We start from the raw sequence: 72,089 nt of genomic DNA, 5'->3' as shown, positions 1-72,089 counted from the left end.
ACTAACTCAACAATACTGTGAAGGAAGTTGCATTATTAACCCCACTTAACAGATTAACTGAGGCACAAATGGGTTAATCACTCAACATCACAGTTGGCAGGTGGGGAGGCAGAATTGAAAAACACAGACACCTGCCGCCAGAGCGCACCTTCGTAACCACCAGGCCTCACTGTCTGATGGCTGTTCATTCTTTTGTTCACTCACTCAACAAACACATGAACAGTTATTTTGCTCTGGGTGCTGAAAGTCAGAGCTCACAATCTAGTAGGCGAGACAGACATGTGGACAGATGATTTCCATGTCATGTGATAAGAGCAATAACAGAGGTCCCTGTTAGGTACAGCGGAAGTGCCAAAGTGGTGGTAGTTGATTCTCTGGGTACTGTCCTCCTGAGAGAGAGAGGGACTCCTTGAATGCATTAAATAGGTGATCAGCCCTGCTACAGCAATGAGTTCTCAGCAGCTGGTGCGGCTAGTCAGATGCAGGTAACCCCTGATAAACTTAGTCTGAAACCTGCTTAGGGATAATTTAGGTTGTGATTAGCAACACAGCCCATTATTTTACTACCTGGATTATCTTCTTTGTCTGGGAAAAGAACAATAATAAAATGTTATGTGGCTTAGAAGCTAGGCGGTTGCTTACATGTGTTCTCATTATCAATAAAACTGATAAACTGTGAAGCAGATATTCAACTTGTCCTATAAAAATAAAAGTGCTGGGCTTTGATGTTTATGTTCTATGAGGAGACTGTGTTTTCAGTATCAGATGGCAGGATGGTGATCTCAGGGAACACCCTGAGATTCTTTATAATTCTGAAATTATAAAGAAAGATTTCAGATTGTGTCCTTCCCGTGTGAGGCCGCTTTCTACGTCAAGTGCCTGTTTTCTGAGTTGTTAGGGGAAATGTGAACTAGCACGATTCCTCGGGAAGGCGGCCCTCCAAGCATGTGTCTGTGCTCCTCTCATTTTCACTGATGGCCTAGAAGAGAACTGTGGTCTTGGAGAAAAACCCATAGTTCCAGGAACGCCTGCCTCTAATGCATTTTGGCTTTCAACCATTAACTCATAGATATGCATACTTCTCAGGTGACTGAGTAAATGTATCATCCACAAGGCTAACAAAAGACTAGCCCAAGGGAAATTATTCTGACAAGCCAAGTTTGTGAGAGCATGGCACTAATGAGGCTAACTCCTGAGTCTTGCCTCTCGGGAGACAATTGGCTTATGTTTGATCCATAGCCAAACTGCAGCTATAAAACCTCTTAACAAGCTTGGAAAGGTTTGCTCCTGGTCACAAAAGGAACCCAGTGGGAAAATGCTGGAGTTATATGTACAATCCACTGCTGTTATTGGAAAAATATAGCTCAGTGGGCATATCCTGTTGATACTGAGTCCAGACAATAATTCTCATATGAGGAAAACAGTACAGCACCTAACTCTGTGTAGTGGGCATTATGCTGGGTGATTGCTTTGTTCACAAGTAATAGACATATGAAGAGATAATGGATCACTCAATAAGTGGAGAGAGAAAGTTCTAACTATAAACTTGACATTCTGATCCCACAAAATTTCTTAAATATATTAAATAGCTTTGTAAATCTATGAATATTTAGTCCTGTATACTAAAAATTAGATCACAAGATGCTTCTAGGTCTTTCCTAGATCATCCAAAGCAACAAAAATGATGTTGGACAATAAAATCTAGCTCTGTGGGTTGAGGGGTTAATTTCATTCTTTTATTAAACTTTATTCAGATCTGCTACCATAACCATCTTGCCAGTGTTTTTAAAATATATTTGATTCCTTTAAATTTTTCCATTATTGACAGTCATTATAATTCATTACAAAAGCCATAATTTATTAAGCACCTGTGTGCCTAATATTATCCTAAGCATATTTATAGTCATTATTCTCATGCAGTCTTCACAACAATTCTGAGATAGATTACATTATTATCTTCACTTTGTAGTGATTAAGAAAACAACAACTCTGTAGTGCATGTTCAAAAATTGTCATGACTTGTGCTTACTGCATCCCAGTCAGAACTCTGACTTCCTTATGTCCCTGATCGAAGCTAGCTGCCCATGAGACTGAGTCATTTCATTAATTCCTACATACATTTTCAAGGTGAAAATGATGACAAATGTTTGGTTTACCTGTATAGAAGAGAATTGGAGAAATCAAATCTAGTGGTAGATTTTTCTGGCAGTGAAAAGATATCGTTGGAGAAGGGAGTGAGGGAGACGGGGAGGGGTTTCCTGCTGTGGAGTCCACTGGCCTTTCAAACACATTTCTTAAATGTTTTCCTGGTAAGATGGTAAACCAGGTATGTGCCTCTGTCAACAAGAACAGTGTGTATCAGAGAATGAAGACTTGGTTTATTCAGAGAGTACTGCTGGAAGGAGTAGAGACCTAGGTATGTGGGGTGAAATTTTCTGGCAAAGTGATCTACTCAGAGATGGGACAAATGAACTAATTGTAGTTCTGCAGCTGGCAATTATCATAATTAGAGAAGGTTCCCGGCAAAAGTTTATAGAAGTAACTTAGGTGGCGGTTCACACTGAACGCTATTTTTGGTCAATTTTCACATATCTTTTAAATTTTCTATTTTTAGTCTACTTAAAATTAGACACATTTCTTCTCAGTCTTTCATACTTTCAGACAAACATTACTGGGCAGCATGGATTCAGGAATAGATCTCTATGCAATTTAGGCTAGATTGGAACTCTCACATTCCCATGATTTGGAGCCATGAGAAAATAGAAAACATTTTGGTGACCTAAATAATTTGAAGTGTCAGAGATCTACATCTCTTCAACCAAAACATTATCTGCCTATGGCTATTGTAGTTGTATGAGATGCATACTCTACATAGCACTGTGATAAAAAGTGAGGGCTCTGGGCTTGGACTACCTGAGTTCAAGTTCTAGCTCTGCCATTTACTAGTCATTTGACCGTAAACACTTTTTTTCTTTTTTTTTAAATTAATTAATTTAGTTTTTTTATTGCAGTAACATTGGTTTATAACATTACATAAATTTAAGGTGTACATCATTATATCTTGCTTTCTGTATAGATTACACCATGTTCACCACCCAAAGACTGATTACAATCCATCACCACACACATGTGCCTAATCATCCCTTTCACCCTCCTCCCTTCCCCCTTCCCCTCTGGTAACTACCAATCCAATCTGTGTCTCTGTGTGATTGTTTGTTGTTGTTTTTATCTTCTACTTATGAGTGAGATCATATGGTGTTTGACCTTCTCCCTCTGGATTATTTCACTTAGCATAATACCCTCAAGGTCCATCCATGTTGTCACAAATGGCTGGATTTCATCGTTTCTCATGGCTGAGGAGTATTCCGTTGTGTATATATACCACATCTTCTTTATCCATTCGTCCCTTGATGGGTACTTATGTTGCTTCCAAGTCTTGGCTATTGTGAATAATGCTGCAATGAACATAGGGGTGCATGTATCTTTAAGCATTCATGTTTTCATATTCTTTGGGTAAATACCCAGCAGTGGAATAGCTGGATCGTACGGTAGTTCTATTCTTAATTTTTTGAGGAGTCTCCATGCTGTTTTCCATAGTAGCTGCACTCCCACTAGCAGTGTATGAGAGTTCCCTTCTCTCCGCATCCTCCCCAATACTTGTTGTTTCCTGTCTTGTTAATTATAGCCATTCTGATGGGAATGAGGTAATATCTCATTGCAGTTTTGATTTGCATTTCCCTGATAGTTAATGATGTTGAACATCTTTTCATGTTCCTTTTGGCTGTCTATACATCTTCTTTGGAGAAATGTCTGTTCAGGTCTTTTGCCCGTTTTTTAATTGGGTTGTTAGTTTTTTTGTTGTTGAGATGTATGAGCTCTTCATATATTTTGGATGTTATCCCCTTATCGGATATATGGTTTGCCAATATAGTCTCCCAGTTGTTAGGTTGTCTTTTCATTTTGCTGATGGTTTGCTTTGCTGTGCAGAAGCTTTTTAGTTTGATGTAGTCCCATTTGTTTATTTTTTCTATTGTTTCTCTTGCCTGATCAGATATGGTACTTGAAAATATGTTGGTAAGCCCAATGTTAAGGAGCATACTGCCTATGTTTTCTTCTAGAATTTTCATGGTTTCAGGTCTCACATTCAAGTCTTTAATCCACTTTGAGTTAGTTTTTGTGTATGGTGTAAAATAATGGTCTACTTTCATTCCTTTGCATGTTGACCATAAACATTTATTTAACCATCATGTACCTCTGTTTCCTTATTTGTAAAGTGGGGGTGATAATAGTACTTATTTCACAGGATTATTGTGAGAAATCAAAGAATCACTTAGAAAAATGCCTGACACAAAATAAGCATTCAATAAATGTAAAATACTGTTATTATCACTTTTTTGGTATATGTTGCACTCCACAGTTCATACCTATATTTAGTTTTAGCTAATAACATACACTCTTTTCATCTGTCTTTCCTGAGCATATTAATCATACTTATTTTAAATTTTTTGTGACTAAAATATCTGCATCAATATTTCTCATTATCTATTTCTGTTTTTTCTTTATGGTTTTTAGTAATTGTTTCTATCTCCTGGAATGCCTGGTAAGTTTTGATCCAATGCCAGACACTGTATTTTAAAAATCATAGGAGCTTTGGGGTGAAATCTTCCTCCAGAGAGGCTTCACCCCTTCCTCTGATAAGGAGCTGCTCACTCTAGTCCAATCAGAGATATAACCAAACTGCAGGCTGCATTACAGGTTTTTTGTTTTGTTTTTATGAGATTATTTTTAGAGCAGTTTTAAGTTCACAAAAAATTGAGCAGAAAGTATAGAGTTCTCATATGTCCTCTGCCCCCACACATGCATAGCCTCCCTTATTATCAACATCCCTCACCAGAATGGTACATTTTTTACCAAGGATGACTCTAGATTGACACATTGTTATCGCCCAAAGTCCACAGTTACATCAGGGTTCACTCTTGGTGGTGTCATACAGAGTAGTTTCACTGCCGTAAAAATCCCCTGTGCTCCACCTATTCATCCCTCTCTATCCCAAACCCCTGGCAACTACTGATCTTTTGATTGTCTTCACAGTTTTGCCTTTTTCAGAAGGTCACATAGTGCATTATAGTTTTTGTGAGGCTCTTTTCCATCTCTGATCCATTCCTGTTCCTGGAGAGTAGCCCTCCGCTATAGACTGAATGTTTGTTTCTTCCTAAAATTCATATGTTGAAATCCTAACCCCCATGTGACGGTATTATGAGGTGGGGCTTTGGGAGGTGATTAGGTCATGAGGGTGGAGCCCTCATGGATGGGACTAGTGTTCTTACAAAAGAGACCCCACAGAGCTCCCTCATTCCCTTCTGCCATGTGAGGACACAGCAAGAAGATGGTCGTCTATGAACCAGGAGCAGGCCCTCAGCAGACACTGAATCTGCAGGTGCCTTGATCTTGAACTTTCCAGCCTTCAGAGCTGTGAGAACCAAATGTCTGTTGTTTAAGCCCCCCAGTCTTCATGGTATTTGTTATGGCAGCCCAACTCCACTAAAACACCTTCCTAGGGATCCACCTGAGGACCTGGGGTGCTCACTGTGGCCCCTTCCTCCTGGTAAGATTTTTGAGATGGCAAAATCTCAGCTATCCTTTACAGAGGCTTTCCGCATAGTTAATACCCTGCTCCATGCAGCATCAGAATTTGGGAAAGCAGATCCAGTGTTAGACTCCTTTTTCCACCCCTCTTCTCACTGGCATCCCAGCCTCCCAAGATTCCAATTTCTCTGCAGCTCTCAAAAATGCCAAAAACTCTGCTGCCTTCTCTGACCCTTAGTGACCATCTGCCAAAGTCTATGGCCTGAATTATTGGCCTCTTGCCCAAGAGAGGGTACTCAGAATTGGCAAGTGCCCCAAAGGAAAAATTAGTTACAGAACGCCAACTCTTCTCTCCAAGTTCCTTCCTTCTCCAGAATCTTGTTGCTCAAGTCTGAGTTTCCCCAGCAGTTCCTCAATGCCTTCAGAGACTGCTTTGTGTATTTTATCCAGCTGTTCTAGTCATTCTCAGTGAGAGCATTGGCCTTCATTTCAGCTGAAAGCGAGGTCCTAACACACGCTCCTGACAGATGTTTCTGCATTTCCTTATTTATTCTGTTAAGATTAACAAATAATATAAACAGTTTAGCCAAGCAATCTGACTGCTCTATGGACCACATGCTTGATTTTATGGATGACTTGTCATTCACAAGTATAAATCTGTACTTTAATTTAGTATGTTGCTATATTAACATATTTGATCATATTACTGTTGTGTAAATACTTAACTCATGAATTTTTTATGAATTTTAAAATGAATATCTGGTGTCATAATCACCATATTTGTGTAGTATATTTGAATTTCAACTAACCAATAAAGATATTGGGGAAATATAATTTTATTTTTTTATAACTCTACTTGATTTCAATCTTGAGTTCCCATTTTACTTGGGTGGCAGAAAGTTAATCTCAGTCAATTTGGGGGTTTTCCTAGGATTGTGTTTAAGTAACAAGGGACTTACAAAGTATCAAAGCATCCGGGTTGGGGAGGGATCTAATGCTCAATGTCATCTGTCCAGGATGAATCCACTGACATGGGCATCATCCTGTCTCCCCATTCAGAGGACTGGTCTGGAGTTTCTTGACCTTCATTCTTACCTACAAGGCCTCTTTAGATCCACTGGCTTTCTCTGTTTACCTTGTTTCCACTCTTGAATGCAAAGGAAACTTTTCAGTGCTCCTGAGCCATTCTAGTAAGATGAAATGGTCCCACTGTCTAGACACACTATCAATTTTTTCTATAGGGCTTTGCTGCCTCTCTGGAGCTAAACTCTGACATTCTTTTGGATTAATCTTCCAGTTCTAGGGGGAGGTAGAGGTATGCTTCACAATGTTTTGCCCCAATATTTTGTTTATGCCATAAGTCCTTTCAATTTTTCTGAAGACCTAAACTTTTGAAACTCAAAATCCAGGAGTAGTTTGCTTCCTGTTGTCCCATGCATTCATTCCCTGAAGCAATGACAGCAGGTTACCCTAGCTGAGAAGGAGAAAATGAAATACTGGAGAGAAAAGCAAAGCAAACACTGGTTAATATTTCAAAAAAAATTATTGTGCTACATGTGTATTCATCAATAAGCCCTTACTTACTTATTGAGCTCCTAATGTGTGCCAGGATATGCTCGACTCTAGACTATGATGATGAGTGAGATGCAGTCCTCACCTCGGCTGCCTCCAGATCCAGCAGGCACCACACAGACAAGCAAGAGGAAATTTCAAGACTTCTGGTTAAATGTGGCAGAGTGAACACACATATTTACTCACACTCCCTCCCAAAATTACATAAAAGTGACAGTACCTTTTTTTTTTTTTTAAGGTACAAACCTATAAAAGCAAAGGATGAAATACCTGTGAGCAGTGGCAGCAATGAAATGTAGGAACCTAGAAAGCAGATGGACTAGCGGCAAAGCTGACTTAACAATGGAAACCAAAGCTGGCAGTAAGGAAAGCTGAGAAGGCAGCTGCTGTGAACTACAGGATCTCAGAAATGTTAGAAACATCACAGCAGGGGTGCAGGGGGTGCTGACAATGGGACGACTAGTTGCAGCCTGTAAATAAAATGAACTGGCAGCCAAACCTTCACTTTCCAGGTGACAGCGCGGTTGAGTTCCCTATGGGAAGTGAGCTAAAATCAGAAACGGAGAAACAAACAAAAATCAATAAAACAACCCAGCCAGATTACCCTCTAGGGATGTGTACCAGTCTATTTTTTTTCTTGCTTTATTTTATTTTATTTATTTTTGTGAGGAAGATCAGCCCTGAGCTAACATCCATGCTAATCCTCCTCTTTTTGCTGAGGAAGACCAGCTCTGAGCTAACATCTATTGATAATCCTCCTCCTCTTTTTTTTTTTTGTGTTTCCCCAAAGCCCCAGTAGATAGTCGTATGTCATAGTTGCACATCCTTCTAGTTGCTGTATGTGGGACGCAGCCTCAGCATGGCCGGAGAAGCCGTGCGTTGGTGCGCGCCCAGGATCCGAACCCCCGCCGCCCATAGCGGAGCGCGCGCACTTAACGCGCACTTAACGGCTAAGCCACGGGGCCGGCCCTCTTGCTTTATTTTTAAATATGAGCAGACATCCAAGGATTACCAGACATTTAAGGGAAGCCTATGCCATGACCAGATAGAACCAAATCAAACAAACACTTGAAGAAAATGGAAATTATGTATAGAGCAGCAGAAAACCTAACAAACAAACAAACCCTATAGTTAACATCCTTATGTGGTAAGAAGAGATTTGCATCTGGGGAACAACAAGAGATGGCTATAGAATGAAACTATTCAAAGAATAAAAAATTGCTCTTTGGCATTAAATATAATAGAATTTTTCAGAAGAAAGTTTGGAAGATAAATTTGAGGAAATCTTCCAGAAAGTAAATGAAAAATAAAGAAATGGAAAATGGAAAAGGAAAGTAGAGTTCAGGAGGCCCAACACCCCAATAAGTTGGAGTTCCAGAGAGAGAGAATACAAAAAGATAGGGTAAGATATTTTTGAAGAAATAATCAAGAAGATTTCGTTGAACAGAAGGACATGAGTTCATAGATTGAGAGTGCTTACTTAGTGCCCTGCACAATCCATGCAAAGACAAAAACTCACACCAAGGCATGCCATTGTGAAATTCCAGAACCTTGGAGATAAAGAAAAGAGCCTACAAACTTTCAGAGATGAAAAACAGACGGAAGATCCAGAATGAGAGAGACATCAGACTTCTCACCTGCCCCATGGAAAGCTAGAAGTCAGTGGAGCGATCTCTTCAAAATTCAGATAGAAAATTATTTCAAATCTTGATTTCTGTTTTCTGTCAAATTTTCTAACAAGTGTGAAGGCAGACCAAAGACATTTCAGACACACAAGTTTACAAAATTTTACCTCTTTTTCAGGAAAATACTGGAGAATAGCTTCCACAAAACAAGGAAATAAACCAAGAAGAAGACATAGATCTAGGAAACAGGACCTAAGACAGGAATGAGGCAAAGGGACGTACAGGTAGGCTGACTAGTTTGTTCCAGTTTGCCTGGGCCTGGGATGGGGGTGTGTGGGAGGGGTCCCAGATGTGGGATTTTCAGTATTAACACTGGGCCAGTCCCTGGCAAACCGGGATGGGTTGGTCATCCTATGGCCAGGACAACAGTGAGGGGAAGAGCCAAGTGGAGAGCTGGCAGCAGACGCAGAAGAACTGGACCAGACAGGGAGGAGAGAGCGCTCCACACAGGATGTCTGGAGAATACTTCCGGGGGAAAATACATACACACGTGTGTGTGTGTGTGTGTGTGTGTGTGTGTGTGTCTGTGTATTTCCTGGTGAGTTTGGGGGAGAGTTTAGAGATAAATAAGTTTTAGGCACACAATCAATGACACCAGTGAGGGTAGTGGGGACAAACTACTAGAGAAAACAGAAATTTATAGCTGAAAGAAAGTGAAATCAGAGGATATTAACACGGCTCTTCTGTGAATTATGTTACTAATCGTGATAATTGGAGCACCGAATACTGCTCCAACCAGAGATTATAGCTACGGAAATGGTGGAGACAGAGGGAGCAAAACTGTGTGAAGAAAGCTCATAATCTTTATCTTCCACGGTATGGAGTCAATAGATGCTATCCTAAAAAAGGGCATGTGATGTAAAAACATTGAGGCCAATTCCAGGAAAAAAATGGTTAAAAGAGTTGAGAAAATCTACTTCTGGAGAATGGAAGTTAATAGTGGGTGAGTAAGGTAAGAGACTTTTTTATTGTAAACGTATTAAAAAATTTGACTTTTAAAATTATGAACATGAATATCTTTGAAAGAATAATATATTTTAAAAGAAGTAATTATAGTCAGTAGCTTGTATTTTAACTCCATTTATATAATATTTTATCATTCAGAGTTTTTAATTTTAATATAGTCAAATGTATTAGTTTTTCTTTTATGATTTGTTCTTTGTGGTCATAATTTCTTCATTAATAGGATGTCAAAACACAAGTAGGTGGAAAAAATTGCTAAAGAGCATGTATAGTACATTACTAATTATATTACATTTGAATCATACCAAGCAATAATATACATGGTTTTTGATAAGATATATAAATAAGATATATAAGCCGGAATAACGATGTTAATACTATTCTGTGTCTGTAACATTTTGTTTATTTTAACATCTGTTTAATTAAGGTATTAATACTAACAAGGTTTGATTGGTAATAAAGTATTCTTTTCGCTTTTCTATAGTAGTTTGGGAGATTTCATAGTTAGTAAGAAAATCAATAGGCAGCCACAATACACCGAGGCAAGGCTTACACAGAGGAAGGTAGGGAACCCACAGAAAGGCTCCTAACCCGGATTGGGAGTGTTGGTTAGGAAAGACCTGGGAAGGCAATGCCGTCCAAGCTACTTCCTCAGGGAAACATTGGCAGCGCAGGAGGTGGGGAGGGTGGGGGTGGGCCGGGGCTGGGGGAGCTGTATTTCCCTAAGAAAGTAAGGGGCGCTTGTGCTATGTGTGTTGGGGGCAAGTGGTCAAGACCTTATAAACTGTGTTCCGTGAGTCTGGACCTCATCCCGAGGAAAGGGTGCATCATAAAGGGAGTTGAGCAGCAGGGAAAGAGCGGGTCCTGGGAGACCCGCTGAGGAATCTGGCGTCTGTATTTACTTGGTAGAAGCTCGAATTCTTTACAAAATGGTTTCCCCCCCACATGATGCCTTTCTGCCTCCCTGAGCCTCCCGTGTTGGCCTTTTCCGCCTTCCCCACGCAGATGGGGGCGCGGTGCCTAATTGCTCTCCCTTCTGGGCCGCCCCAGTCCCGGCTAAGTGTGTCCAAGTCTCCCTGCCTGTTCCAGCAGCAGCTCCCATCTGTCCGTCGGGCAGCCCCAGTTCACCACTGTGAAGGCCTTGTCAACGTGGTTTTTTCCCTTTTAGTCTCTTTTCTGTGCCAAAAGCTCTCTCCTGTGGCGCCGGGGGATGCCTGGACGCTGAGTCACACGCAGAGCCTTCTGACGCTGCAATTGACGCGGTTCCTCTGCTCTGCCCGCCCCGCTTTCTGCCGAGTGGAGGGGCTCTTCCCGCGCGCTGTTTGCTGAGCAGAGCGGTCTCAGAAAGGGAGAGAGATGAATGTTGACTTGCCTACCCAAGTCCAGCCCGAGCGAGAGGGCAAGCCTTGTGCTAAGAATCAGTGGGTATTTATACTCTTCTCAAAGGTAGTTTTTGGAAAATATTTGTTTCACTTGTGTGATGTGAAAGCTCTTTCTACTTGGTGTTCTGAATCACCTGTTCACACCTTTTAAAAGAGAGGTTACTCTTCCAACGGGGAAACATCATTTGATTTTGGTATTATGCACTATTTTTTTATGTTGTCTTTTTTAGATTGCGGTAGAATTTACGTACAGTGAAATGAACATAAGTAAATTGTAAACTGTGAGTTTTGATAAATATATACACCCACATAATCATCACCCAAATAAGACAGAGAACCTTTCCATTACTCCCAGAAAGTTCTCTTGCTTCCCCTTTTAGTCAACTTTATTCCTGCAAAAAACTGCTCTAGATTTCTATCACCACTGCTTAGTTTTCAAGTTCCTGAACCTCATATAAATGGAATCTCATAGAATGTATTTCTTGTGTCTCTTTTCTTTTGTTCAACATGTTTTTGAGATATTCCATGTTGTGTTCTTTTTTTTGCTAAATACCATTCCCTTATATGAATATACAATTTATCTATTCTCATTTTGATGGACATTTCAGTTGTTCCTACACACTAATTTTTAAAATGAGTAAACTAACTGTGTAAAAAGATTTAGAATTTTTCTTTATAGTGGAGAGGTTTCTTTAGGAAATCAGAATTACATTCCTAGCTGATTACCTATGTTATGTGAAAACATTAATAACATAATGTTATGTTAAAACATTCTTTAACATAATTATTTTTACTGTCTTTCAAAATGAAACTGGAGAAATAAAAGACCGGTCATGGGTATCATTCAAAACCCAGGGGAAGCTTGAGTTAGAAAGACTGAGCACCCTAAACTTGGACTTGGGTCTAGAATTTCATCCATGTTGACTTCTGTAGGTAAACTGTTTGGATTAGTTATTTATTGCTCTGTAACAAATTACCCCAAAACTTCATGGCTTAAAACAGCAAACATTTTTTTATCTTGTAATTTCTGTGGGTCAGGAATTTAGGAACCAGTTAGCTGGGTGGAGGTGGCTCAGGGATCTCATGAGGTTACAGTCAAGATGTCAGGACACATTGTCAAAGAGGAGCCTTAAGAAAAAAAAGATGCTTGCAATGGGTCTTGAAGGAGGAATAGGAGTTCACCAGGTGAACTAAGAGAATGTAGGGCAGGGTGTATGAGGCAGGCATGGGAGATAAATGCAAAACCAGGGAGTTTTAGGTAGTTTGTAAGCAAGAAAACAGAAGGTGGGAGTAAAGTTGGAGGAAAAGTTCAGGAAGGTCATAGTATACCTTGCTAAAGAATTCTATTTTCCACAGGCAATTTGGATCTGCTAAAAATCTATTAATTTTAAGCAAAGAGTAACACAATCAGATTTTCATTTAGAAGACAGATTAGAGAGAGGAGAAATTAAGAGGCTAGTAGAAGACTATTGTAATAGCAAATGGGTTGGAGGGAGCCAATACAAGACGAGGAGAGGTGTTCCTAGAATCTACCACTTTAGATGTGGTGGTGGAAGGGCTTGATAAGGGAAAGTGAAAGATCCAGAAGTACTGCCAGGATTCTGCATGACTGACTGATTAACAGTGAGGTCTTTAACCAGGACAGGGAATGTGAAAGAAAAAGTTAGTCTTGGAGGAAAAATGATGAGTTAGGTTTGGGCATGTTGGTTTTGAGTTAGCTATGGGAGGTCCTGGTTGAGGCATGAGTAGCAGACAGGTAGATATATGAGTCTAGACCTCATTTGGTGATTTAGAAGTGTGGTTTGCTATGGCCAGGCCTGCTGCAGGCTGGGTGACATGGTAACAAATGGGACAGGGGGCTATGGCTCAGCTAGGAACCTCTTGTATAGATCAGTAGTTTTCAGCTGGGAACAATTTTGCCCCATAGGGAACATCTGGCAATGTTGGGAGACATTTTTTTGTCACAGTGGGCAGGAGGAGTGCTACTGATAAATAGTGGGTAGAGGCTGGAGATGCTGCTAAACATCCTACAAGGCACAGGACAGCTCCTCTTGTCCCCCCTACAAGAAATAATTATCCGGTTCAAAATGTCAATAGTGCCGTGACTGAGAAACCCTGATTTACAAAAGTTGTCTTTTCTAGGAAATTCTCCACCAGATCATGTGATTGTAGTGGGGGCTATGACTGGGGTCTGTGACCTTGCTGGTCCAATCAGATTTTTCCAGGTTGAACTTGGGAAAGAAAGCTTTCGTCAAGCTGGGAGAATGTGAGCCAGAGGTCATTGTAGCTGTGTTCTTGCCACAGGGAGAAAGCTGGTCTATGAGGAAGCAGAACGAGACAGAGAGGGCTATCAGCATGTCATTGGTCATACTTTCACTTGATTGGTATTTCTGTTTTTTTTTATTTTTTTAATTTCTGTGAACTTAATGTGGGAAAGAAGGATCCTGCTTCTGTAAAGTTGAAGCTACAACTCACTTCCCAAGCACCATGAAGCTAGGGAGGGCATGTGATTAGGTTCCACCAGTCGGAACCAATCATGGGAGACTGAGTCAGCAGAGGGAAAACTTGTCAGGGCTGGGCCAGGCCTGCCCTACTCGGTCCCTCTTGGGTCCTACACATAACATATAACTGCAGAGCAACTGCGAACCTCGTGGGAAAACCGTGGATAAAATACCAGGCTCATGATGGTGGCAGAAAAAAAGAAAGCATCCAGACTTAGGGGTCAGGTCCTTGTGGTTTGTGACAGGAAAGGTAATGTGCTGTAGTTTCACAGTGATGTGGTTGGATCAATCTGGCAGGACCTTGCCCTAAATAGACAAAATACCATCACCAGTAACCCAGGCACGTCTCCCGTGAAGACTGGGGAGGTGTGAGAAGCCACTCCGCCAGACATCTCCCAAATTGATGTCTCCTGGTATGTTTTGCTGATGGTGTCTTGTTCATAACCTTTTACTGTTAACGGCCAGATTTATGCAGCAGCGTACTTATTTTTGCTGCAACTCCAACTCAGTTGAATCTTTCAGGGTTCAGTTAAGAAAAGAGAAGCCACTCTACATAATACAGTTATGAAAAGTTTAACATAGGGTATTAGTGGCTTCACCAACTGCTAGAAAAACTGGGGAGTGCAGGTCAGGGAAGCCAGCACTGAAGAGCTCACCCTGAAGTACCAAAGAGGGTTGAGGTTCTCAAGAGATTGCCAGGAAGCTGCTGCCATCCTCACAAAGTCCGGCAACTGTCTTGGTCTGCAGCCTCGAAGATACTAGGAGCTGCTGGTTCCCAAGAACTTTCCACGAACTTGCTGGGCATTCACATCAGCCCATGTCTCTGATTGCAACTTGCACCTTCTCTATTGCCTTCCAAATCTTGGCAAATGCCTCTCATTGGGAAATTCTGCCAAGGGATTCTGGGCAATGTAGTTCCCAGCTTTTCCTCCATAATGGAGAAGAGACCCTGGAAAGAGGTGGTGATGATGCTGGGCACTCCAGTAGTGTGTGTGGTGTGACAGTGGTGAGACCACTTCAGCAATATAAGGATACAAACGTTCCATGGAATCCACCTTCTGGAGGTGCTGGCAGAGTGGGGTGGAGAGATGTAAACTTTCAGAGGCAATAGGTCTGAAGTTCTAGCAGGTTTGTCCCGTGCCCAGCATCAGTGGTGCCAGTGGTGGCCTTGTTACCGAACACAAACACAGGTTCGTTTACCCGCCACACAGGAGGGCCAAAAACTGGAAACGCCAGGCTTGTGGCAAGGAAAGAGGGTTTATTATCTAAAGGCAGCCAGACAAGGAGATGGGAGTTAGAATTCAGATCCACTTCCTCAAAGGGAAAAAGATAGCGGTTTTTACCTGGGGTTTTGGCTCTAGGGAAGATTTTTTAACTGCTTAGTTCTCAGTTTCAGCTTCTTGACTGCAGAAGCTGGCAGTGTGATTTGGGCGTTGTCCAAGCTGCATGGCCACCAAGCATGATTTCCTGGGCCTGCCAGACATTGTGCCAGCTACCTAAAGTCATTTAATAATTTTTTGCTGAAGATAGAATAGGTTCTGTTGTTTACAGTTAAAAAGCTTGCCAGACATACCTTCCAAAAAAAAAAAAAATCCCTCTTTTTACCTAAGCTAGCTTGAGTTGGGTGTCTGTCACTTGCAAGAGAAAGTCCTGACTTAAACAGCTTTGTTAATTTAGGCTGAGAGGAAGAAGCTGGTGGAGGGAAAAGATTTAAATACAGGTGAGAGCAAGATCATCATCCCGGAGGATGAACCTTAAACCTTAGGTAGGAGAGGGTCCTCTCACCCTCTGAGTGGGAATGAGCAGCTAAGAATGGCTGTGGCAATGAGAAGTCAGGGCTACTAGGCTTGTTAGGTAGGAGTTAAAGCCATCCGCTGGGAGAAAGAGTGAAGGCTAGGATCTGAAGAAGAGCAGTGAAAGAGTAAAATAAATATCATGAGGGATGGAGAAAGAGCCGAGCAGGCACATATTAAAGGGTTGCTAAGAAATGCTGAGGGCCCTATTGAGACTGATGACCCCCAATTTGTTGTGAGGCCCATCTGCGGTATGATTTGGTTGTGTCCAATTGCACTCAGCAGCCTGCACATAGGGGCAGGTGGTGGGGTGGGGGTCAGCTGGATGTGTGAGGAGAGTAGACTGGAGTGAGAAGGGTGGGCATAATGACAAGGTGGTGGATGAAATGACTCGCTATAAAGGCCATAGGTTGGATACAGAAGAAACTGAAAGCAGGAGAACGGATGGTGGGCTGGGTGAAAAGAGAGAGGCTAGAGGTTTGGATGAAGTCAGAGAGTTACTCAGATGTGGGTGGAATGGTAAGAGAACATGGAGAACAGGAGGAAGCCATCAGGGAGTGGGAACTCTATTTTAAGATTTTGGAGGAGGAACCGTTCAGAGAATGACAGCATCCAGCGTGTGAGAGAGTGACTGTTAGACACTTTCCTTCACCTGCCTTTAGAAGGCGAGTCCTCTTCATCCCCTTTCTCAGGCAAAATCCCTCTTCTCAGTTTTCTTCTTCCCTGAACCCTCATTCTCATCTCATCCAAATAATAGGATTGCAGAAGGGAAAAAATGAACACTGTCGTTCCATCCCTCACATGCCTTGATCCCCGGTAGGTGACTTCTGGGATGGACATGCACCCCCCCGCCCCGCATGGGCTCTCCTTGTATGAGCCTACTGCCTTCTCTCTTACCTCTTACCCTAAAGTTAACAGACTCTGCTGTGTCACCTCATTTAATCTGTTAGACTGAGTGCTCTGATTGGACAGAGTGTGTGTGTGTATATATATATATATATATATATATATATATATATATATATATTTAACCATTGTGTCCTTAGTGCCTATGACAGGGTCTCACACACAATAAATTTGTTGGATGAATAAAGAAAAATCCCAGATAAAGAAACCAATGCTGAGAGGACCACAACCTGGCTGCTGGAGTGGGATTGGGCGGCGGGAGAGGCTGCGAGTGCTGAGAAGTTGGCTGTTGGTAGGTAAGGCCGGCAGCTGTGGAGCAGTGGATTCCTAGGGACTTAATTGGTTTTTGAGCAGGACGGGTGGGGACTGAATCATCCCCATGGAAGATGAGGGTGGGGTTTAGTGGTGAGAGTTTTTGGAAGGAGAAACAGGAATGAGAAATTGAAACCAGTCTTCCTGTTATTTTTAGGCTTTAAACAAATGAACTCATCTAATCCTAACCACCGCCCCAAATTAGGAAAAATCAAATCATTGTCCAAGGTAACACACCAGTAAGATCATAAAACAAAACTTTACCCACCCAGGGAGAAGTCCTCTCTGGAATTCAGAACCCCTCTCTAAGACATCTATTCCTCTGGCGGAACTCTCTTACATGGTTTCCTTTTAGCTCTTTTTCTTTTCTTCCTCATCATTCTGAATATCAATGGTTTGCAGTTAATAGCAATTGTTGTTAAAAATAAGAACCCCACACCACGATGGATTCATTCATCCATCACTCATCCAATCAAAATGTTCAACGAGCAGCTAGTAAGTGCAGGGTACTGTGCTAGGTGCTGGGGATTCAGCAATAAACAAGACAGACCAGATGCTGGTCCTTTTATCAGTAGGCTGAGTATTTTTATTGCCTCTTTTTTATTAATAGCTCTGGAGTTCTTAATCAAGCTTACAACATTCTGCCTGAAAGATTATGAGAATCTTTTTTACCTAATTATTTATCCGAGACCTACATTGCAGTCTCCTGCTAGAGAAGTTGGTTTACATTTTACTGGATAAATACAAATATTGTTTTCAATAAAAACAGTGGAAGGACATCTAAAGCTAAAAATCTGCTGAGGAGTCTCTGCTTTAATTTCTGGTGAGCACATGGATCTCAATAAGGGGACATTAGCACTGTGGGCTCAGGACGAGGTTCTGAAAGAAAATCTGAACCAGCATAACGAGACAAGGTTGTCTGCAAGGCCCCTGGCCTAACAAGATAAGGCCTCTAACCAATCCACAAGCTAGGAGAATCAGATAGAGACCACCAAGATCCACATTCTGCAGCCTGGAGACTTTCCCAGGCTTACGCATGTGTCCTGGCGCCCAGGAGTTGTCTGAAGGTGGCCCTAGCCCCATTACCACACTAAAAATCACAGCTGGGGTGGAGAGCTAGCACGCTAATGATACATGCAACGCATGTGGTGGTATGTCAAAGAACAGCGCAAGTGCAGGAAAAACCCCGCCTCTATGTGCCATGACAAGGCAGCCCTCCCCAGCCCTTGCCTAAGAAAAAGCCCCACAATCCTGCTCCCTAAGGAGCCAGTCACCTGCCCCTTTCCTTTCTGCCGGCTCCCTGGTGCCTTCCTTGTGCACAAGCTAATAAACTTTTACTTTTCTACTCCCGTTTGTTATCTCTCTTGATTTCTATCCTGGGGGACAAGAACCCAACGTACCGGTAACAAATTTGGACCTATTTCCCCTAAAGAAACTATTGCCACTTTAAATCTAAAGGGCAAGGGTGGGAAGGTACTGGAATTCTGGCTACATTCCAGTAGCACCGCTGGGCTGTGGAGGTGATGGTGGAAACAGAGACGGCAGGATCTGCTGAGAAATGCAGCCTCACCCCTACTTCTCATCCCGGGTGAGGATGGATGAGGTGAGGCCAGGTGAGTGGCTTGAATTAAATTCCAAGTGGTGCTCCTGGAGTCTTTGGCACCATCAGATGGGGACCGTGGGAGCCTGTGTATGGAGAACAGTGTGGCGGGTGGGGGTGTAGTTTAGCTGTATGTTGATAGGGGCCGTTGATGGAAGACTCTGGCTGAGGACGAATAGGAGGCAGAAGGGGAATGGCACCAGGAAGCATCAGGATGGCCCCGAAAAGTTGGGATCTGAGAGACTGGTGATAGGACACCTGCTGCAGTGGAGTGGTGGGTCCGGAGGAGGTTAATTTTGTTTTTAATATGAGATGGGGGCTGAATCCTCAGAATAGGAGCTGAGAATGGTGGAGTTTCTCAAGGAGGAACAACCATGGAGGAATGAAACCAATCCTTCTACAGTTGTTAGGCATTTTTACAAATTAGTTCCTTTAATCCTAACCACCACTCTAGATAAGGAACCTGAGGATCAGAGAAATCACACCCCTGGTACACAGGCAGAGAGGGGATTTGAACCCAGTTCCCTCTGACTTTAGAGGGTGCGCTCTTTCCAGCTCTGGTCTGAGAGGCAGGATGCTCCTCTCTTCCCTTTGTATCTACCCCCTACCTCCTCAGGCGTTCTCTCCTGTTTCCCGTGCCTCTTGCAATTCACTTTCCTGTCTCCTTTCCTTCTTCTTTAAGTAATCATAATTTGTAACAAATATATGTACTAAACAAAATTAATTTAAAAAGTAAACTAATTGTAAATTTTATATTCTTCTAAAGAACAAGACTCCAGGTCTTCTCAAATTAGGGAAAAGTTGTCTTGTCTTACTTATACAAAGCCTATGACTCATTTTTTGTCTCTTTATGGATCAGTGTAATTAAGGGAAACAGTAGGTCAATGAACATATGATCAAAATGTTTCAGTTGAGAAACTGCAACATGAAGAAGCTCGGTGACTTGTTTAGAATAAGTTGGCTGGTTCCCGAATGATCCAAATAATTGAGGGAAAGAGTGAAATAGGAACAATCCCAAGTTTACAAATCAATTGAGTTTCAAAAGTGTGTTTGTTAATCAGTCATCTGACATTGGGTTTATATCCCCAATGAAAAGAAAATTTTAGGTAGGGATACAGCCTTATCATCAGAAAATAGCTGAAATCCGTTATTTGTACCCAAGAAGAGTACAGCGAACAAACCAAAATTATTATGCAATACTTAAAACTAACACAACATAAAGACAACACACTGAGTAAGAAGGACTTTAATTTTAAGTGCACGGAGAGAGAAAATTTAATTTGGAGGATGAAAGAGTTAACCGGAGAATCTGATGGAGATTCTGAAGATGGCTTTTGGACACTGATCAGGGGCTTTTGAGGATGGATGACAGACACCTGTGTTAAGAGCTGGTAAAGGTGATTTCTAAAGGGCTCATTGTTTATAACACCCAGTAGTTAAAAAACACCTGTCCTTCAAAATCTATCAATTAAATACACTACTCAAAGCAGAATCTTTAGGTGGTGGTTTCTCTTCATGCCCTTCCGACTCTAGCCATTTTAGAAAGTTAATTCACACACACAAGAAGGCATTTCCTTCTTTTGGTTTTGCTGTTCACCTAACCAGATCACTCTCTCTTCTCATTGCCTAATAAAATATCCTCCCTCAAAGCCTAATTCAAATGTTACATCAATCTTTTTTTTTTTTTGCTGAAGAAGATTGGCCCTGAGATAACATCTGTTGCCAATTTTCCTCTATTTTATATGTGAGCTGCCGCCACAGCATGGCCACTGACAAGTGGTGTAGGTCCAAGCCCGGGAACTGAAGCTGGGCCGCTGAAGCAGAGTGCGCTGAACCTAACCATTAGGCCACTGGGGTTTAAATCCCTTGACAAAATTTAGCTGTCCCTCCTCTGAAACCAATTGCATTTTGATTGCATTTCATGCATTTCTTTCATGGTTTACAGTTTGTCTTCCGTTTTAGTATTTGTATTCATGCTTTATAACATTAAGGTGTAAACTCTTGTGTACACCTTCTCCACAGGTGCTCAGGAAATAGTTAAATATGATTACATTGTATCAATTCAGGTTTCTCCTCAAGTCTTCTCAGAACACCTTCCCACCACCTTTGCAAAATAGTGTTTCCTCATCCCCATTCCCTAGCCCTACTTTATTTTCTTTATAGCACACATCATACTGGAAATAATATTTGTTTATTGTCTGTCTCCTCCACCAGAATGTATTAGCTTTAAGGGCAGGGACTTTGTTTCATTTACTGTTATCCTATCCCTAGCACTTAGAACTGCGCCTGGCCCAGAGTAGGAGTTGAATAAATCGTGTACAGGTATCCTCCCTTATCTGCCGTTTTGCTTTCTGCAGTTTCAGTTAACTGCGGTCAACTGCAGTCCGAATGGAAAATTCCAGAAATAAACAATTCATAAGTTTTAAAATCTCGCACCATTCTGAGTAGTGTGGGGATGGATACGAGCAGTAGTGTGGCTCCGTCCTGCCCGGGATGTGACTCATCCCTTTGTCCAGTGGATCCACACTGTATAAGCTCCCCGCCCCTTAGTCACTTAGTAGCCCTCTAGGTTATTAGATTGACGGTCATGTATCGCAGTGCTTGTGTTCAAGTAACCCTTTATTTACTTAATAATGGCTCCAAAGAGCAAGAGCAGTGATGCTGGCAATTCCCACATACCAAAGAGATGCCATCAAGTGCTTCCTTTAAGCGAAAAGGTGAAAGTTTTCGACTTAGTAAGGAAAGGAAAAAAATCGTATGCTGAGGTTGCTGATATCTATGGTAACGAATCTTCTATCTGTGAAATTGTGAAGAAGGAAAAAGAAATTTGTGCTAGTTTTGCCGTCGCACTTCAAATATGTATGTAGAGGAAAAAACACAGTATATATAGGGTCCAGTACTATCCCTGGTTTCAGGCAGCCACTGGGGGTCTTGGAACATCACCCCCGAAGATAAGGGGGAACTATTGTAACTGAAAGTGAAAGACATACCAATGGAGGTATATCAAGACACTGGGTCTAATAATTCATTGGTTCTTTCACTAAGCTGCAGGACACAGAGCAAGTCATTAACCCATGATGGGCATCATAAAATTAAGATTATTAAATACAGGATCTCTGAGGTCTGGTGTAATTCCATTACTTTCAGAGTAGAAAGTGAGAGAGGCAATGAACAAACGAGTTCAAGTAGATGTGCGTGTGAAGAAGAATCCTCTAGGCCAGATTAAAGGAGCTACTCTCGGTGAACGGCAGAGAGAAGGTGAACAGCATGAGCGAAGAAAGAAGCAGAGGAAAGGGCTGCCTTCAGATGCACGGGCCTGTCAGGAATGCTCTGGGCAGGTCCTGCAGTGGGAGCCTGAGGCCATATAGGATGCTGGGCGGGTGGAGAAGAGGCTCTTGGGAAGAAGGAAGGGAAGCTAAAAGGGGAGGGTGTGTGTACTTTGTATTTTCCACATACTTTGCAAATTTGCCTTCTTTTCCAGTAAAAAACCGCTCTGCTGTGACTTTATGGGGGCCTGATTAAACATGTGGCTCACATATGAAAACAAATAAGTTCTATACAAAGAGTCACATTAGTTCTCCATTTAATTTATGACAAAACCTCTTCTTTATTTCCCAAAGCAAACTAGATTCTTCTCTCTTATCCTGAATCTCCACAGCACTTTGCTCTTCTCATCCTAGAATATCTTACTGTGTCTGGTGTTGCAAGCTTCTGTCCTGTCGCCTGGTCGCCCCGCCCTGGTGCCTCCCCTCCCCCACACCAGTAAGTCTGAGACGACCACAGTCTATCTTGGATTTTTCTGCCCCAGCCTGGTACAATACTCTGCAGCCTCTCTCTCTCCCTCTCCTGTGTTCATATATTTTATGTCGAACTAATATATAGGACACAGCTCAAATCTGAGCTATATTAAAGTTCTAGGCTGGTTTCCAAAATAGACATTGATCCTAGGCAGAGGGTTCGAAATATCCCACATAAGCTACCGAAGGGCTATCCCATCTAGAGGGCCCTAGAGGGCCATCTAGGAAGCAACCATTGACACTTAAAACACACACACACATAAAGACAAACAAACTTGGGAAATGGCCCTCAACGCCTCAGGCTTGTTCTAGACCACGGTCAAAGACGCGCTGTCCTTGGCCGCAGCGACTTCGTCTGGCCTTCCAGAAAGACGCCCATGCACCGCTACGTCCCAGCACCCGGGTGGGGCCCCCGGTCCTGTGGCCACAGAGGGACGGGAGGCCCCTGCTACCCAAAACCCGGAGTCCCGGACAGCTCCCCACGCCCTTCCCGCCGCGCGAGGACCGGGCGGTCCCCGGGGCGTTGGGGCTGCGGCGCCCCCTCCCGGTCCCGACGCAGCAGCGGCAGCCCGGCCCCACCCAGGCTGCGAGGTGGCCTCGGACGAGCCGCGCCCCACGCAGGCGCACTGACGCCGGGGCGGAGAGCCGGGGGCGGGCCGGGCCGGTGGTGTTTCCGTTGCCTGGAGCGTGCCGAGAGCAGCCGCCTGGAGCCTCCTCCGCCCGCATTCCTGCCTGCCCAGCGCGCCGCCGCTCTCCGGGAGTTTCGGGGCACTTGGGTCCCCCTGTCTGGTGAGTGCCCTGCTAGCCTGGGGAGGGGCTCCCTCCGGAGAGGGGCGCGGGGGCGCGGGGCTCGCGGGCGCTCGGCGGGGAGCTGTCCCGGGAGCTGCGGGAGGGCGGGGCTGCGCGGCGGCGGGCGGGGCTGGCTCGCTGACCCCGCGGTGTCTGTTCCCTTGCAGTCCTGCATCACCTCCTCCCGACCTGAGCACTCGCCATGACCCAGGTAAGGGCGGGCGTCCCCGCGCAGCGCTCGGGTTCCCCAGCTTCGTCTGCTGGACCCAAGCAGTTCTAGAATTTGTCTGCAAGCTAAAAAAGTTCACGAGTGAAGTGAATCTGGCTTCGGGAAATCTGACACTTTTCTTGCTTGCTCCTTGCTCCCCAACCCCTGTCCCGTGTCCCTGCTTCTTCCCGCGGAGCGTCCGGCGGAACCCGCGCGGTCCCGGGGAAGCCGCCCGGCGGCCGCAGAGCCGGTGACGTGGCCGGGCCTCTGCGCGCTCCCTTCCCCTGCGCGAGTGTGTAAGAGCCGCCCCCCCCCCCAAGCCGGAGGGTCGCTAAAATTAGAACCAGAGCACCAACAGCTCATCCTGGTCATGTGAGCCGAACGCGCATTTTTTTTTTTTCTTGGCTCCCTTTTTTCCCCAAGTTTCCTGTATTTTAATACAATGAGTGGGCATTGGCTGTTTGCAGTAGAGCTCCAGTGGAAGTTTTTCCAGTTGCTCAGCCCGATTTTACTAAAAGCGACTCCCGTCGTCGGCACTCATTTTTTTTTTTTTTTTCCTTTCATACAAAAGATTAAACAGAAGAGCTGCTTTTCAAGTCATGAACTCGTGGAAGGAGTTCTGAATTGAGTTTGCCTTGGGATTGTTTCAGCAGTTGATTACCTCATATTGGCTTTCTTTGCTGTTCTTAACGTTTATAAAAACGTGGGAAAGAGAAAATCGTTTCATGTATATAGCGGGCTTTAAAAATTGACCGTGTTGTACTTTCTTTTGTGAATAAAATATCAGTGCTTAACAACTCCACCCCAAAACTAATTTTCCAAATCTCGTCAATCTAACTCGCTTGTCAGTCCAGATAATTTTTTTTGAACAAGTGTTTTAACTGCTCAAACAATGCCCTGTCTCATTTATAGTTCACTTTTTTTTTATCAGATTGACTTATCAAAATTGAATAAGGTTTCATGGCCTTTTTCAAAAGAAAATGGGAAGGTTAAGATGAGTTGGTAACTTTATTAAATTTATACAATGTTTTCATTCTTATTTCCTCTTTTGCACTTAAGAAATACTGCAATAAACCAATTCTCATATTACTTCAGTGGAAACTTTGGTTTAGGTTCTTCTGCATATAAAGGATACTTTTATGTGGAATTAACTTTCCTTCCCTGAGAATTATTTTTCTATCTTGATATGCTGGTGTGGTGATATAAACGATGATTTAGCAAGCATCAAAGAATAACTTCCTTTATCCTTGCTCGATCAGCTGTTTCTCAAATCTTTTTTTTTAAGTTTACCCAGTGATGTTCGAAGTTTTTCAATCAATTCCTTTTAATTATGTAAACTCTTAATCCAAGGTAGCATAAATGAACACATTTTTTTCAATTGTGACATTAATAATTTCAAAGAATGAAAATAGGTAGTGTAAACCTGGGAAAATGATGGCTTGCATTATAAAATTATGTACATGATCTGTATCACAATATAACACGAGGACTGTTTTCTTTCAAAACCACAGTTTTTAATCATCATAAAAGTTACAAGTAATGTTAAGACAGGTACAGTGTTGAATTTTGTGCTAGGTTTGTTGTTAGTTATCCTTGGAACCATGGCAGTAAAATGTTTTGTTAAAGTATCTAATATTAAGATGGAGTTTTATTGTCTTTATACTTAAATTTGATGGTGCGCAGAATGCCCACGTTATGGAATTGCACTTTTGTTGTCTAAGATTACTGTACTCCTGTGCAGTTGTAGGAAATCTGCAGTAGCTGCAGTGTTTATTTTCACACGGCTTGGATGGTAGTAACTTTCATTGACCTGTGGTATGGCAACCAGAGACCTCCACCCTGTGGCCATCTGTAGAGTAATGGAATCTGATGCCCCAGTCTTAGAGGGGCACATTTCGTCAATTTAAAATGTACTGTGAAATGTTCATGTCTCTTATTTATTGAAAAATTATTATGTAGCCTCCCATAGCAGTAATTTTTCATGTTTATGAATTATGTCTTCCATACCAGTGTTTTTTCTTTTTACTTAACGTTGGGACCACCCTACCTATAACAGTCTGCAAAAGTCCGGGAATCAGTTATCCTGTAGGCAGATCATGGGCATGATAATGAGAGAGTGTTGATTGATTGATCTTTGTAGATACATTGAACTTTCTTTTTTTATATAGATAAGTATTATTAGATATTTTACACTCTTTTGCATATTTATATTAATATTTTGTTTATTATATGAATTATTATAATTAATATAGTTTATATCAATGCAATTTTTTTTTAGTTAAATTTTACCCTAATCGTGATAGTGTAGGGGGACAAAGCCATGGCAAATATTGGAAGTATGTAAAAAGTGACTTATATTATCGTGTTGGGGGAATACATTCAGAGCTGGAGGCATTTGTGGGGTAACCACCACTTGAGCTCTGCCCTTCTCTTTCTGATCCTAATCCTCGTCCAATAGCATTGAAATATGTGGGATTCTACCAATTGACTGTTACGAAGGCGAGAAGTAGTCTAATGTGAGGCTTCCCGGTCTTTCTCAGAGAGAACACACTGGTTAACTGTGTCTTCTCCATGACATACAAAAAAAATATAAATTACACATGTACCTGCATATAAACAATTCCTGGACAATATTTACTTTTTTATACGTTTGAAACAATTCATTTGAATGGTTTTACATTTATATGGTTTGAAACCACAGCATCTATGTTATTTTAGCATAAACTTTGCTAAATGGGAAATAAATAATTATGATTATTGGATCAGTAACGTTTTCTACTGTGGTAAATTTGGATACAGGCTAGTTCAAGCTATTTACTAAGAATGGCTACAGAGTTGTTAACCATTGCTTGAATTATCTATATATAATAAAATATTTTTGAATCCTTTCATCTTTTTCTTTTTATAGTCAACTTCTGATTGTATAAATGTGAAATTTTCATTAGGTTTTAGGGTTATTTCCTCAATCTGACTTAGCGTATTTTGGGTTGGATTTCTTAAATTGGGTTCTGACCTATTTCTCTCTTATTCTCTTTTTTATCTCACTGTTTAGTTAGAGCCAAATTATTTCATAGATATTTTGATTTATTTTATTTAATTACTTAAAAGTACATTCTGTACTTTTGTATTCTTTGTTTGGAAAAATCAAGAGTTGGCTCTGTTTCATGGATGAATGATCCATTTATTTTATTTCAATTTAAGGCTTTTATGTCTTTAATTTTCTCTAAGATAATGAAACTTTAAAAAATTAGATTTTCCTGGGGCTATCCCAGTGGTGTAGTATTTAAGTTCATGCACTCCGCTTCAGTGGCCTGGGGTTTGAGGGTTCAGATCCTCGGCACGGACCCGTGCACCGCTCATCAAGCCATGCTGTGGCGGCATCCCATATACAAAATAGAGGAGGATGGGCAAAGATGTTAGCTCAGGGCTAACCTTCCTCAGCAAAGAGAGGAAGATTGGCAAGGGATGTTAGCTCAGGGCCAATCTTCCTCACCAAAAAAAAAAAAAAAAAGATTTTGGGCAGTCTGAACGTAGTTTTATTTATAATGTTGTTTATAAAGAGTTAATATATTCAGGGCAGGAGAAATATCATCAAGGCAAAATCAGGCTTCATAATTTTTCACTGGAAACTTCATAAACATTAGAGTTATCTCCCTGATATGTATTTAAAACTGTGCAAGGTTTGATTAGAAAGTTTTTTGGTTCGTTGGAAATCATTGTGCTTTGATAATTCACAAAGGCCCTGTGCAGAACAAGCAGGATCAGTGTCAGCGAGTAAATCTGAGATGAGATCCGTTGGGGAGAAGTTGACTGGGTATTGATTGTGTCTTCTCATGCCATTCAGTTTAAGGCCTGCTCTCTCTGTAGAGGTGATCCTCTCTTGGGATCTTAGGTCGGGGTTACCTGTTACCCATGGCCTGTGCTGCTTCAGGTTAGTCTCCCTCAGTTGCTGATTCCTTTGACTCTTGTCTTCATTTTGGATGCAGAGAAAGAACGAGCTCCAAAACTGCTTGGCAGCGTTGCAAGCCACTGAGCAGTTCATTGGCATTCAGCAGCCTTAATTCCCTTATCCAGCATCAGTGCCCCTTGGAAGACCTGCACGGGTGGCAAGCTAGTTAGAGGTGACAGTCTGTGGTTTTCTTGTTTTAGTGACTTCGAAGTGTCAAGTGGTAGAAATATAACAATATTTTTATATCATGGATCCATTTCTGAAATAAATTTTACTCATATAATCTGTATACTATTCTAAAACTTCGCAAACATCAGTTTTTTTTTTTTTTTTTTTTTAAATTAGTGCTCCTAAGACCTTTGCTTTAAGTGTTTCTTGGACTCAGTTTTTCAGTTTAGTAGTTTATATAATATGTAAACCTATAAGCAATTGATTAATTGGAAGGAATGCATATTCCACTTGCTGTCACTTCTTTGGACACCAGTTCCTAACTGTTCTCTTCACTTTCCATTCATGCGTGCATTCATGAATGTCTGAAGCTTTTGAGTTGTGCCTAAGATTTATCGATATAACAGTATGCATTATTTAGTGCTCATAATATAGTTTTGGAAATAATTATTACTATTTATTTTTCACAGAAGAGGAAGTTGAGGTTACTAAACTGGCATTGGTCGTAGGGGACAAAGGAGGGAGGGCATTCTGTGTAGGGGCAACAACAGCAGAAGTAAAGGCTCATGGCTGTAAGGGAGCCTGGCAGGACCAGGAGCTGCAGGCAGTATGATGTTGCTGGAGTGAAGCTGCAGTCAGGTGAGGAGATGAAGCCCTGTCTTGGAAAGCAATTCCAGAAAGGCAGACAGGAGCCGGAGCTAAAGAATATGAAGCATTTTGTAGGTAGTGGAGCTCTATTAAGAAGTTGTAAGTTGGGGTGTGCCGCGGTCATATTTGTATTTAACAGAGATCACCCTGGTGCCAATGTGATGTTTCATTTCTGGGGGCTTCAGAGGTGGGGTGGTGGTGCAGGGGTTGAGGGAGGGGAGGAGAGAAAAGCTGGATATTGAAAGACCATGTAGGAATCTGTTGCTGTAATCCTAGTAAAATCTCAAGGTCTTAAACTAGGCAGTGGCTGGGAATTGAGATAGCAGGGTACTGTAAGAGAGAGTGGGCAAATTTGATTCATGAGTGCGTGGTAGTTGGAGGTGAAGGCTCAGGTCAGGGTCAAGATGACTGGCTTGCTTGACCTGGTAGTTGATGGTGTTTTTCTTTGAGAAAGAAATGCAGGTTTGAGGCAGGGGGAAAGACAGAGTTAGTGGTGGATTTGTTGAATTTGAGTTCCTTGTAAAACATTGAGGTGGTGCTACCTAGTAAACAGCAGGGTATATATGATCTTTAAATCCCCTTTCATCTCTACAGGTCATCCATTTGTTTATGTATTATTCATCTCTTCCTACAACTAAGTAAGATTTGAAGTTAACTTATTTCTTACCTTTGTGTAGGACCAGCCATGTTCATCAGATTTCTGCCCTGTTTAGGTACAAAAGGAAATAAAGTTGTGAGTTTGTGCACACACTTCTCTAATATGGGAAATCTATAGACTTGATTGTTATTTGAAGCATTGATGTGCATGAATTGGTCAGTGATAAAGCTTTTCAAGTGTGATTCGCAGAATGCCCAGTTGAGCAATCAGGTAAAGTAGCCGCCCCCCTCGCCCCCCCAACCTGTGTGTACTCAGTGGAGGCCAGTGCATTTGCCCACTTAGACTCAAGGCATTGCTGTTATTCATGGACAGTTTAACTTTCCATTTTATTGATATTTGCCAAGGGAAGACATTCTTATACTGGCGGCCAGGTTGCCATAGGAGAATTAAAGAAACACAACAAAAATCTAAATCATATTGACAAAATCTTTATTTTGTTAAGTTATCAAAAACTTCTTTTCTACCACTCTGCTTGTAAGTTAAGCTATTTTATAGTGATGCTTTTTTCCCCTTACACTTGATTTTAAGGAAGAGGTCAAAGGTAGTAGGATAATCAGACAGAATGGAAAGAAACAAGAATAAGAAGGAACATGAAAGGGAGGGAAGTTATGCAAAACTAAGCAATAGTTACAGCCGATTCAAATTTAAGGCTTTGAACTCTAACTTCCACCTTTTTTGATGGGTTTGGAGCATGGGTGAGGATTAGGGCTTGAGATCTGATTGTATGTGTTTGTCAGTTGTCTTCGAGCTTCTAGTTTTTTTCTGATTTTTATTTTACTTTGCAACTCAAATCATAATCGTGTCACGCTGGCTTTTCCCTCTTTTCTGGCTGATCTCATTTCTTTCTTAGTACAGTGATTTTCAGTTTTTTTTTCTTTGCTCATCAGTGGGGTCCGTTATCAAAAGAAATGTTAATGGGCCTGTACTGTGTCCATCAGCTAAGACCTGAACTGCTCTGACTGGAGAGGGAAGGGGGAACTCTGTCCATTTGGTCTCCCCATTTCCCATCTTTCCTGGTGGCCCCAGAGGGTGAACTTGACCCTCAGAAAAACCATACTTAAAAAATCACTGTACAGCTGCTTAGCAGTTGCTCAGCTATAGTAGTTTGCTGTATCATTTCTGGCTTCTGATTAGTATATGTGGGCCATTGGGTAGGTGTTTGATTATATTGGTTTCATTGAACTGGAACACAAATTCAGAGAGGATTTAGTTCTCTGTGCCTTCAGGAAAGCTTCAGTTTAAAATGTTTCAGACAGGTGACTGCTTTCTCATCGTTAAGTTTGAAGTTGTTATTTCTGTATTATTTTCCTGTGTCTTTAATTCTGTGTCTAGAAGAGCAACCCTTCACTTGTTTTTGATTGCATTTTATTTTGGCATACCCAGTCCTTGAAGGACAAGAACTCTTTCATTTAGGGCAAACAAACAAACAAAAAAAGCCGACAAAATTATAGAGCTAGAAGAATGGATAACTTGGAAGGTGAGAGTTAAAAGAGTGAATTATATGTTTTGGCCCCATATTGTCTGAGAATAGGTAATAATTCCCTTGGTAAGGCAGGGGTGGCAGGGGATAAAGGGAACAAGGACAAGCTGAGGCTGGGTGAAGGGAACGGTACCTCCTTGTAGGTGGAGTTAATCTGGGTAAGGTGTGAGTGTTTAACTTGAGGCCAGAGGGGACTTCAGGAAGCAGGGAAGCCCTCCTGTATGAGTCATGTCAAGTCACATTGGGCCAGAGCAGACCGTTTTGTGTGGGCAGGGATGTGGTTTGGACAGGATGTCCAAACAAGGGTTCTGCCCTTATGACTCACATCTGTGTCATCTCTGGTCCCTAATACCGCTGCGTGGCTTTCCTAGCTCTCACCATGACTGATCAAATGGAGTATAACAAAAGTATTTCCCAATTTCTGGAAAGCTCTCAAAAATACAACCAGCAGTTATTTCTTCTTCATAGTTAGTAGCTGAGATTCTGAGGATCCTTCTCTTCCTTCCATCTTTCCCATCATTTCCTTCAATCGCAGAGGTCAGATGTCTCTTGAAGGCAAATCTCTCTCATCTTCTCTGTTCTTGACCTCTCCTTTGTTTTTAACTTCTCTGTCTACTAGCCGCGTCTTCACAGCCTACAAACTGGATAAAGTCTGTTTTTAAAAAACCATCATTAGTAAAATGGGAGCACATGCGATGCTCTCCATTCACCCTTCAGGGTCCTACAATCAGGCCTTCTCTGCCACTGAAGACCTCCTAGGTGCCCAATGCAGGGGACCTTTCTCCGTCTTACCTCTTACTTGACTTCCCTGTGGTGCTGCACACTGCCTTTTCTTTCTTTCCTCTTGGAACATCTTTCTCCTTTGGCTTCGATGCCATCACCCTCTTTGGGAGGCCGAGTAGCATTGTGGTTAAGAGCCCAAGTTCTCATGGCCTGTGTTCAAGGCCCAGCTCTGCTGCTTGCTGGTCACCTGGGAGCTTCGCCAGACCTCTCTAAGCCAGTGTGTTTCTTCATCTGTCAAATGAGGTTTCACTGGGATGATCCATATGAAGCTCCGAGCACAGTGCCTGGCTCACTGCCGCCCTCAGCAGATACTAGCTGCCATTCTGATTGTAGGTGACCTTCCCTTCTCCTTTGGCTTTTCTTTTCCCCCCATTAATATTGCCTTGCTTGATGGCCTCCTCACACGGCTCCAGTGACCACCTCTGTGTCCCCGTAACCAACAAGCCTGCTTCTCTTCCAAGATGCCTGCTGTGGAGAAATGCAAAACCAGCCATCCTGTTCCTCGTCCAAAAATGGAATCATCCTAAATGGTTCCCTTCTGCCCTGACCCCGTTCCTGTCTGTCTTCTTTTGTCCATTTCCACTGCTCCTGGCTTAGATCAGTTCTTCTTTATCTTCTTCTTAGTAGTTTTTAAACAGTCATCCTGTCTCCACTGGTTGCACGGTCCGTGCCATTGTCTCCACTGCTGCCCCAGTAATATCACTGTGCAGAGGTGACGTTCTTCCCTGCTTAAATGTCCTCTCAGGGCTTCCCTTGCCTCCAGCATGAAGTCTGCACTTCCTAGCCTGGCTTTCGAGCCCCGCCTTGCTCCCCTCTGAGACCTTCCCCTTGTTTTTCTCTCCAACTTACGGCTTGTTCCAGTCTGTTGAAATACTTAACCCTTTGTCCATGGCGCCAGATTGTTTCCTTCTTCCATGTTTCTGTGCACGCTGAAGTAACTTCCTGCTCTTCTTTACTTTCCTGAACCTGCCTGGGAAAATCACAGGCAACGTTCAAGACATTTTTGGGAGGTTTTTCTGATTTCTTTTCTTTATACCCTTCCCAACCGAGTCCCTCCTGTGTGTGCTCAAATCACCCTGATCAAACCTCGGTGTGTATATACTCTACTGTACTTGATTCTTTACGTGCCTGTCATTCCCTCTTGACTTTTCAGTCATGATGTTTTCCTAGTGATGAGTACAATACTTGGCACGTGGAAGGCATTAAAAAAATGGTTGTTGAGTGAATGAATAAACAGGCGAACTAAGTCATGTCAGTACTAAGTTCTCACATTGAGAGCACCTGGGGTATTTAGTCATTTTTACAGTAATATTGATGGTATCTTTATAATCCATTTGAAGTGGTCCCACTAAACAGAGAAACTACAGTTTGACTTGAGAGAAATAACTTTCCCAACCCATGCTGATTTTGAAGGATCGTCTTCTCAAATCTTAGTAATTTCTTTCCCAACCTATTCATCCTTTTAATTATGTTGAACCATATGAAATTGCCAGTATTCAACCATCAGTTTCATGTGGCTCAAGCTATAGGATTAGTGGAAGGGAATTTGTTGGTTTTTAAGCATCTGTGTTTTTTATAAATAGGGTGGAAATGAAGACTAGCCTGGCCGTGGGTGGATTTTCTACTTGGTAGAATGAAGAGCTCTGGCTTAGTTTCATGACCTTTCCCATGAAATAAGTGGGAGCGAGACTTTATCCTCCCTCTCCTCTTCTGAGTTGGCCCCAGTCCTTTGTTTAGCTCAGGGAAGGAAGGAATGAAAGCTGCTACAGACAGAGGGAAGTCAGCGCTCTAGGGCTGGGAGACCAAACTGTGAGAAACACCCCTCCTCTTGGATTGTGTTCTTTTGGCCTCATAATCACAGCGCTGAGGCTTTCTTGTAGGTTCTCTCATGGCTGACTCTTTGTTCAGAGGAAAGAAGAATCTTCCTTCTTTCCTTAAACAAGAGGAAGGACCACTATTAAAGAAAAAGTTATTCTGACACTTGTTAAAACGGTAAGGAAGGTTTTGTTCAAGACTCTTGCAATAGAGTCATGACTATTGTAATAGGGAAGAGAGATTGGGTTCAGATATGAATATAGCAAATACAGCTGGGGATTTATAGCCAGCCAGCAGGGGGAGGAGGTCAGTGGATGGAAAGTTACTAAGAGGAGCCATCAAGTCTAGGGGGATTCCTGCTAAACTGGCCTAATAGGATTCTTGCTAAAGGCAGCCCACGGACTTATACATTAAAGATGGGGGATGCGGGACTCTACCAGTTATCAGGGGTTGGGGGATTCTCCCTAAACTGACTTAGTAGGATTCTTGCTACAACTGGGCTAGCAGGCAGGCTGAGGATGAGGCCTAGTCGAAAAGTGAGCTCAGAGGAGCCTGTCTGCAGTTTGGTCAAGGAGAGAATCTTTGTCACTGTCTCCTGCGTCCCTGAGTGCTCCCTTTTCAGGAGGCATAATTTAGTGCCAGTGAAGAGAGAAGGTCACTGAGCTGACCTTTGGCTCTGTGACCTGTAGAAGTTCTTCCCCATGGCTCTCTCTCTCTGTTGTCATCTCTTTTTATTTGGTTGGCATTATGATATTGTTGGCAAGTGCAGTGATTGGAGGCTGAGGGGGAAGAGAAATTTTTTTCTTTGTAGGTGATTGTGCTTCCAGGCATTCATAACAAAATACATGATTGTAAACCAGACAGGTATTCTCAACCTCACCCCCTTAGAGCTCTTGTTCCTCAGTCTTAGGTGGAACCTTAACAGGAGTTTTGAGGGACTTCAAAAACATTTGTTGGTAAAAGTAAATGCTTGGGGCCTCCCTTTATCATAGATAAAAATTTATGACTCAGGATCAGTAAAGCCTTCTGATTCTAAAGATCTAATGATATTACAATTTTTTTTGAGAAACAGTACTATATTTTGATGATTAAGAGCACTTTATATGATAAAATAGTGTGTAACAGGAAACTTTATAAAAATATCTTCCAATATACCTTTATCAAGTTCTGAATGAAAAGATTTGTATTCTTCTGGCACATGAACTAGCAAATCTCTTTTCATGCTGTGCCAGGTTATCTTAAAATCCCTAAGTAAATATAAAGAAACGGGACTAGAGGGAAGTCCTGTAAGAAGAGCACTGTTCAGAGTTCAGTGCGCAGGGTGGGCATCAAGTTTTAATGCAGGCTCAGCTGCTCCTAGATGAAAGTGGCGAGAGACTTAGTGGGAAAGAACCTGCAAGGAACGCCCTCCATGAACCGAGGGATGTTGCTGTGGCTTGGTCACTGGGGTGATGCCCAAGGGAAGGGGGCCTGGGGAGGCCCTCTGATGCTGCGGGTGGGCCCCAGTGGCTTGTGCACTGAATTGGTCCTGCTCATCCACACTTCCCACTTCAAATGGGGTTATAGATCTTATCAAATGGTAAATTTATTTAAAGACCGAACACGATACAGAGCAAGCAGCTTGCTGGCTATGTTATTTGCTTTGTCGTATTAGTCGTGCTGTGAATAATCTCACTGTGTTTCCTGTCTCAGGTTCTCAAAGGCACCGTGACTGACTTCCTGGGATTTGATGAGCGGGCTGATGCAGAAGCTCTGCGGAAGGCCATGAAAGGCCTGGGTAAATTCAGCCTCCTTTTGTTGTTCTAAAAAACTGTGACATTTGTTTTTCCAAACAAAAAATCGTTGGTTTACAGTAAGGTTTAATTTTAGAATATTTTGATCTGAAATGCACAGAAAGAGAATAGATACATCTTGATTAAGATAATAAAATAATATGACTGACCATCCCTAATGTTTAGTCTCTAGGACTGAAGAGAAAGTAAATTCAGCCTCTTTGCTTTTCAGCTTTTCCTGTATGGTAGCTGATTGAGTAGATACACAGACACCCCTGAGTTGATCAGCTCTGTAGCTCTCTGTTCTCTGTGCCATCAGATGTTCAGTTCTGCAACTTATATTCAACTGTCTTCTCTTTCCCCAGTCTCCTTTCTAGCCATTTAAAAACGTCTCTTCTTGAGGATTTCCACAGATATCTGATCCCCTGTCCTGAGGCTCCTTTTGCACTCGTGTCTGTGGGGAGGGATCCACTTTCCTTAGCCTTGGCTCTGACGCCATCCCTCTCCATTCTGAACGTCTTCTGAGATTTCCTCTTGGAGCAGGATTAGGTGCAGGCTTTCTGGCCTTGCAGGGCCTTCCATGGTATCCCTCCCCTCCTTGTGGGACTGGGCTCACACTACCGCCTATGTGTTCTCTGATCCAGCCATGCTGGACGATCTGCTCTTCATGAAAGCCCTGTATTTTCCTACTGCTGGGCTTTTCCTGCATTCTAAGCCTGTCCTTCTTCCTTGTGTCACTGCGTATCAAAATCCTTCAAGACTGTTTTGGTGTCACCTTCTCCATGGAGCTTTTCCCAAAACTCCTTTCTGCCTCCTGTCATCTAAGAGAACCCCCTTTGAGCCCCGTTTAGCACTTAGACCTCTCCTGAGGTCACATTCTGCCTTTGTGTGTTTTTCTGTTTTTTATCCTAAATTGTCTGTAACCTTCAAGAAGGGTCTATATCTTTCTCCTCTCTCAGTCCCCTGTAACACCCACATATTGTGCCTTGTGAATAGCCATCATTCGAGTAACTATTTGTTGCAAGAAAAGCGAGGTGCATTCAGTTTTTAAAAAGTCAGGAGTATTTTTTCACTGACTTCACAAGGTAGTATATGTTGGAATAGGGGATAGTATATGTTGGAAATAATATTTTATATATTGTAAATTTTAGAGTTCAATAAATTATTTAATAAAATATATAAAAAATATTTGTATGAGGTAAGGAATTAAAGTGACTGCGGAGCTGGTTACAAAGGCTATTGGGAGGGTGGGCATGTGGGAGCCAAGGTGTAATTGTTGGAATGTAAATTGCAGGCACGGATGAGGAGAGCATCCTGACTCTGCTGACATCCCGAAGTAATGCTCAGCGCCAGGAAATTGCTGTGGCTTTTAAAACTCTGTTTGGCAGGGTAAGACCGCACTTCATCCCGAGGTGGATGTGAGAGCAGCTATATGTTTTAGACTAGTTTGAAATCTACTAATATTCTTTTGTAAACATCATTTATTTTATGATTCTGACTTTCCTCCTCCTCCTCTTTTTTTTTTTTCCTTCCAGTTTTTTAATTATCAGCCGTTGATATATAATGCTCACCCAGCTTATCCTCACGTAATTGGTTTTCCTTGCTTGTGGCTGTAGAGGTGCCAAAAGACCCCTTGGTGACAACCTGCCCCTCTTCTTTTCTTCTGTGCTTCCCACTCTGGATTGTTTTATTATCCATTTTCTAGGTGCAAACCTGTATTACAATATTTTTTGTTATGACACAGTTGGAGTCTTGGTTCCTTTGGGAATGGTATTTTAATCAATGAGTTTTTAATTGATTGATTTAAATGCTTTTATCTGATTAACAATTCAAAGTAAAAATTAAATTTGTTACTAAGTGAATTAGTGCATATCTGAAAAACTCAAATGTAATTTTGTTCTGAAAATTTGTGTTCCTCATTTTATTGAGAAAAAAATGCAAACCAAAAAAAAGAAAGTATTTTGAACATAATTTCTAGTTTCCCAGTGTGCTGAAATGGAGAGGAAATACTGCTTTTCTTTCCATAATTGTATACACAATTTCCCCACAGTAGCAGCTGTCCCTCAGTAGTCAGGAGCATAGTAATGAACAGCATCCATTATGTATTAGAATGTTACTAGATGTTGAGAGAAAAGAAAAAATTGTTATGTTTGGTATGATAGGCCAGATTTTGTCCTTTGTATAAATGCATTTATGGTTTTTTGGGGGGGATATTTTTTTTAAGATACATTTTTCTCAACAACAGTATTTTAAAATAAAATATTTTTAGCCCACTTTTAAAGTAGTCATTGTTTTAAACTGTTGAAGTTAAGAAAAACATCTCTTAAAAGCAAATGCTTTGATACGTAAGTGGCTTGGCTTTAGTTTAAGCTTTTGGTCGGTTGTCAAAAGTACATTATTCAAAGCTACAGGGTTTGTGTAGCTCAGGTGCCTTACGTCTGCGTGGAGATAGAATTCATTAGAGCAAAGGGCTGTCATTCGTATTCAGGAAAAGTCTCCTTACAATTTATGCCTGGTTAACAAATTTGTATTTTCTGTGAGTTTAGGACCTTCTGGACGACCTGAAATCAGAATTGACTGGAAAATTTGAGAAATTAATCGTGGCTCTGATGAAACCCTCTCGGCTTTATGATGCCTATGAACTGAAGCACGCTCTTAAGGTAAAAAGAGTGCGAGGGACATTCCTGCCACGAATAATGTTATTTTGTGTTGGTAATTACTTCAGCTTTTTTTAAAATTTTTTGTGAGGAAGATCGGCCCTGAGCTAACATCTGCTAATCCTCCTCTTTTTGCTGAGGATGACTGGCCCTGGACTAATATCCATGCCCATCTTCCTCTGCTTTACATGGGATGCCACCACAGCATGGCTTCCCAAGAGGTGCGTTGGTGCGCGCCCTGGATCCGAACTGGCGAACCCCGGGCCGCCGTAGCGGAGCATGCGCACTTAACTGCTTGCGCCACCGGGCCGGCCCCAGCTTATTTTTTATGTTAAAAAAATATTTGATTTATTTCAGTGAGAGTTTCTTGGAGGACAGAACTGGGTAGGAGGCAATAAGAAGAAAAGGAAGTAGGAAATTGCAAGTGTATCGTTTAATCTTTTTGTTTAGTTAACTCAATAATAGTGGCTATTTAAAATTTTAATTTTTTTTATAGCTTTTTATATTTTATTTTCATGTTTGTTTTCTAGTTTTGAGATGTGTTTTTAAAATGTTACAGACTAGGTATTTTATCTTTTAAAATAGAAAGCTGCCTGATTAGGGAACAATAATATTGTTGATCATTGTAGGTTCAAAAAATAAAGCTTCAGGGAGAATTTCCACGTAAGAAAGATTTTCAAGTACCCTTGCCTTCTTTCCTATACATCTAAACACTAAAATGAGGTAGCTGGTAAACTTGTTATAATTTCATTAGCAAATAACTAAATGTATATTTCCTTGACTGATATTGGAATATTGTATAAATATGACTACACTGAAACATTTGTTTAGACTTACGGGACAGGAAATAGATAGAGATTAGATTTTGAATGGGTAAACTGAGATTTAACAAGGAGATGTTGTGGCGTGGGGATTCTTACTTAGGGAGTGGAAGGAGAAGAGGGTTTATCAAGTTAGGAGCCTTGCTGTGCTTGTTTTCTTAATTTTCCTACAATATTTCTTTTGGAATAAACAAAATCTCAGGTTATTGAAAAAAGACTGTTTTTGCGAAATGCTTCTGAAATGTCAACAGTAGCTGAAGTTCTGCCAGAGCGTAAACCTAGGTTTTTCAGTGTTTGGTTTTTGGTAGAGAAACAGAAATATTAAAGAGAATGGGGCTTAAATGTGCTGTCTTTTAAAATTAAGTTGTTATATTGTTGCTTGTATTTTCTAATTTAGCAGTGTAGGTAGGATTCTTATAATCAGAAAAAGGAAAACCAACTAATTATTTTTCGAAAATCCAGAAAGCGAGTCTCAATTTCTTCATACTGATCCAATTCCCAGTAACTAGGAGATGCTATATTTATTGTTACCTTTGGTGGAGAATTTCCCTGTGGATCCATAGAGAACTTCATTTGGTGGCAGGGGTTTATGTTTTGAGGTACAGATTGTTTAAGTATCAGTGCTTCTCCATGTAAATTTTTGTAAAGTTTTCTTTTTTACCATTTCAGCCTTTTTTATTATTTCATGTTTCATTAAGTTGTTTTACTTTTAAACTATTTAGAATTAAACTGATAAATTTATATAATCTGTTATATGTCATATTACACACACATATACATACAGTAAACATTATTTTTCATTAGAAAAGGATAAAATTGTCTTTGGCGAGAAAATTAACTTGAAATTTCTTATTTCTGTAACTAATAGAACTGGTATACAAAGAAGTGTGTATTGTGTTGGATAATATTTATATAATTATGCTATTTGGGTAACATCTATTCTAGGAAAATAGCTTTCTTTTTAATTTTATTGACGTGTTTTCTCTATTAAAAATAAATCTCTAAACAGGGAGCTGGGACAAATGAAAAAGTACTGACAGAAATCATTGCTTCAAGAACACCTGCGGAACTGAGAGCCATAAAACAAGTTTATGAAGAAGGTAAATGCTTTGGATTATGTTTCCTTTGTCTCCAAGGTCACTTTTTCATTTCTCTGAGTGAATGCAGTTCTTCATAGTTGCAGGGGCAGGCCGTACATGATTGCTGGATGAATGAATGAATAAGCAACAATTCGAGCCAGGTTTCTGTTTCAGTAAAAAAGACTGCCTTTTACTAGACCTATAACTATTTTAGTATTTATAAGAAGCTTCCGATGAAGATGGAATTCACTTGACGTAGGATTTGCATGCAGTGTAGGGCTATACAGGTTTTATTTCTTTTACATTAACTTTAAGATGTAAGTGGGTTTTCTTCCTTAAAAATATTCAGTTTTATGTTAGTAGAAGTTACAGTTTTATGTTAGTAGAAGTTAAGAATTATCTAAAAGGCACTTTTGGAATCTGGGAAAAAGAAACCTCATCCAAATCAGAGTCAATGAAAATGTTGGAGTAAATGTGTGTCGTTTTAGCTAATGGCAGTGCTTGAATGCTCTGCAGTGTGATTTGTCTTTTTGGTGTGCCTTACTTTTTTTGTGAAAAAAAAATCTATATTTCAATCTGAAGCATATCCTGTGAATGGAACCAAGTAAATGAAATAAAAAGTAAAGGTAGAGTGTACTTCCTTTCTCGTCAGATTTCCTGTAACAACAGTCTCTTTCCCCACCTGATTGAGGAGGACCAGACCATCCAGGTTGTCAGCTCCGTCAACAGACCCGCCAGCCTTTAGTTAGGAAAATGGGTTCCTATCTGGGCATTAGTTTATTAATCTTAGAAATGACGTTGTAACCCAGCAAGTCAGAACAGTGTGGAGTTGACAGCAACTACATAATTACCTTTCCGAAGTGCTGGATCTCTCTCTCTGCTTCTCTTTTTGTAGCTGGACAGGTCCCAACCACTAAAACAGAGGTGACACATATCTCAACTGCAGATGGTCACCTTTGAGTTTTATTTGATGTGATATTCAGAGATCTCTTTGGGGATGTTGACATTGGTGAACGAGCCTTTGTACTGCTGGATGACAAATGGAGTGCCACAAGGGAATGATAACTACAGATGGTCCATCCTTCTCAGTCGTGTGATTGTGCACTAGCTACATGTCTGGCAATGTACTGGCTGTTATGAATGGCACAAAAGTTGTACATAACTTTGCTCCTGTCCTCAAGGAGTTTGCAGTCTTTTTAGGGGTGACATGACTTAGAAAAACTGCAATAGTTAAAGGATATTAAAATCTAAACACCAAAAATGTTTAATGCAAGAATTCATTTGGAGGAGAGAGGTCATCATGGCTTTGGATGTTAGGAGAGGCTTTGTGGTGCAATCAGACACGATTTCAAGATTAGGTGGGTTTTGGGTAGGTGAAGAAGGCATTTTTGGTATTTTGGTCTCTCTATGATAGCATGGAGACTGGAGTGAGAAAAGTACATTGAGGGAACGGAGAGAACCTGACCATAGTGGAGAATTATGTGCATGTGCACTGTGAGAGATGAATTGAATAAACACAGGTAATGTTATAGATGGTTTTGAATGACTGGATTAGGAGTTTGGACTTGAGTCAAAGGTACTGTAAGTTCCTGAATGGGCAGTGGAGTATTGAAGGAACAATTGAGGTAGGAATGAGATTTGAATCAGGAGGCTGATGAGGTAGCTGTGTGTGTGGGGAGGTAAGCTAGGCCATTATGGCCCAGCCTAGGATGGTGGGAGGTAGGAGGGGAGAAATCAGAGAGGAGAAATATTTGAGAGGATTTGATAGTTAATTATGTATAGATGTTGGAGTAGAGGGAGAAAGAAGGGATGCCTTCAAGGTTTTGTATTTGGGTAACTAGTTGAAATAAACATGTAACTCTTAGATCTTTTAAAATAGAAGTTTTGGGCTTTTAAAGTTTGTTTGCTTTCAAATGATTAAATATTTAAATGCCCTAGAGTAATACCTGCTTTCCTTCAGTAGCAGCTCTTTGAGAGTTAGTGAAAAGGGCTGTAGACTTTTGTAGATTCCGTTTCCCCCTTTCCTATGGAATTATGTTGAATAGCTAGAAATAGAGGTGGGAAGGGGCATATTTTAAAATATCACTGCTGTCTGTCAGAGTTAACTTTATTTGCTACAGAGGAAAAACATCTTATTAGGGGAAAGAATGGCCCTGCCTAAAGAAAGAAAACTCAGAATATGAGAGGATGGAAGACCTTTGGAAACTAATCACGTACAACGTTTGAAACAAAGCAAAACAGTTTAAAATTATGATTGATCCCATTTTAGAGGCTTTCCAGTACCATCGTGTTTCTACAGATTAATAACCACATTGGTTGAGAGCATTTCTAAATGGCTGAATCAGGATTTAGGCTTAAATCGAGTGCCTTTGGGAGACTTTAATTTCTTTTTGTCCAGCTACTCACTTGAAGCATTTGCCTTCAGTTTTTAAAGCACTCAGGGACAGAGTAGAGAACGTTTATGCTAATCTGGTATTTCTTCCTTTGTGTCTCTCCCATTTGATTAATGGGGCAAGATATCTTTTTCTAGTTGAAAGAAGCTATAAATAAGTATGAAATTATTCTGTTGCAGAATATGGCTCAAACCTGGAAGATGACGTGGTGGGGGATACTTCAGGGTTCTACCAGAGGATGTTGGTGGTGCTCCTTCAGGTATTGGGTGGAGACTATTTATGGTTTGATTTAAAATCTGAAGCTGGACTGATCTGAATCTAGTTAAGTAAGGTCACTTAAAATTCTTTTGATTATTTCTGTTACTTGCTTGATTCTGGTGTATAGTGCCTGTGTTTGTTTGTGTTTCAGAATATCTGACCTAAACTCTTAATAGCTAATTCATGCTTTTTTGAATATCACTATCCTCTTTTCTTCATAGAATTTAAAATCAAGAGGGGCACATTGCTCTTGGGCAGTGCTGTGTGATAATGTGAAATATGGTAGGATTGATAGTGATCTTAATAAAAGCATATTATTCCTAAGAGGAACAGCTTTATGTGCATAACCATTAGGTGGAACCATTTTTCCTTTTGACTGAAAATGCTCATGTAATTCAGTAGTGAGACATATCATCTCTTACAGGCTAACAGAGACCCTGATGGTAGAATTGATGAAGCACAGGTCGAACAAGATGCTCAGGTGAGTGAGACCTGGTATGTGATGACTTTATTGTGACGTATAAATGAACAAGAGAATCCATGCTAACGAAAAATCATAATGTATGTTGTGATAACATCTAAAAATAATCTTATTTATGGGTCCTTTACAACTCATCAGGTTCATGTAAGTCGATTTCTCTCATTTTGATGTGGTCAACAGAATATTTTATCCAAAAACTGAAATGAAATAAAATAAATTACATATAAGTAATGAGTTCCACCTGCATAGGTTACTCTTTTGTGATGATAGAACATTTACAAAATAGAGAATGTTGCACACAAAAAACAGGTGTTACTGATTCTGCTGCTAATGAGGCAGTAGGTCTCTTGGCAGGAGAGGATGAGGAAAGAATAAAACATTTTAGTGATACATGGTGTTTTATTACAGAATAGATGACAAGTCACTGTGGTATTTAGAAATTCCTCCACCTTTCCTTTGATGGAATTCTAAATAGGATTGTTCTTTTATCAGCTGCCGTCTGGTGACTCCCAAATGAAATTTTGCACGTGGGGGCTTTTAAATCCCAGTAGAATCTCAGTGCGGTTGATAACATAATGAAATGAGGGGAATAAGTGTTAGAGAATTTGAAACATGAGACTTGAAAACGGGAAGTTGGTAACAAAGGAATTACGTGTGTTCCTAGAGTCACATATCAGAGCCCTGTCTCTCTGGTCACGTGTTTCAACTAATAAAATGTATATTTCTGATTGTTAGTCATACACCATTGTGAAGGAGGAGGCAGATGCGCTTCTCTACTTGACTGCTCTCTATTGAACAACCATTGGATGTGTGTGATCTGACTTAGCTACTAGGAATGAGGAGAGCATTATTCTTTGGGTTGGTTTCATAATGGCCTTGGAGTGTTGTCATCTCTTTGCCTAGCAGGAGATGACAGCATTCCAAGAGGAGGGAGAGAGGAAAGGAAATGGAACGTCTGCTGAGGGCTGTCAGCAGTATTTGACGCTCGCCTCACCGTCCCTTATAAAATGCAAACCTATTGTTTTGCTTCCCTGTTTACAACCTTAAAACCCTTCAGTAGTTCCCACTGTGCTCAGGATAAAGTCCAAACCCCTAAATCTGGTTTCTGAGCTCTTTATTTGTTATCCATCCCTTGCTTTCTTACGCCTCCAGTCTCGCTTGCTCTCGTTCTGTTTCTTTTCCTGCCCCTCCCTGCCCCATTCACCTGACTAATTCCTCTTCAAGGCTCAGTGCCCAGGTTAGCTACTTTTCAGGCTGCCCGGCCTGACCCCCTCCAGTGTATGTCAGGTGCTCCTTACAGGGAAGACTGTATGTAGCATCTCAAGCTTCCTGTCACAGTCCGTGCCACCTTATACTGAAGCTGCCTCTTTACCTGACCGCCTACCCAGGGCACTCTGAGCTGTCAATTCAATTCGTACTCCCAGCTCCTAGCATACAGTAGGCACTCGATAAATAACTGCTGAGTGTAGAACTCTATGGTAGAGGGGATAACTTCCCTTTTATAGATGAGGAAACTGAGGCTCAGGGAGGGATTCGAGAGACCAGCCCGTGGCCCCCACTGAGTAGTAGTGGAGGTGGCTTCCCACCTGGGTCTGTCTGACCCCAAAGCCCTTTCTTTCTCTTTCCCTAGACAACACCGATCTCAGTGTCATCGCCTGTTAGCCCCTCTCTCTCATTCCCCTGCAGTATTAAGGGGTTCTGATTGGAAGCACAGATCTGGCTTAATTCTGTCTTCTTGAGGGGTAGGGGCTGGAGCAGCCCTACAGACCTGTACCCCCAGCTCTTAGGGGTTTGGTTCATTGCTGAGACGACCTCACATCCTTCCAGGCGTTAATTATTTGTGAGCTTGGTGGGAGGCGGTGTTGATTCTCACATGCCTGCTCTCAGGAGTAGGAGTTCTCGATGCTTGTCAATGGTAACGGTGAAGGAAGACAGCTGCAGCGGGCTCAGAGACCGCAGGGCGGCCTCGTTAGCGGGCAGATTTCCCAGCACAGCCAGTGATGGAATGAGAGCCTTGCTGCAGTGTGAGGCCACTGAGCAAGAACATGACGTTTTCACCTCATTTTCCTTGATTTCTCTCCTCTGCACTCAAGTGTGTAGAGCAATGCTTCCCAGACTAACGTGCCTATGAAACGCCTGGGGGTCTCCTTAAACTGCAGAGTCTACTCAGTAGGTCCCGGTGTGGGGTGGGGCGGGGGGGCTGGGATTCTACATCTCAGACAAGCTCTCAGTGATGCCCGTGCTGGTCCTGGGACGACACTTTGAGTCCCGAGGCTGTAGGGGTGTCACTTACTTGTTATGTGGGGCTATGACCATTCAGGACCCTGACAGGGAAACTTCGTACATCTGAAAACTGTCTGATGAAGTTACTTAAAAATATCCCTTGAGTGGCATCCAGGCTTTCCTTACCTTTTCAGTGACCAGAACAACACAGAACATCTTACAATGGCTATTAGTCTTTGATTTTAAAAAATGTGTTGCTTGATTGAGGCTGTTGAAAACAATTATCCTTTCAGCATCATAAAAAGGAACACACCCATTTATACCTTGCAGCAAGGGCAGCTGGACTGTTATCACTAGTGGGAATTTAAGATTTCTTAATTTGAGAGTAAGCTAACTGAAGGGCCCTTTCATAAGCTTTTGAATTTTTTTCTCTACTGATACCTGGCACTTGGAGGATTCCTGTTATTTCAGGGATTTGATAAGCCACTGTGAGTCATTCACCTCGGAATTGAACATTTGTAGATAATCCATTTTAATTTTTAACAATTTTACTGTGTTAAACTGATTTTACCTCTGCCCCTGTTGAGTCCTTATTTTATGCTTTCTCTGGAGAAAAGTTGAGCTCTTGGGGGCAGGAGGGGGAAGGAGAAGGGAATCAGTGTTTATTGAGCATGTGCTGTTGATTACCTGACACTGTTCAATGCATTCATTACATAAGTTTATATCCATTAATGACTCTATCGACACATCATTTCTGCTCTGTAGATGAGTTCACTGAGGCTCTAGAAGAGATTAACTCATCTAAGACTCCCAGATAAGACAGGTCTTTTTTGACTCCAAAGCCTCTGTACTCTGCACTGAACCAGAGGTTATGAGACTGTGCTCAGGCTAGACTGTAAAGCCCTCTCTGAGGGAAGGGGGAGAGTGAGGAGGTGTGAGGGTCCTCGTCCACAACAGCTCCGTGGATATTGGGCATCCTCATTTACAAGAAAAGATCCTTAGTGAAAACAAGACAAAGGAGAACTTTTAAATATCATTGCTCTACGTGAAGAGACATTGTCATTATTGCATATGATTTACTTAATAATCGTTTTAGAATAGATATTGATCCCAAACATAATTCTTCCAAGAAAATTACGAGATTATAGGTAAAAATAGCCATTTCACCAATTATTCCCATGCAGCAGACTCAACTGCTGTACCTACTAGAGAAAATTCCTAGAAACATAGAACAATTGTAAGAAAGGAGTGCTTCAGCAATGCCTGCAGTATTGTACAGGACGAACCCTCCCCCTTCCGGTGTTAATGTATGTGTGTCTTACCTGTGTGTGGAAAACATACTAGACGTAGTAACCAGTATCTTCAGGATGTTGTTATTCATGGTGATTTTTATTTTCTTATGTTTTTTCTCTGTTTTATAAAATGTCTCAATGAATGTGTGTTATTTTTATAATTAGATTAAAAAAGTTATTTATTTATTTATTTTTTTGTGAGGAAGATCGGCCCTGAGCTAACATCTGCCAATCCTCCTCTTTTTTTTGCTGAGGAAGACTGGCCCTGGGCTAACATCCATGCCCATCTTCCTCCACTTTATATGGGACACGGCCACAGCATGGCTTGACAAGCGGTATGTCAGTGCACACCCGGGATCCGAACCCGGGCCGCCGCAGCAGAGCGCGAGCACTTAACTGCTTGCGCCACCGGGCCGGCTCCTAAAAAAGTTATTTTAAGGCAGAGCTGTAGCATAATTCTAAAGTTTAGATACCTGTATGACTTTCGTAATAACTCTCTTTCCAATTTTGAAGACCATGCTCACGTGACCAGGATTGATACTGTTTATTTTTATCATTAAAATAAATTAATTTCAAAATTGAATTTAAAGATGTCTAATTTTTTTTATTCTCTGTAAATATAATAAAAAATAGACCGATACCACTGTAATCTACATCCTTAAACATACTGTGATCAAAGTTTCTACATCCACACATGTGCTGTGACCACCTCCTGTCCGTACCTGGTCTGCCACTGTGGGCATGAGGCCAGCTCAAAGCAGCAGCCTCAGCAAGTTGCATTCGTCCTGCTTAATAGTTATACTTACCTTGAAGCGAATAACTAAGAGAGTAGTGTGGACATTTTAAAGATTGATTCTTTGGGTTTTAATAAATTATCCACATCTCAATAAGTGGACTCAGGTTTGATGATATTTGTATATAATTTTATTTTTTCAGCAATTATATGAACACTAGAAAGCATATATTCTTTTCCATATCAAAAAGTAAATATGGACACTCAAACTATTCCACAGGTTTATGTTAAGTGCCTGCCATATGGCTGCTAGTCCCACCACCTTTTAAACATGCATTGTGATCTTTCAGAAATATGAAAACTTTTTGTAGCTAGCTTTGGTTCAATGTCAGTTGTAAAGAGAAAAATGTGGAGTTTAATTTTTATCATGTGTTATTGAGCAGCTACAGAGAAAGTAAAACAGAGTGCAGACAGCTTAGCTCCTAGTTCAGTTCTTCCACAGTCTGAATGGCTGTGTCAACAGTGAGGTGATCAGAACTGTCTGCCACCCGCACCACCGCTCCTGGAAGATTGCAAGTCTCGGCAGACATTTTTGGAACATTTAACCTGCACCATTGCTCTGCTTTCTTGCTTTGACCCGTTCGTCTTCTGTGGCCCAGTTGAGTGGCAGGCTCCGAAGTAGCTCCAGACTCAGTGGGCTGAGTTTCCGAGGAGGAAACATTAGGAATGAAAGGTGTAAAATGATGAGTCAGGTAAATTAACATTCAGGGAGTAAAACACAATAAGAACCTAAAAATGAGGTGGAGGAACGGTTTGTTAACTGAAGTTGAAATTTTCACAGGCTTTGTTTCGGGCTGGAGAACTTAAATGGGGGACAGATGAAGAAAAGTTCATCACTATCTTTGGAACACGAAGTGTGTCTCATTTGAGAAGGGGTGAGTGAAAAAAATCTGTGTGATACAGATACTTGGGTTAATTTTGAAAGTACATGAGCCAGTATGCCAAAAGACCTGCTGCTTAACGGGCACTTAGTGAATGAATCAATTTTTTTATTTCTTCCTTTGGTGACCTTGAGAAATCTCATAGTTCTCTGCTGCTATTGTAGCTTTTACAAAACTAGAGATCCTTAGTCCAGCCTTCATTGTCAGAGGGCAACAAGGGAGGTGGGCCTCTACAGTGTTACTCTCATAGTCACAGATCACTAAGTAGTGGCTCACTACGTGTATTTCCTGCTAGATAGTGGTACCAAGACCTCGTCTCTGGATATTCATCAATACTTGTGGTATTATCAGTTGGGAATGAGTTCAATGGCAAGTGACAGAAAACCATACTAATAGCAGCTTTAAAAATTGGGCTTTCTGTGGGTAGGATTCCTTGGCTGATTTGGCAGGACCTGGGCTCTTTCTGTTTTTCTGTTCCACTGTCCTTAGTGTTTCGGTTTTCTTTCTCATACTCAGTACCTCATTGTCACAAGATGGCTGCTGTAGCTCCAAACATATCAACCATTTCACAGCAAGAAGAAAAGAAAGGGGTAAACAGTCATATCTGTCTATCACTTGTTATAAGGAAACAGAAAGATTTCTGAGAATTCTTTCCAGCAGATTTACCTTTAGGTCTCACTAGAAAGTGGGGGCTGGAAAATCAGTGAACAGAGAACACTTAGAAGCCATTGTTTAGGGCTTGGCACACTGAGGTTCTGAACAAAATCAGGATTCTGTCAGCAAGAAAAAAGGGGGAAAAGGGGGAGATCTGTGTTTGGTAGGATAATACCTGGTCAGAGGAAATACTTTCTTTCTGGAAATAGCAATCCTTATGTGATGAAGAAATCATTTTCATTTTTTTAGTGTTTGACAAATACATGACTATATCAGGATTTCAAATTGAAGAAACCATTGACCGAGAGACTTCTGGTAATTTGGAGCAACTACTCCTTGCTGTCGGTAGGTAATTTTACAATGTATATAATATTTATGGTGTTAAGAGCTAAAGTATTTTATGCAGTGGAAGCTCTGTCTGAGAATACCCACCTATTTCTTTATGAAAAGAACTTGACATGATGTTTGGGTGTAGCAAACTCCTCGATTTCCAATTCTCAAAGTCTGTTTTGATGTTGAAAATACATGATTATCTGGTTAGTTCATCTAATCCTGTGGAAATACTAAGAGAATTGTTTAAAAGTTATTTTGAAGCTGCATTAAAAATAATTACTATTTCATCATGAACCTGAAATGTTGTGGGTTTTACCTCAGAGGCTTTTCAGTGTTATTTCTAATATCTGTGGAATTTTAGAATTCTTTTGAATACCGTGCTCACAGCTTTGGGGCAGACTGAGAAATTGGCATCTGGTTTAGAAAAAGTATCTTTGATATAATGAAAGATGTGATGATGGTTGTTTTCAGATTAAATAATTTGGAATTTTATTTTAGCTAAATATTGCAGAATAACCTGGAAGAAATTGGAGAACTGAGTTTGTGTGGTTGATTGTAGTGTTCTGTACTCTCCAAATCCAGAGAGACTCTAGTTTGTGAGTTCCCAGTGGTCCTAGTGTTCACATGAGTTTGACGTGAACTTCTCTCTGCTGTTTGTTCTGGGTGTCTGGTGTTGAGCTTAAGTTTTTGTGCTCTCTGTCTGCTGGAGAATAAGCGAAAGCCGTGGCTGAACCAGCACTAACAGCCCTTCATTTGAGTTTGCAGTTAGTGCATTTTTTTTTTTTTTTGCTGAGGAAGATTTACCTTGAGCTGACATCTGTTGCCAATCTTCTTTTTGTTTGAGGAAGATTCATCCTGAGCTAACATCTGTGCCAGTCTTTCTCTTTTTGTATGTGGGCCACCTCCACAGCATGACCAGTGACAAATGGGGTAGGTCCGTGCCCCGGGAACTGAACCCGGGCTGCCGAAGCAGAGCGTGCAAACTTAACCACTAGGCCACCGGGGCTGGCCTGTGCCTTAGGTGAATTTTAATAGAAAACTTTTAGCCCCTTCATAATTAGAAAACACATAAAAATTATGACATTTTTAGTTATTGGTGGCAGTTTTTCTTAAGCATTGGAAAAGATAATGAAAAGAACCCCCACAATTAAGGATTCTTATTTTTATGTATTAAGAAATTTTCATATCATAGGTTTCTGAAACTAAGCAGACTGAGGTCTGAGCAGCCCTCACATCCAGTAGATGTGTACGTGTTCAGGGGAGATACTCTTTTCTGTTACCAGTGTATCTGGGTGTTTCTCCTGAAAGGGGGAGGTCTTGTGCTGCTCTTTGTGAATCATGGATGCTAAAGAATACAGAGAGAATTCCTAGATTAGGATTACAGGAAGAGGGGTCCAAGGTCTGTCAGAGATTAGATAGAGTAATAATCTTGTATTATTTGCTTGAATGTCTTAGAATGAAAACTTCCAGGATGTTTGTATAATTTATTGAGGATGAAGGTTGTGGCATAACAGACCAGGCTGCCAAAACTGCTGTAGCAAAAAGGTGCTCGTAGAGCAAAGGGGTATTGAAGAAACTCGCGCCCCTTGTCCTACACGCCTCTCCGTGCAGAACTCAAAACTCTAAGTAGAGCCCCTTAGAAAATACTTGGTGAGCAAGGAGATCAGATCAGCTTGCAAATGACCGTTTCTTTAGCCTCTGTTACTTTTATACTTGTAAATAAGTAGAGCTATAAGCATGAGGCAGCTTTTGGTTTTTAATTAATCCTTTTCATCTCAGAATAGCATCTGACTATTATTTATTTTCTTAGTGAAATCTATTCGAAGTATACCTGCCTACCTTGCAGAAACCCTCTACTATGCTATGAAGGTGAGTGCATACCTTGAATCTTCAATCTGATTAATTTTGCTGGTTGTTATCTTTCTCCATCTGTGATTATGTTTTAGATAATAGACTTTGGGATTTTTCTTTCTTCTTAAAATGTATAGCTCAATTCTACTAAATTGTTTTGCTTTATTGATTCACCCCAACTCAGGGCAGTTTGATGCTATATTTGATGTTTTTAAACAATGTGCCTCTCTCCTTTTTTCTTTTCAAAGGGAGCTGGGACAGATGATCATACCGTCATCAGAATTGTGGTCTCCAGGAGTGAGATCGACCTGTTTAACATTAGGAAGGAGTTCAGGAAGAATTTTGCCACCTCTCTTTATTCCATGATTAAGGTAGTAGAACCCTTCTTTAAATTATGTTTAGGAATCCACAGCAGATCATATAGCATGCAAGACATGGATGGGGGAGCCCAATTCTTGTGTTAAGTTTAAAGTTTTAGTGGTGTGATTAGAGCTGTGAGTTATAAAGCTGAGCAGAACGTTTCCTGAAGTACGGATGGTCGCTCTCAAGTGAAAGATTGGCTCTGGATGAGGCTGAGGCTCTGGTGAGCTTAGCAGCGTTATTTAGTAGTGGTGATGGATGACTCAACAAAGCCAGCCCCTTGCCCGTGATAATAGTGTGTGTGTTCTTTCTCTCTTTCATCAGTTCCGGCTGTCTTTATTAGTTCCTCCTTTCTTTCATATCTGTCTTTCCTTTCTTTATTGTCTGTTATCACCTTGTCTCTGGTATTGGTTTGTAGTTCAGGAAAGAACCAATCAGATCATATCGGGAATAAGTAAAGAGCTTAGGTATTACTATCATTTTTGTTCTTTTAAAAGCAAGGGACACTGTGCCTATAATTAAATTTGGCTTAAGGCCTTTTGACTTTCTTTCTCTCTGTCTGTCTGTCTGTCTGTCTGTCTCTCTCTCTTTCAATTGAGCAAGCTTTTCACTTAGTGTGTCTGTGGTATGGCTGGGCTGAAGAGCACTAGAGTTCTCCCATGCACTTGTAGCTTGAAACATGAATTCATCACACACCTCTGTGTCTGAGACAAGCAGAGGTGAAGCATATCCTGCCCTTCAGTCTTTGAGGCAGAGCCACAACAGCCAGGCAGTCCCAGCATTGGCCCCTTAGCCACATGTATACTATGTGATAGAAACTTACACTTCATTTAGAAAGCTTGATTTGAATATAGTTGTAAAAGCTTCCCTGTTCTCTGTGTTACTGGAGCGAAGAACATACTGCACTTTTTTAGAACTGAGCCTTTAAGGGGTAAAATTAGAAAGTTAAACATAAGTTACGCTGGGAAGAAACTCCCTGTATAACATTCCTGATGTGAAAGTCACACGCAGAGAGATTACCCACTTGGGAGACACGTCATATGAATAAAATTGGTTGCCAGATATTTCTTGGTTTCTTATTTTCTGTGGCGTCTATGAGTCATGGGGTTAACAGAATACATTTGGGTTTCAGAGTGACACATCTGGGGACTATAAGAAAGCGCTCCTGCTGCTCTGTGGAGGAGAAGATGACTGATGTACCTACCGCCTGGAGAGGGATCCCTGCGCTGTGCCTGCCCCCACCGCCACTGCCCTCCTTCAGCAGATCTCGCTACACTTTTTGTATGCCAGTGCTTGACACATTGCCTTATTCATACTAGCATGCTAATGACCAAAACGTATGTGTTACAGAAGAAAATAGAGGTGCTTCTTTCTGATTTTCAATTAAGATCTTACTCTTTGACTGTTGTAGTACTGAAGTGTACTTATGTTAGTAAGACTAAAGTCTGGTCATTTATAATTTCTTTTAAGAGGTCAGACTGCTTTTAGCCTTTTTAAAAAACTTCATTTATATTAAATTGATAACCGTATTACCTTAATCGGAACCTTAGCCTTAAAATTGTGAACTGGAAGTGTTACAAATCAAGTTTGCTACTAAATTAAACCTGAAAAATTATGGTGGTTGCATTCAAAAGATTAATGAAAAATAAACATTTCCTTCCCCCTAAATTATGTGTGAGTGTGTGTTTAGAAAATTTATTTAATCTGTCTGTTTAACAGTGCTGTCTTTTTTCAAACTAGTCAGTTGACAATGGTGTTAAAGGACAACTGAATCTACAGATGGCGTTTTGGGTGATCAGCTTGAAAGACAACGCCCCAGACTGAGCTCTCACTGCGGTGTGGAGTGAGGGAGTGGTTGAGGTTCTCTGATTTATTTGTAGTGTGTTCATGTGGGCATCAGTTAAGGCGATGCTTAATGATGTAGTTGCTTATTAAGGTAGAAAAGATAATTTAAAAACTGAACCTAAAAATTCAGAGCGCTACTTTTCTCTTTCCTATTAACTTGTTTTTCCTATTTTCATCTGCTTCCTTCTTTGAGATAAAAAAGCAGGCAATATCTGTTAGAAAAAAGCAGTTTCTTTCTATTTGCCTTTAGTTTTCTGCTTTCAAACTGCTTTTTGAATTGGTGTCAGATTTCCTTTTTAACTTACACCCTTATAGATGCATTTTTTTAAAAGCAAGTAGTGGCTGTTAAATGAGACATTTTTATAAATGGACTACTCTCACTTTGAAAACTTTTAGATAGTGATATTGTTCTTTTTACATCTTTGGCTGCTCTTCAGAATAACCTTGGGAGCCTTAAAAATTACGTGTGGAGCCAGCCCTGATGGCCTGGTGGTTAAAGTTCAGCGTGCTCAGCGTCGGCGGCCAGGATTCAGTTTCCAACGTAGAACCACATCACTCATCTGTCAGTAGCCATGCTGTGGCAGCGGCTCACGCAGAAAAACTGGAAGGACTTACAACTAGAAAATACAACTATGTACTGGGGCTTTAGGGAGGAAAAAGAAAAAAAAGAGGAAGATTGGCAACAGAATCTTTCCCAGCGGGGAAAAAAAAAAAATTATGTGTGTGTACATATGACAATGGATTTTGTTTTCAGAAGCTCCATTGGTGATTCTAATGCAGAGCCAAGTTGCGAATCAATTGCCTATATTTTTCTGCCCAGTTTTATTGATATATAATTGACATACACACTGGAAGTTTAAGGTGTGCAACATACTGACTTGATTTACACATATTGTGAAATCACTGCCACAATAAGTTTGGTTAACATCCGTCATCTTATAGACACACATACACAGATGTTTTTTCCTTGTGATGAGAACTGTTAGGATCTACTCTCTTAACAACTTTCAGATATACCATAGAGCAGTGTTAACTATAGTCATCTTGTACATTACGTCCCCAGTACTTATGTATCTTATAACTGGAAGTTTGTACGTTTTGACCACCTTCATCTAGCTCCTTACTCTCCACACCCCACCTCTTCTAACAACAAATCTGATCTCTTTTTCTATAAGTTTTTGCTTGTTAGATTCCACATGTGAGTGAGATCCTAGAGTATTTGTCTTTCTCTGTCTGACTTATGTCACTTAGCATAATGCCCTCAAGGTCCATCCATGTTGTTGCAAATGGCAAGATTAATTTCATTTTTATGGCTGAATAATAGACCATTGTGTATGTATATATATACCACATCTTTATTCATGCATCCATCACTGGACGCTTAGGTTGCTTCCATGTCTTGGCTATGGTAAATAATGCCAATAATAATAATAAACATAATAATAATAATAATGAACATGAGGGTGCAGATATCTTTGAGTTAGTGTTTTTGTTTTCTTCATATAAATACTCAGAAGTGGAATTGCTGGATCATACGGTAGTTCTATTTTTAAGTTTTCGAGAAACCTCCGTACTGTTTTCCATAATGGCTGCACCAACTTACATTCCTACCAACAGTACACAAGAGTTCCCCTTTTGCCACATCCTCATCAATACTTATTATTTCTTGTCTTTTTGATAATAGCCATTCTCACAGGTGTGAGATAATATCACAGTATAGTTTTGATTTGCACTTCCCTGATGATTAGTGATGTTGAGCACCTTTTCATGTCTCTGTTGGCCATCTGTAAGTCTTTGTAAAAATGTCTGTTCAGATCCTCTGCCCATTTTTAATCAGATTGTTTTTTGTTTTTATTGAGTTGTATGAGTTCTTTATGTAGTTTGGATATTATCCGCTTATCAGATATATGGTTTGAAATATTTTTTCCCATTCAGTAGGTTGCCTTTTTATTTTGTTGATGGTTTCCTTTGCTGTGCAGAGCTTTTTGGATTGATGTAGTCCCACTTGTTTGTTTTTGCTTTTGGCGTCAAATCCAAAAAATAGTCACTAAGACCAATGTCAAGGAGCTTACTAACCATGTTTTCTTCTTGGAGTTTCATGATTTCAGGTAATATATTCAAATCTTTAATCTATCTTGAATTAATTTTAGTGTATGGTGTAGGTTAGTGGTCCAGTTTCATTCTTTTGCATGAGGCCATCTAGTTTTCCAGGCACCATTTAGTGGAGAGACTATCCTTTCCCCGTTGTATATTCTTGGCTTATTTGATGTAAATTAATTGACCATGTATGGGTGGGTTTATCTGGGCTCTCTATTCCGTTCCATTAATCTATATGTCTGTTTTTATTACTGTTTTTATTCCTATAGCATTGTAATATAGTCAAAATCAGAAAGTGTGATAGCTCCAGCTTTGTTCTTCTTTCTCAAGATTGCCTTGGCTATTTGAGGTCTTCTGTTGTTCCATACAAACTTTAGAATTTTTTATTTTTTTACTTTTTATTTTTTGTGAGGTAGATCAGCCTTGAACTAACATCTGATGCCAATCCTCCTCTTTTTTCTGAGGAAGACTGGCCCTGAGCTAACATCCGTGCCCATCTTCCTCTACTTTATATGAGACACTGCCACAGCATGGCTTGACAAACGGTGCGTCGGTGCACACCCAGGATCCGAACCTGGGGCCGCCACAGTGGGGCGTGCACACTTAACTACTATGCCATCAGGCCGACCCTCTGTTGCATGTCTATACACTAATAACAAACTATCAGAAAGAGAAATTAAGAAAACAATCTCATTTACAATTGCATCAAAAAAAGAAAATACTTAGGAATAAATTTAACAGAAATGTGATTTTCTTTTCTTGTGGTGTCCTTGTCTGGTTTTGGTATTAGGGGATGATAGGCTCATAAAATGAGTTTGGAAGTGTTCCATCCTCTTTCATTTTTTGGAAGAGTTTAAGAAGGATTGGTATTCTTCTTTAAATGTTAGGTAGAATTCACTGTTGAAGCCATCTGGTCCTGGACTTTTGTTTTTGGGGAGGTTTTTGATTACTGATTTAATCTCCTTACTAGTAATCAGTCTGTTCAGGTTTTTTATTTCTTCCTGATTCAGTCTTGGAAGATTGTATTGTTTCTAGCAATTTATCCATTTCTTCTAGGTTGTCCAATTTGTTGGTGTATAATTATTTATAGTAGTCTCTTAGGATCCTTTGTATTTCTGTGGTATGAGTGGTAATGTCTCCTCTTTCATTTCCGATTTTGTGTCTTCTCTGGGTTTTTCTTGGTGAGTCTAGCTAAAAGTTTGTCTATTTTATCTTTTCAAAAAACCAGCTCTTAGTTTCATTGATTCTATTATCTTTTAGTCTCTTACATTTATTTCTGCTCTGATCTTTGTTATTTCCTTCCTTCTGTTAACTTTGGGCTTCATTTCTTCTTTTTTATCTAGTTCTTTGAGGTGTAAAGTTAGGTTGTTTATTTGAGATCTTTCTTGTTTCTTGATGTGGGCATGTATTGCTATGAACTTCCCTCTTAGAACTGCTTTTGCTGCATCCATAAGTTTTGGTATGTTGTATTTCTGTTTTCATTTGTCACAGTGTATTTTTTTATTTCTATTTTGATTTCTTCTTTGATCCATTGGTTGTTCAGTAGTATGTTGTTTAATCTCCACATTTTTTTGAATTTTCCAGTTTTCTTATAATTGATTTCTAGTTTCATGTCATTATGGTTGGAAAAGATGCTTGATATTATTTCAATCTCTTTAAATTATTAAGACTCATTTTGTGGTTTAACATATGATCAATCCTTGAGAATGTTCCATGTGTGCTTGAGAAGAATGTGTATTCTGTTGCTTTTGGATGGAATGTTCTGTATGTATCTGTTCAGACCGTCTGGTCTAGTGTGTCATTTAAAGCTGACGTTTCCTTATTGATTTTCTGTCTGGATGATCTATCTGTTGATAAAAGTGTGGTATTAAAGTCCCCTACTATTATTATATTGTTGTTTATTTCTCCCTTTAGATCTGTTAATATTTGCTTTGTATATTTAGGTGCTTCTATGTTGGGTGCATAAATATTGACAAATGTTATATCTTCTTGTTGAATTGACTCCTTTATCATTATATAATGACCCTGTTTGTCTCTTATTACAGTCTTTTTTTGAAAATCTATTTTGTCTGATATAAGTATAGCTCACCCAACTTTCTATTAGTTTCCATTTGCATGGAATATCTTTTTCCATCCCTTTACTTTCAGTCTGTGTGTCCTTACAACTGACATGAGTCTCTTGTAGGCAGCGTGTAGATAGGTCTTGTTTTTTTAGTCCATTCTGCCACTTCATGTCTTTCAACTGGAGAATTTAGTTCATTTACATTTAAAGTAATTATTGATAAGTATGAACTCATTACCATTTTGTTAATTGTTTTCTGGCTGTTCTGTAATTCCTTTGTTTTTTTCTTTATCTTTTGCTCTCTTTCTGTGTGATTTGATGATTTTCTGTATTGGTAGGCTTAGATTCCTTTCTTTTTCTCTTTCGTGTATCTAGTATAGGTTTTTGCTTTGTAGTTACCATGAAGCTTACATAAAATAACTTATATTTATAACAGTCTATTTTTTTAAAAGATTTCAAGTCAAATGTATTCAATTTCTGAGGACATCAATTCATTCCATTAAAATTTAGAGAAACAAGTGTAGAAATACCTATACATGTGTCAAAAAAAGTAACAGTCTATTTTAAGTTGATAACAATTTAAGTTTGAATGTTTTCTCAAGCTCTGCATTTTTGCCCCCACCATGTTTTGTGTTTTTGATGTCACAGTTTACACAGTTTCTTGTGTATCCATTAAAAAATTATTGTAGTTATAGTTATTTTTACTACTTTTGTCTTTTAACCTTCATATTAGCGTTATAAGCTTCATACCACCATTACATTAGATTATTCTGTATTTTACTATATATTAACCTTTACCAGTGAGATTTATACTTTCATGTATTTTCGTGTTACTAATTAGTGCCCTTTTGTTTCAGCTTAGTGAAATCCCTTTAGCATTTCGTGTAAGGTTGATCTTGGGGTGATGAACTCCCTTAGCTTTTGCTTATCTGGAAAACTCTTTATTTCTCCTTCACTGCTCAATAATAACTTTTCCAGGTAGAGTGTTCTTGGTTGGCAGTTTTTTTCTTTCAATACTTTGAACATATTGTGCCACTCTCTGGTCTGCAGTTTCTGCTGAAAAATCTGCTGATAGCCATATGTAACAAGTTGTTTTTCTGTTGCTGCTTTTAAGATTCTCTCCGTGTCTTTAACTTTTGACTCTTTAATTATAATGTGTCTCGATGTGGGTCTTTTTGGGTTCTTCTCATTTAGAACACTGGGCTTTCTGGATCTGGATGTCTGTTTCCTTCCCCAGATTAGGGAAGTTTTCAGCCATTATTTCTTCAAATACTTTTTCTTTCCTTTTCTGTTCTCCTTCTGGGACCTATAATGGGAATATTGGTCTGCTTGATGTTGTCTCATAAGTCCCTTAAGCTATCTTCACTCTTTTCCATTCTTGTTTTCTTTTAGCTTTTTTGATTGGATGATTTCAACTGCCCTGTCTTTGAGTTCACTGATGTTTTCTTCTACTTCATCTAATCTGCTATTGAACCACTGTATTGTATTTTTCAGCTTAGTTACTGTATTCTTCAGCTCTGATTTCTGTATGATACTTTCTTATATTTTATATCTTTTTGTTTAAATTATCACTGTTTTCATCCATTGTTCTCCTGAGCTTGGTGAACATCTTTATGACTATTGTTTTGAACACTTTATCAGGTAAATCACTTATTTCTGTTTCGTTAAGGTCTGTTTCTGAGGTTTTATCTTGTGTCATTTGGAACATATTCTTCTGTTTCCCCATTTTCCTTGACTCTTTGTGTTTGGTTTCTATGCATTAGATAAAATAGCCACCTTTCTCAATATTGAAGGGATAGCCTTGTGTAGGAGATGAACCTTATCATTCGACTCTGTCCTAGCTCTTCATTGTCTCTCAAAGCTTTGTGATTGTCCAAGCAGGCTACTTTATTCTTAGTGGCTCCCAGTAGTTGAAGGTGCCAAGACCTGTCAGTGTCCCAAACGGGAGGATCTTAGTCAGCACCTAGATTCAGGCTAATTAGAAGCCTGACCCTCAGACAGCAGTTTTTAAAGTATGCAACTATACAGTCATCTATCGCTTAACAATGGGAATATGTTCTAAGAAATGCATCATTAGACAATTTCATCATGTGCAAACATCATAGAGTGTACTTACCCAAACCTAGATGGTATTGCCTACTACACACCTAGGCTATATGATACTATTCTTATGGGACCACCATCATACATGCAGTCTGTCATTGACTGAAATGTTATGTGGCACATGACTGTACCTCTTTTGGGAGAAGATTGGGAGATGGACATTGCTCTCTGCTCCCTCTGTGCTGAGCCCTGGGGTGATGGCCATTTAAGAACTGTTTTTTTATTTGCTACTGTCCTGTTGATCCTGTGAACGCTAGTGTTACTGGCGAGGAGAGAAAGGGTATCAAGGGATGTGTCCTCTGTGACTGACACAAAAACTGGGACATGAGAGGCATACACAGACTTCTTTTTCAGAATCAGTGATGACCTGGGGTAGGACAGAGGGAGAGCGTGAAGATGGCACCCACTGGTCTCCCCAGTCTTTGGAGAGGATTACAGTCAACCCCTACATGTGTGTTTAAGTAGAAGCCTTCCCCTTCAGGCCACAGCTGTGAAGGTAAGCTAATAGGCCTCTTTTACAGAAAGACTGAGAGTGCATTTCAGTCTGCTGTCTCTGTGCTGTACCCTGGTGGGTAGCTGGTTAAGAACTATTTTTCATTTGTAGCAGTCCCGAGGGACCCATGAGTGCAAGCCCTGCTGGCCACCAGAGCCAGGTGATCAAGAGGTGTCCCCTGGGCAGTAGCCCCCTGGGGTGCCAGATGAGTGCACAAGCTCCGCCCGGGAGATACTGGTGATCTGTATGAGGCAGAGGGATGGTGTGAAGATGGCACCCACTGGCCTCTGTCCCTAGACATCACCTCAGTAGTCCCCTACATGTGTGTCAAACCAGAAGCCTGCCCCTCAGGCCAAAGCTCCAAGACAAATAGGCCTCTTTCACAGAAAGGCTAGGAGTGTGTTTCAGTCTGCTGTCTGTGCAGTGCCCTGGGGGTGGTAGCCTGCCAAGAACCCTCTCTCCATTAGTTACAGTCTCATGGGACCCATAAACGCGAGTCCCCCTGGCCACCAGAACCAAGCAATTTAGAGGCGTTCCCTGCCTGGGTGGCAGCTGCAAAAATCGGGGCACTGTACATGTGTACAAGCTTCTTTCCAGGAGATACCAGTGGCTGGGAGTGAGGCAGAGGGAGAGTACAATGATGGTACCTGTTGGCCTCCATCTTTGGAGGGTATTTCAGTAGGCCCCTAGATATGTGTTGAATTAGATGCCTGTCCTTCAGGCTGATACTTTAAGCGTATAAGCCTCTTTCACAGCAAGTCTGGGCACTTTTCAGTCGGCTGTCTCTGTGCTGAGCCCTGGGGTGGGTGAGTTTCTGCCAGCCCTTTAAGAACTCTCTCAGTTCGCTATAGCCTTGTGGGTCTTGTGGACATGAGCCCTGCTGGTTTTCAAAGCTAGATACTTTGGGGGCTCGTCTCTCAGGTGCAGGTCTTAAAAGTTGGGGTGCCCTATGTGGGGCTCAAACCCTTCGCTCCTCACGGAGAAGCTCGGGGTTTTAAGTTCCCTACTGATTGTGGGTCTCCACGCTGAGGGTGGGGTTTACGGCGAGATTATGTCTCAGCCTCTATGTAGGTTTTTTCTCCTTTGCCTGACACGTAGGAGTCACTCAGCTAGTTTTTGCTTTTTTTGGAGGAAATTGTTCTGTATGTAGCTATGTATTTGGTCTGTCCGTAGGATGAGGTGAGTTCAAGATCCTCCTACATCACCATCTTGAACCGTACTCTTGGGTTTTTCTTTTTCTATTGATAAGGTGAATTATTACATCAATTTATCTTCAAATGTTGAACAATCTTGTGTTTCCAGGATAAACTCCACTTTGTCATGATGTATTATCATTTTTCTATGTTGCTGGATTCGCTTTGCTAATATATTTTTGAGGATTTTTGTTTCTATGTTCATGAGGGATATTGGCCTGTAGCTTTCTTTTCTTGAAATTTTTTTGTTTAGTTTTGGTACCAGAGTAATGCTGGCCTCATAGAATGAGTTGGGAAGTATTTCTTCCTGTTCCATTTTGTGCAAGAGTTTATGTAGAACTGACAAGAAAAATTTCTTATATGTTTGGTAGATTTGCCAGTGAAGTAATCTGGGTCTGGAACTTTTTTTGGAAAGGTTTTAAACTACAAATTCATGTGTGTGTATATATATATATAATTTTTAATATACAGACATCAAATCTATCTATCTATCATAAACTTAGTGGCTTAAAATAACACAAATTATAATCTTATAGTTCCAGAGGTCAGAAGTCAAAAATCAGCCTCACTGGGCTAAAATACAAGTGCTGGTAGGGCTGTGTCCCTGCTGGAGGCCCCCGGGAGAAACGATTTCCTTGTCTATTCCAGCTTCTAGAAGATAACTGCATTCCTTAGCTCTTGGGCCCTTCCTCCATTTTCAAAGCCAGGGGTCAATTCACTCTAATTTCTGCTTTTTGTCCTCACATCTCCTTCTCTGACTCTAACTCTTTCTCTTTTAAGGACCCTGTTAATTACATTGGGCTCAGCTGGATAATCCAGGATACTCTCCCCATCTCAAGATTACATCTACAAATTCCCTTTTGCCGTGTGAGGTCACATATTCACAAATTCTGGGGATTAAGACACAGACATCTTTTTTTTTGGATGGGGGTAGGGAGCATTATTCTGCCTACCGCAGAGGGTTTCGAGAAATGCTTTTGTAGTATACACAGCATTTTCTCTTTGTTAGGGTAGGGATGATGCTCCACATCCTAGGTATAAGGGGGAACTTCCAAATAATATACCCTTAGTTAATTTAGCTGACGTAAATAGGGAAAACCATTCACTACTTGATTTTGTACTCTTACCTAATTTTAATCATCAAAAACTTCTGGGGATGGTTGTCCTTCCTCGAACGTTTACGTGTGTGTGTGTGTGTGTGTGTGTGTGTGTGTGTGCGCGCGCGCGCGCGCGCTCTGAAGACTCCCCTGCCAAGTCTGCAGCATCTATTTTGTGCCCAGTGGATGGTGCTGTTGGCATAAACTTACTTCTATCACATTCCAACTGCACTTCTATTTACACAGAACTTTTTAATTTTTCAGCATCGGAGGGTATTCCTACACAATCTTCCTCACCCCAACACTCAGACAAAAACTGAATCTAAATTTTAATCCCCTACTTCGTTACTCATCTGTCACTTAGTAGTTTAGAATCACCCTGTTTTCCCAGACGTTTTTAGGACATTTGGTTTGGTTTTCAAAAGCACTGGTTTGTCCTCTCCCCTATGATATTTGGTAGTCTAATTAATTCCCACCTTCTCTTCTGCTCCCAACCCTTCAGCGGAGCATGGAGCACAGAGCACGTCTCCTTCCCTTTAAAGTCTTGGGATATTTTCTATGGATGATGATGTACATTTCTCTCCATTTTTTTTTTTTTTTTACCTGATAACAATTAGGTATGCAGCTGAAGTGCACATAGGGAAAAAAAATCCCCTTCTGCAGAATTTGCCTTTTGGGTTTTGATATTGGAAATGAAGGAATGTTGTAAAAATTTGAATTCACTTTTTTTTTTTACTGTTATCTTTTCACATAACTGTCTAAAACTATACTCATATCTCCACAGACAAGTTTGCCCTCCCAAATTCCCTATTTTTGGTAGTGGTTCTAAAATCCTTCTACTTATGCAGTCTCAAAACTTTAGGAATTTTTTATATCCTCTCTTTCTTTGTCTTTCATGTTAAATTAATGATCAAGTCCAGACAATTCTTCCTTCATTACGTCTATCACATCTGCCCCCTCCTTGTCATTCCTGCTGCTACCCTATTTCTGGAACTAATTACCTTATTTGGACTACATAAATGACTTCTTTTATTAAAGGAAGAATTTCTTTATTTTTATCAAAGCAATAAATACAGCAGTTTAAAAAGTCAAACAGCAGAGAAGTATAAGGAATAACAGAAGTCTTGATCCTCTCATTCCACGTTCCCATTCCTTTCCCCCAGGGGTGGTGGTGTCAAAATCTTTAAACTTTTTTATCATTTTCCATTTAAATTTTTCCCAGGCAGCTCCATCTGTATTTCTGATATATATGTACGCACACACACACACATATACACACTACCATTATATATATACTACTCCTATGTATATACTATACTGTTATATACATATATGTGTATAATTTCCTCATCCATTCCTTTCAAGTGTTCCTATTGGTTCCCTGCTGTAATAGATGGGGATGAAGCTCGTTTACTCCATTCACCTTTCATCTTCTCTTCTGCCTCCTATTTTCCTGTGCATGACCAGTGTCTCTCCTTTCCAGAAGTCTCAGCCCTATTTCTATTACCAGGCCAATCAGGCTGACATAAAGAAGGTGGTAATTAAACCACCTCTGTACCTTGCTCACTGAAGGTGGTCATAGCTGTCCTACTGGGCTGTGGGCAGAAGTCCTAGTGCTGATCTCTGGGCCCCAAATTTGTCCTGAACACACGACTTCTGCTGTCCCTTATGTCCCAGAGTCCCAGGACTTCACTTCTGCTTCCTTCCTGTTTCTAGCAACTTTGCCTCGGGTCAGCCTCTTCTCTTGCCTGTTGGCAGTCATGTGAGTCAGACACAGTGTAACACATCTCCAAGACAACCACAACTAGCATGCTCCAATCACCATCGCAGATTCCCTGTTCTGTGTGTGCCATCTGCCTCCTGGGCCCTCACCGTCTTCTGGAAATCCAGGTGCAAACTGCTGCTGCGTCCCCCTGAGGAGGCGACCTCTCTGAATTCTTCCTTGTCCTCCTGGTTGCCCTTCCTGCTGTTAGCTGAGTCTGCCTCCAGGCTGCTCTGACCTAACGTGATTTCTTTCATGAGGCCCCAGCTTCCTCTCCCCTTCCTTCCTTGCTTGCAATGCTACAAGGAATACAGAAATACTTTGTACTCCTATCTGTTGACATATCGCCCTCCAATTATACATATCCTACAATCTATATATTCTCAATGGGGCAATATCACTCAGGGTGAAAATTGGTTCTTGGGGGCTGAACAAAATTTATTCTTTTTGTGTATAAAGCACAGATAAATACACACGGTACATAAGTAGATAAACAGTATGTCTGTGGTATTAAAATTTCACAGGGAGTGATTAGGGAAAAAAATGTCAATGAAAGCTCCTTGTATGTGTGTGGGGGAGATAATGAAAAAAAAGGTTAAGAACTACTGCTGTAATCTTTGCCAGCTTACTTTTCCGGTACCAGTGTCATCATGTCTCCACTTGCCCGGAAACCTTCAGTAGCTCCCCATGGTCAAATCTTTAAAGACTGCATTCCTTGTTCTGTAGTTGAAAGTTCTTCTTACTTTGTCCCCAACCATCTTTCCAGTCCTGGCTCCCACTGCTCTCTCTACATAGACCATCCTCTACAGTTTAATTGCTAGTCACAGCCTCCTAACCACAGCCTCTGCTTTGCTACTTTGCTCTCACCGGTCTGTTACCTCAATGCCTTGCCCTCTTCTCTTCCCTGTGAAAATCCATTCAGTTTTCAAGACCCAGCTAAACCCCAACTCTGTATTTAAAACTTTCCTAACCACTTCAGCCAAAAGAGATCTCTTGTTCTTCTATGTTTTAAAAATATGTCTTATCAATATCATGCAGTAGGTGGAAATTTATGACTTTGTGCTTTTAATCATCCTATTTATATCTGTCCTCCAATAGAATGTAAGTCTTCCAAGAGCCTTTCTGAGCCTTATACTCTGCTCTGCCTGGAATAGTCCTTGTGTAGTTGGCACTGATACATTTTTGGTAATAGATTTAATTATTTCTAATTTTGATTAACAAAAAGCCCACGTATATATATTGGAGAAAGACATAATAGGAGATATTTTGTTGATGGTGTGAAGGAATAGATTTATGTGCTTTCTTCAAATATAGTTCTTTATCTTTCTAATTAAGATAATGTGTCCATTTATTAACAAGCAGAACACAGTGTGTGGCAGAAATAAGCCAAAAACTCTACAGAAGCCATAGGTCATGGTATTCTCATTGCTCTTTGTTTAAAAAAATGATTATAACAGCTAAACTGGAGTTGTTGGTTAGAGCCAAACAGAGTTTTGGAGATCATAATAACTTCAAGAAGTTTCAGAGAATAGTTGATACTGAGAATCACCTCTCTTTGTGGAGAGCGGTCATCTCTGCTTAAGAAGAATTTACAGTCTAGTGGGGGAGTCCCCACTGGTGGGCATGTCCATTTGTTGCTGGGCTGGGCTGGACTGGATTACCCACATGAAGACTAAGCTCGTGTAAGGATACCAGAGAGAGGGAGGGAGGGAGAGAGAAGAGAAGAGAAGAGAGAGAGACAAGGAAAAGGAGAAGGAAAGAGAGAAGGAGAGGATATATTGATTCAGCTACAATAAAATTTTGTAGAATTTTTACAACTGAAAATTTAGAACAAAATGATTTTATTATGGTATAGCTAAGTTATGTATCATTTCAAAAACATAAAGTTGTGTTTTTCAATACATATTGGGTGAGGGTGCCCAGCAAAACATGCTTAGGGTGTTAAAGGTCTTTATCTTGCCTGGGGGAAGTGAAGACCAGGGCTCTTGGTTTGGAGAAGCCTGGAGGATGGGATGCATCTCAATTAGATGTGCCTTAGGGGAAGGTATGCTGGCAAGGGAAATCTCAGGGGGCAGCGGTGGAGATGTGAATGGGGGTTCTGGCAATCACTCTGCTAATATGAATGCTGTATGTAAGGAGATACATAATATATCTCATTAAGGTACCAATTATGAGCATGGCTCTTCAGCCAGACTTCCTGAGTTATAATCCCTTCTCCACCCATTACTAGCTATATGATGCCGAGCAGGTTGCTCAATTTCTCTGATACAGTTTCCTCATGTGTAATGTGTACTTTATTGAGAATTACATGAGTTAGTACTTGTAAAGATATTCCTGGACAGAGTAATGCTAAAGCATGAGGGTTTTTATACTCCCAGCCTGTAGTGCAATGGCTGGCATATAGAAAATATGTGATAAATATTTGCTGAACAAAAGGTGTGGCACTACCTGTGGGAGGAATGAACTAGACATTTCTTGTGTAGTTGGAGAATGATGATGCGAGGATCTTAATCCCAGTAGCTCTTTATTAAAATATTAAAATCTTAAGTAAAATGACTAGTGTTAATTTATTGAAGTCTATTGCTAGATTCTGTTTTTATGTATATGTGACAAGGGAAGTTACTACTAGTTTCTTGTTTTTCTTTGTTGATGATGATGTTGCTGCTGAAAACTCACAAGGAAAGAGTAAAGATCTCAGTTACCCATCTCAACCTAGAAAGGAAAGGTTGGCATTTGTGTTCCTCCAGGTTTGAGCTCGGAGAAGCATCTCTGTTTCCCCTGTTTATCAACAAGAAGGAGGCAGGGATGGAGGTGGGATGGGGGGATTATGCAGGATAAACCTTGAGTGGGAAGGCAGCCTGTGAGTGGTGGAAGGTGAGGTGGGGCCATACAGAGAGCCAGGACAGAGGATGTTTCTTGAGGGATCGGGCTTGTCTCCCACTCCCAGTTTCCATGAGCTGCCCTGGAATGTGGCAAAGCCTTTGATAGGGCAGCTGATGGAAGTCAGAAGAGGATGAGAGTTGGAAATGTTTTGGAGCTGAGCCTTCAAAGGAGCCACCCAAACTTTCATCTTTCAGAACTAGGATGGACTGATAACCGCTGAAGCCCTTAAAACATTTTTTTGTTTTTTGTCTTGTGTAAGCCTGGTGTCAAGGGAGGGGGAGTGGACAAAGCATGATGCTATCTGAAATTTTTATCAATATGAAAGTTGGGGAAGTTAGATTCAGACTTAATTTGATTTAATAAAAAGAGAATAGCAAGAAATTTCTACCTCTTAGTGTTGTGGGGCAAATTTGAAGCGTCTACAGTATTCGGTTCAGCTGACTATTAGCTGAAGCTGGACATACAAGGAAGGTTTCAAAAATCCATTTTTGATGGTAGACATTGCTTTGTGAATTTATAATTTTAGGGTGTATGTTCACAGATTATTTTCTCCTTAGGAAGTAGGTTGCTATTTGTGTAAGTTATTATTAAGGCAGACAGGTAGTCTGGAACATGCCATAGTGATCTCGATAGACTGCTGTAGTAATTTGCTGGGTGGTTCATTTGAAGGGGCAGCTCTAGAACATTCTGTACCCCCTCTTGCCTTCCATCAGCTGCTGCATCAAAGGTCTTGCCTCATTCCAGGGAACCTCATGGGAACTGGACGTGGGGTATAGGCCCAAGCCCATCAAGAAGCCCACCTTACCTTCCTCCACTCAAGGCATGGAAATATATGGTACTCATATTTAAAGTACAAAAATACAATTTATTATCAAATTAGCAAAATATAACCAACAACTAATTTTCAATTTCTATATTTACAAGAGGGATATACTTTAGAAAAGATGTAAGGCTCCCTGATGTATGTGCCAGAAACAGAGCCTGGTCCATAGTAGGCACTCAATGATTGCTTGTTGAATGAATGAACCATAGTACCTATGTGTTTCGTATAACCTCTTTATAAAACACGCTTAAAGGGGGCAACGTGAAATAGTGTAATGAGCATGGCCTTTGCCATCAGAGGAATTCAGATTTAAATTATGACTCTTTTTGGGAGAATCACTTACTCTTCTTGAGCAAATCACTTATCTTCAAGATGATATTAATAAGAACTATTGCATAGAATTGCTATACAGATTAAATAAGAAAATATTAAGTAATACATTTAACAAAGTGCATAGAATATATGCATAAATGTTTTGTAATGGTTAGGGTAAATAGTCCCAGTTGCTGTAATATATAAACCCAGAGTTCTCAGATGCTTAACCTTATAAAATCCATCCCTCTTCATTTCAGTGTGAGTATTTCTGGTTGGGCAGCATTCCATGTGGTCATTTTGGAACTAAGCCTCCTTCCATTTGGTGACTGTGTCCTTCTCTATGTCCTTGGAGTTGTCTCTCTTCAGCCAATGAATGGGGAAAGAGAAAGCAGAATGAGGTGTGGGAGGTTTTATTAGCACACATCACTTCCCACGTTGTGGTGGCAGAATTCTGTTATGGATCCAGCTGTAAGGGAGACTAGTTAAACCTCAGTGTGTGCTCAGAAGAGGAAATGTGTTTGGTGAGCATCTGGTCACTCTCTGCTACAGTTTTATTCTGCTTTCTTCTTTTATTTTTCTCTCTTCTTAAAATGCAGTGGTATTTTAATTTTTTATTTACTATTAAATACTACTAAGTCTAAAGCTGTTTCTTTTTGAGGATCTAATTCGTCTAGATACTTCTTGTATATAGTAAGCCTTTTTTGTACTTGACTAGGCTCTAGTCTAGAGTTGGCATCAAAACCCTTGAAGGAGATTAAAGGCAGGAGGGAGAGAAAGATTGAGAGAGAAAGAAAGAAAGAATACCTAATGCTGGGAAGGGGGAGGTGAAACAGGCATCCTCAATCATTCTAATGAAAGAATAAATGAGTACTGCCCTTCCACAGAGAAACTTGACTTTAAAATATTTATGCTGTTTGACATAGTAAGTCTATTTTTGGGAAATGATCTAAGGAAATGTTTTGAAATACAAATGAAAATCTTTATGTATAAAAATGTTCACCATAACATTATTTACAGTAGCAAATAATTAGAAACAATCTAAGTTAAAACCCTAGGGGCATGGTTAAGTAAATTACAATACACACATATAATGAAATGTTATGCAGTAATTAGATACAATATTCCTGAATAGTATCTAATATCACAAAAAACACTTATGCTACAGTGGTAAATGATGAAAATAGAATATAAAATTCTAGAGAGAGTGTAATTCCACCATGGAAAGAAAATATTCAAGAAATATACGCAGTATAACCCATATGTCTATCTAGAGCGGAACAGGTAAATTACATTCTATGTGCCATACAGCGCAATATTATATGGCAATGAAAATAAATGAACTCCAGCTACATTCAGTAATGTAGATTAATCTTGCATACGTATTGTTGAGTGAAAGAATCAAGATTTACAAGACATATAATATGATTTAATTTACATTCACTTCAAAAAATAGACAAAATTAAAATCACATTTTTAGTGATACATATATAAATGATTAAATTATAATGAAAAGCAAGGGAAATAATTATCTCAAGAGTCAAGTTGGTGGTTACTTATGAAGGAAGAAAAAGGTTATGATTGGGGAAAGACATATGGGGGCTTCTGAGGTGATGGTAATTTTATATTTCTTGACCTGGATGATGGTTACTAACAGTTTTTTTTTGTAATTATTTATCAAAATCTACGTTTATGTTATGCACACTTATATTGTTATATTTGACAATGAAAATATTGGAAAATACTAGAAAGAAAATAGGCTAGCTTATAAAAGTGATCATTTCTTGATGGTAAAGCTATAGTTAATTTTTGTTCTTCTATATATTTTACTCTATTTTCCAAATTTTCTACAATCTACACCTTCCTTTTATCATCAGAGAACCAGACAACTAAAGCCAACGAAAAAATCATTGCTGAAATTACCTCCTTGCTCCTTGGCAGGTGAAAAGTAACTAGTAAAAAATTGTTAACAAATCTAAGAATTCCAATGGGATTTTAGAAAACATTTAAGGAAAGAAATTCCAGGTAAAGATGAGTTTCCTGCTAGTGAAACAGGCGTAGGAGAAGAGCATCAGTCTTTGGAAGACTAATGTAAAAGTGATCTCATTTGCTCATGCAGGCTGGTGAAACCTGGAACATGCAGGTTACACAGTCTACTAGTTTATATTCTTTCATTGCAAGTAGCAGAAATGAACTCAGGTTACCCTACATAGAAAAGGAATTGATTGGGAGTATATTGGATACATCACTTCATTTGATTCAACCCCAAAGTAAGCAATAATCCCACTACATCTGGCGTAAATAATGGACATTTATTATCTCAGGTAACAAGAAATCTGGAGGTTCCAGAGCAGGCTAATTCAGTAGCTCAATCAGAGACCCAGACACTTTCCATCTTACTGCTCTCTCAAACCACAGCTCGTCGGTGAGTCTCACCTCATGGTTTTAACATGGCTCTAGATGTTCAGGAACCATCTGCAGACATGATGACATCCAGAGAAGGGGGGCTGGGCGAGGTGAGAAAAACTTCCCAACTGTCCCCAGATCCTATTGGCATGCATGTGCTATGTACAAACCAATCAGTGGTAAGGAGAATGAGGCACCCCATATCTGGCTTAGACCATGATTCACTGCCTTGCATCTGGGAAGGGGCCCAGTGGTTCCTGGGCACATGACCAATTAGGGCTTCTGTTATCAAGGAAGAGGTGGGGGAGGAAATGGCTGTTGGATAGACAACCAATGCTGATTCATCTCAAAGAATCAAGAGAAACTAACTGAACAACTAAATCCTGGGCATGATGGAAGCAGGGTAGATCTAGGGACCTCAGCAGCTGGAATACATGGATATTTCTTCCCTTATGTGTTGCCATTACTATGATTCCATTCCAACAACTCCCCATCTCTTTGTCTTTCAGTTCAAGTTTTCAAATATTGAGAATGACAGTATTTGAGTGGCCCAGCTTGTGTCAGCTAACCACCCCTGCACCCATGAACTATAGCTGTGTAGCAGAGCTACAAAGAACAGTTAGGACTGTTGGGTGCCTACCTCCATAGGAAACCAGCCAAGAGCTGTCTAGTATATTAACATTCCTTATCATCCAGTGAAGAGGAAAGTGGGAAGGGATATCCATCCCATGTTTTAGTAAGCATCTTATTTGTTTTTTGACCTTTCTGTATTTTTGTATTTTGGTAAGTTCTTCTCTGACACTATGTCATAGTGAGAGACTATTTATCTTGTGACTGCACTTACCCCTTCCTCCAGGCAGTAATCTTGGTTCAGAGATGGACAGGAGACCCAAGCAGTGTTAGTTAAAACCGTTTTCAGGTTTTAATATGGACCCTGGGGGAAAACAGGTTACTTATCTTTTCTCTGAGTTTATATGTTGAGAAGACCCACATAAACCTGGGTCTGCTGGTGGCTGTCATTACATTGCATGGGGGAAAGCCTGCTGAGAATAAAGCCAATATACGAAGCCAAGAAAAGAGCAGAGCAGAGAGATGGAGAAAGTTAAGTCCTGATGAAGTTCTCTGAGCAATTTGATCCATCCCTGCCTAAAGCCACATCAATCCTGCTTAAGCTAGTTTCTTTCGCAGTAACCCTGAGCTCTGATCAATATACATCTAGTCTTTCATTCTGTGTGACTGCAAAAGGAAATGGAGAAAGTATGAAGTGGGTGTGATGCCGACCATATGCATGCAAGTACCAATAAAAAAAACAGTTATGTCATCCCTACTGCTAGCTCTATTAAGAGAATGGCATCATACACCATTTAGCTAATATAAATCTAACAGAGAGAGAGAGAGAAAAAAAAATATCGGGGGAAAGGGGTTTGGTGTTTCCACGTAACATTGCACTTAAGATTTCTTTACCTGTAATGGGAGATGGTGGGGAGATGGGTTTCCTTGTACTTCTCAGAGCCTGAGCACCTCACCACAATGAATCTGGTTCTAATGTTTAATCACACGTTCCTTTCATAAAACATGGTTCTACATGAAGAAATTGCAGTTTGCTCCAAGGCTCAGAAAAATTGGCTGCTTGAAAGAGAGAACTTTATCAAAGCTTGACATCCGTGCTGTAATAAACACTAAGCTGAATAAACAAGTGCAGGATAAGATGTTAACGAGGACTTTTGCTTGCAAAATTGAATCACAAAGGTAAATCTACTGATAACAACACATTTCTACAAAAGCTTCTTGCTTTCAGATCTTCTGCTGAAGGAATTCAAAGGCAACTAAGGCTGGCATAAAAGTTTTAAAATCAGCTTCAACTTCAATATACATAGCATTTTAAAATTCAGTTATCCATCTAGAGCACATATATCCTAATCATATGGGATTATGGTTTAAGAAGGTTTCAGGGTTATTCTTGTGATTTTTGCCCTGTTTATTGAAGATTAGCTATATAGCTCCTCTCTGACTTTACAGCCATCAGCAACTTCTTCTGAGCATAAAAATTTTGATTTAGTTATTATAAAAATATTTTATTATTATAAAAACAATAGGATTGTATTTTAGAAGATTGAGGATATACAGAAAGGAAAAAAATACCACTCTACCAACTAATGTGTAGCATTTTTGAAATAGTCCTTCCTTCTCCCTGTTGGGGTCTCTGAAGGGACTCCAATGTACAGAAACCTTCCTTCCCACTTGGTTCTGATCAAGTTAATAAATTACAACAAAAAATGAGGCAGAAGAGGGCCAAAATTTACCTGTATTGCTGGGATAGGGGCTCTAGGTCTGCCACACGGGTTTGCTAATACTGAGTTAGAAATAGGCAGATAAGCCAGCCACGCTGCTTGGAGGAGGCCGTGAGAGGAGCACTAGTGCCCCGAAGCCAGGATGGTCCCAAGGGTGCTCTGAACCACGCACACTCAGTCCCCCCCCCCCAAACTTTGCAGTCAGTTCAGTCACTCCACCTCTTCAGGATCAGTGAGAGTAAAGGGAAAAGAGGAGGCTAAGAGAGGAGCTCAGAGAAA

The 72,089-nt window shown here is 40.6% G+C and overlaps 1 protein-coding gene across 1 annotated transcript; it reads left to right on the top strand.

Moving 5' to 3' along the window:
• Positions 1-22,769: 22,769 nt before the first annotated feature.
• On the top strand, positions 22,770-52,111 carry ANXA5 (annexin A5). Its single transcript, XM_058549996.1, has 13 exons — positions 22,770-22,886; positions 23,054-23,097; positions 34,288-34,372; positions 35,662-35,756; positions 36,914-37,027; positions 38,855-38,945; positions 41,497-41,576; positions 42,000-42,056; positions 47,146-47,239; positions 48,149-48,244; positions 50,043-50,101; positions 50,332-50,454; positions 51,576-52,111. Exons 2-13 carry the CDS (start codon positions 23,089-23,091, stop codon positions 51,636-51,638), a joined length of 966 nt encoding a protein of 321 aa, XP_058405979.1. The 5' UTR covers positions 22,770-22,886; positions 23,054-23,088; the 3' UTR covers positions 51,639-52,111.
• The last annotated feature ends 19,978 nt before the right edge of the window (positions 52,112-72,089 follow it).

This window comes from Diceros bicornis, chromosome 11, assembly GCF_020826845.1.
Source record: "Diceros bicornis minor isolate mBicDic1 chromosome 11, mDicBic1.mat.cur, whole genome shotgun sequence".
Taxonomy (NCBI): domain Eukaryota; kingdom Metazoa; phylum Chordata; class Mammalia; order Perissodactyla; family Rhinocerotidae; genus Diceros; species Diceros bicornis.
The sequence above is the reverse complement of the archived record's forward strand: the minus strand, read 5'-3'. Positions and strand labels throughout refer to the sequence as shown.

Bases quoted from the DNA above. Each gene is read 5' to 3' on its own strand.
- ANXA5 (XM_058549996.1), top strand. The intron at 41,577-41,999 runs GTATTGGGTGGA...CATCTCTTACAG, and splicing joins TGTTGGTGGTGCTCCTTCAG to GCTAACAGAGACCCTGATGG. The intron at 50,102-50,331 runs GTGAGTGCATAC...TTCTTTTCAAAG, and splicing joins CCCTCTACTATGCTATGAAG to GGAGCTGGGACAGATGATCA.